Source organism: Pinus tabuliformis, chromosome X, assembly GCF_031772625.1.
Source record: "Pinus tabuliformis cultivar Carrire ecotype Pingquan chromosome X, CPIR1, whole genome shotgun sequence".
In the NCBI taxonomy this organism is placed as follows: Eukaryota; Viridiplantae; Streptophyta; class Pinopsida; order Pinales; family Pinaceae; genus Pinus; species Pinus tabuliformis.
The window spans coordinates 913,358,916-913,431,004 of record NC_142308.1 but is presented as its reverse complement, the minus strand read 5'-3'; the positions used below and the strand labels follow the sequence as shown (position 1 = coordinate 913,431,004).

The window sequence follows — 72,089 nt, the reverse complement described above, 5'->3', positions numbered from 1 at the left end:
AGGCCACATTATCTCCAAAGATGGTATCAGGATTGACCCAACAAGAATTGAAGCTATTTTGCAAATACCACATCCCAGGAATATCAAAGAACTTCAAGCATTTCTAGGTAAAATAAACTTTTTGAGGAGATTTATCTCTAATTTAGCTGAGTTAATTAGATTACTGAACAACATGTTAAAGAAAGATTTGACTATTAAGTGGACTCTAGAGGCTAAAAAGTCATTTGAAGATATAAAGCTAGCCTTAACACAGACTCCAGTCCTCATCATTCCAATGTTTGATAGGGAATTTATCATATTTTCTTTTGCTTCAGAACACACCATTGCTACAGTCCTTTTGCAAAAAAATAATCAGGGTTTTGAACAGCCAATAGCCTTCTTTAGTAAAGCCCTGAGAGATTGACCTTTAAAGTATAACATAATGGAGAAACATGCTTTTGCTTTAGTTAAAGCAATTAAAGATTTCAGAGTTTATATTTTGTACTCCCATATAGTAGCTTATGTCCCCAATGTTGTAGTCAAGGACATTCTAACACAGGATGGACCTGATGAAAAGAGAAGAAAATGGATAGCTACAATATTAGAGTATGATTTAGAAATTAAACCTACCAAATTGATCAAAGGCCAAGGTTTGGCTAAGCTAATGGCTGAATCAAACTATCAGGCCCTAGACATAAACTTCATTGCAGAACTAAATAACGAAGAGGAGATGGCGACTCCATAGATCAGCCAAGCCTTTATAGACTTGCCATGGTGTGCTGACATAATATACATTCTACAAAACCTTCAAGCTCCTCCAGAGCTATCCAGGACTAAAAGTAGGTTCTTAAAGATGAAATCTTTGAAGTTTTGCATAATTGATAATGCTTTATTTTGGAAAAATCATGAAGGCATCTTTCTAAATTGTTTGTTAAAGGAGGAATCTGATAAAATTTTGCAAGAGTTTCATGCAGGTGACTGTGGGGGACATCTCTATTGGAAGACAACAGCTGATAAGATCTTGAGGGTTGGTTTTTACTGGCCCACTCTGTTTTCTGATGTGAAAAAATTTGTAACCTCATGCCACAAATATCAAATTTTCGAAGAGAAAAGAAAACTACTGCCATTACCTTTGAAACCTATATCTATTGAAACACCTTTTCAACAATGGGGTCTTGACTTCATTGGTGAAATTCATCCTCCCTCCTCTGCGCAACATAGATGGAACTTAACTGCCACAAATTATTTTACAAAGTGGATAGAAGCAATACCCTCAAGACAAGCCACTGATACTGTCATAGTAGGTTTTCTTGAGACCAACATTCTATCCAGATTTGGTTGTCCCACTAAAATCATCACAGAGAATGTTGCAGCCTTTAAATCAAAAAGGATGATTGATTTTTGCAACAAACATCACATAACCCTTGGTCATTCCACAGCCTACTATCCCCAAGAAAATGGACTTGCAAAGTCTTCCAATAAAAGCTTAGTAAACATCATCAAAAAACTATTGGAAGACAATAAGAAGACCTGGAATAAAAAACTAGTGAATGCTTTGTGGGCAGACAGATTGACCACAAAGAAATCTATTGGCACAAGTCCCTATCAGCTAGTCTATGGAATGGAGGTTGTCTTCCCATCTTCTTTGGGAACTCCAGTGATGAAATTACTCCAAGAATCACAGGTCGAGCCCAATGGCATTCAAAGAAAGATCAACCAGACTATTCATTTGCAGCAAACCAGAGGACAAGTCTACATCAGATCCCAAGTGGTGCGAGAGAAAGTTAAGAAAGCATTTGACAAAAGAACCAAGGCAGGAGATTTCTATCTAGGAGACAAAGCACTGAAATGGGACTCAAAAAGGGAAGATAAAGGGAAACATGGGAAGTTTGACTTCCTATGGAAAGGTCCTTACATTATTTATGCTTTCAAAGGTAATAATGCTTATTTTCTCAAAGAATTGGATGGTGCAGAAGTAGAAGGAGGACCAGTTAATGGTCGAATGCTAAAGCACTATATAGATCCTAGTCACTGATTTCACTAATCACTTGTACATATTATATCCTTTACAAAAGTTTAGTGTGGTTTGGATGGTGAATTTTGGAGTTGAAGCCCGAAGAGAAGGCCCTAAGCTTCAAAAGTATACTATCATAAGTATCAATAAAGCAGCAAAGTAAAAGGGAAAATTGCAGAGTAGAATCACAGCAATTTAGAAGACCACTGATCTCCTAGTTCTTGACATTTCACCAAGAAATGCCATCCCCAAGTGGAGCCACTGTTAGGTTCATATACCAATAGGAGTCATAACTTATGAATAGATAAGATTTAAACCTGTAATCTATACATATCTTTGCTTTTTGCAAATGTTTTCTATATTTAAAAAATCAAAAAATTAAAAAATATAAAGAGAGTATGTCCTAAAAGAAAAATCAAAGGACAAAAAGAATGAAAAATGTCAAAAAAGATGAAAAAATGAACCCCAAAGAAAAGGAAAGACCATGAAAGTGTGCAAGTCCAAATGCCACCACTATTTTAATTTTTGTACAATAATGATTGTGTGCAACTTGTTATTTATGCCACAATCCATGGTAACCAAACAGTTTAATCTTGGTTATTCTATGTTTTCAATTTCATGCTTAGAAATAGATAATAAAATCTGACCAAACTGTTTAATCTTGGCAAATAAGTACATAGGTAAAGTAAATAAAAAATGAGTTCAACAGAGTAATCTAAGCCCTTGGATGTAATAAGGATAGATTTAGATAGATTTCTATTGTAAAATAAAAGAAAAATTTGATAAGGGTTTGCCAGTTCAAGTGCATCCTAATAAAGAGTAGAAAAAATGATAGGATGTGTAGATGGGTAAGTAGGTGAATGGTTGCAGAATTATGGTGATTTATTGGATAAAATCATGTCATTTACTTACGTCATCAAATTGCTTAAAGCATGGATAACAATGGGACAGTTACAAAGTCAATTGATTAATTTTCCCATTCATTTTACCTTTTCACTAATTTCCCACAAGCAAAAATCAAAGTACCTAAAACCTTAAGTTAAAAGGGCTCAGAGCATTTCTCTGACTTCTGAAGGGACCGGACCCTCGGCCAAATAACTTATAAGGTTTAAATACTACAAACCCTTTACAAACATTCACTTCCTCCATAAACATTCATCTCACCTAAAAATCCCTTTTCTTAAGGTGAAATTACCATTTACCTAGGGAAAGTAATCAACCTTACCTAAAACTCCCTTTTGTTTACATAAAAACCCCCAAAAATCATTAAGCCTAAGTTATAATGTGTAAATTTAAATGCATGAACAAATGTGTCAAGACATTATACTTAGCGCAATTTGTTCCCATTTCCATTTCATATTAACTTTAACTTTTATTATATTTAACTCCCGAAAAATAAACCCCTTTCCCGTATATTTAATTAAAATCCCTAATGTTAAATATCCCGCCCCAATGGTTTGGAATATAAACCATATTAAGTAAATAAATTAGATGGATTAATTAGTCGATTTGTGACTAATTAAGAGCCATAACCCTCCGCCATTACAAAAAGGGATTAATTGATCAAACCGTGATTAATTAATAACCTTCCTCCAATCAATTCACCCCTGACGTCATTAAGCCGCCCTAACCCGCAATTAAAATCCCGTCGGGCCCCTCCATTAAACTCCCCGACCAAATCACATCCCGATCACCGTACGATCTGACCCCTTCAGATCTAACGGCTGTCGCTCATATCGGGCGACCTCCAATGCCGACCTTTACCTGCCTGATGTGAGCGGTTTTACTATTCACCCCTTTGCTACGTGTCGCCCGATGAATGGCATTGGGCAGACCTCTCCCAATACCGCCAAGTCCCCAAAAGCGGTGCGATAAATTCCGCTTACCGCCTTCACTACACGACAAAACGTCACCTCCGTCAGTTGGCGCCAACTGTCGCTTTTCCATTATACCCGCCAAAATCATTGACTTTGCAGATAAACCAAAAATACTCATTATTTTTGTTTTTTACCAAGAAAGAAAACTTTTGTTCTCCATGCAAACACAGAGTACGTTCAAACTGTCAACCCGCTACCAACCATCAACCTCCCGAACCCACTGAACTCCAGATTACCATTGCAGACCCATGCGCTCCCTGCTAACAGTGCACTAGTACCATTATTCATTTCAGACAACTGAAACCGGGGATTTACCCTACTTTCCACTGAGAAACCTTATTTTCATGCCAAACCTGAGCTAAATTGCTTTAAAAATTAAGTAATTTGGTAAGTTAAGCTGTCTGATACTCCTAAGATACTCTGTGATAATCCAATTTTTCCATATTTCCCTGAAATTCTTTGCCCTCGTCCTTGAAATCCACAAGAACCAAGGATGGACGCCCCAATTGCTTTGAATGTCATGCCAGTTACTACTCCCCACAGAGATTTAGATCTTCCCCTGACTGACAAAGATTTTCAGATTAAAGACCTCATCTTTGAATAATCCCCTTTGAAATTCCATTACAGACACCGAGATAACTACTTAAACCATGCAGATAAGATAGGCCTCTGGGAATCAAACCTACCCAAATATCAATTCCCCAGTGTTCATGTCTTCCAGGAGATTATCCACTACTGTCATGCAAACTATGACCCTATCATGAGAGTTGTAATGTCCCGAGATCATAAAGTCATATTCATTATCATTGCATAATCCATAAATGAGATGTTACAGTTACAACTTCAAGAAAACCTAACCCCCCTTACCATCGTTGATTTGCTTGACAGATTCTCCAAGCTATCTAGTTCCAGAAGTACTCAAATCCTCCAGACTTTCATTGCTGAAGAAAAATACATGCCAAAAGACCCCCCTCCTTACATGTCATCCTTCTTTTCTGGTCTGGGCAAAGATATCACATCAATGATATCATGCATTTTAGGTTTTACCACTAGTGAATATGTAGATGATATCATTTTTGCCTACATATCTATTTTTACCCCTGGCCAGCCTCCTGTAGTCAAATTTGATTATGCAAAATTCATCTTAGATAAGATGCATGATCAGTTTCTGAGATTGGAAAATGAAAGAGTGTTCAAATATTCATCAGTCCTGTACCATTTATTTCTTTACTATCAAACTGATAAGTTTCCCTTCTCTGTCCAAAAACTAGATACTAAAGGAAACCCCAGATCAGTAATCTTTTGGACTTCTTTGATTCATCAGTTTGATGCTCAGTACTCTTATAATGACTTCATAGACCTCTTTTTACATCCAGTAGCAACCATGTTGCTAGGAAGCCCTCCTCCCAGAATCAATGCAGACATCAGGAGGATCCTGCAATTGTCAAAGAAATACAAAGTAGGGGATTGGTACTTGTACCAAAACCATACAGAAATCAGAATCTATGGATGTGAGTTACCACCTTACAAAATGCCAAAGTACCTCCCCATGAGATTATTTGCTCTAGAGTACTACAGACAAATAATCAATTCAGATGAGGTGCATTTTGTTAGAACCAAGAAAAAGGCCCAATTAAGAATAAAAGATCATCTTGGCCCTTTCATTTGTAACAGTAGAGAAGCAGGAAAGGAGGCAGATGAAATCCTCCAAAGGTTGAAATTAAAACAGAGTTTCATGTGGATCTATGATCCCCACAGCTTTATTTGTAATAGGAGACAGAAAAATAAGCTATCTCCTTACATCCACCATAGGATCCCAGAAATTGAACAGTATGCCAATCAAACTGAATGGGTGGAAAACACATTAGTAGATCAAGATAGTACAAAGGTTGTCGTTGACAATGTATTGATGGATTTAGATAGGAGGCTTGATGAAGATTTATTTGTACAGGTGCCTGGAGAAACTCCATCTCAAAGGCAGTCACAGGAACACAGTGGACAAACTTCGGAGCAAGCAGGGCCATCAAGCCAACCAGGATCATCAGAGCAGGCAGAAGATTCAAAGCTACCTGAGATTTCAAAGGAGCTCAATCAAATAGAACAAAATATGAGCAATCCCCCCATTTTGCAGACTCCTCTAAATGAGGAGAAAAATCCAAAAAGAGACAGGGAGGAGGCCACTCCTTCCACCATACATGTTAATCAAACTTATGCTAAGAGACAAAGGTTAAACCCATTTTCTGAACAAGAATACACCAAGGAAACAGCAGGCAACACAGTGACAGAAAGAACTAATAGTGTGCATACTATCCCTTCAGGAGGTACACCATCTACCTCACAGTTCCAGGTATTAGAAAGGCAACAGAGCACAGAGGTATCTTCCTTCAGGGCTCCTTCTAGTTAGAGCCAGGATATCAAAGAAAAGTATAAAGAAATCAAGGCAAGGAACGAAAAACTAAAGGCTCAAACCTATGCTCATTATCTCAGACTGGCTCCAACAAACCAAACAAGGCTGATGTCAGCCTTTGACATAAAGGAAGGCAAGATGCAGATGAGCTTTCTTAAGCCAACTGTGCAACAACCAAAATCAATGGTTGACTATTTGAAAACTGATTTTGAAGTTTTGGCAAAGGATATTCATCCTATTGACCAAATAGAGCTGCATAAACAAACAGGTGAAATGGTCTACTCTACATTGACCAACAAAGCAATCACAGCTCATCAACTGCAGAACTCACTGAATAACACATCTGCACAGCTTCAATTGGAAAAGGCCTCTTCTCAGGCCAAAGACACCAGAATAAAGACTTTGGAAGACTTGGTCAGAGAGCTGGGACATGATCCCAAGGATATCAAAGCAGAAGAGCAATTAATAAAAGAAGAAAAATGATGACATAGTTTCACTTAAGAAGCAGCTCAAGATTCCTCCTCTTCACCATCCTCAAACCGCTGAAGTTTTAGAAAAACAGAAGGAGGAAGAACTTATGGACCTAGTCCTTAAGTTGAATGATCAATTAAATGAAACTGAGAAAGAATTGGAGAATTTGATACAGTCCAAGCAAGGTGAGCTGGCCACTGCTCCTCAGACTATAATACCTACAGTTTCCACAGCAGTACCCTCCACCCTCGCAATTTCCTTGGCACCAACGATTCCAACAGTAATAGCATTGCCAGTAGCAGCTACTACTTCAGCCATAGGTACATCGACCAGTACAGGGATAACAACAAAAAAGGCGGATGAATTGGTTAAAGCTATGGAACAAATGAGCATCCAGGCCACAGAACTCAAGAAACTCAGAGAACAAGTCACAAGCCTGGAAACCAGTTGTTCACTTGCAGAAATACAGCACAAAGAAGAGACTCGAAAAAACCAAACGATGGTAGAAAGAATAAGGATCCTTGAAAATGATTTGACTCTAGAAAAGCCATTGGGAGACATCAATGATATATTATGGACCAATATCATTGATTCCACAATGATATTTGGTCTTCCATTCAGATTATTTTTGAGTAAATTGAATTCGTCAAAATAGCCATGGAAACCATACAAAATACAAAGGAAGAACTGGGAGACAAGCCTGAGGAAGCAAATCAGTTGATAGATTTTTTGAACAGTAGAAACAGGTACCAGCTGGATGAATTAGAGATTCAGGACATAACAACAACTATTATTGAGATAAAGAAGATTCTTACTAAAAGGAACCTGATGCTTAATTTGGAAAAAAGATGTCAAAGCATTCAAGCAAACATTGACAGCTTCGTGTTAAAATATGACATTGTGAAAGAAAAAGGACTTCCTAGTCCTCTGGTCATACATGACAAATTAATGACACAGGAATATTACATTGAAAAATTGAGTAAACAGTCCAAAAGCCAAGCTAGTTATTCAAGAGTAAAAGCATTGTCTACAGGAAAGGTACTTTATGACGACCTGGAGAATCTATTCTATATAGAACATGAAGTGAAACACTTGTTCACCAGCAAACCAAATTTTGCCAAAAATACAGACGCTGATGAAGTCTACAGGAAAATGATCAGAATAAAATTATCAGATAGTGAATGGTGGACCAATTTGACAGATTTACTATAAAGTTACTATAGTAAATTTGTGGGGTAAAATATGTTTGTCAGGTAAAAATAGGTAATACAGGATTAATCAGCACAGGTAAAGAGTATCAGTAGGTCAAAGATAAGAGTGAAATCCAGCACATAACTACCAAAGCAACTGCAAGAGCCAAATCCGAACTCCAGCAGCCAGCACATTCACAAATAAAGGGACAGCAAGCAATCAATTTTCCATCTGTCTCTATCTTCGTGTTGAAGATATTTTTTGTTTCCTAGAATAATTCTCATATGGTTATGAGATATTTTGTATTAAATTTTGTATAAATACTTCACAAGTTGAAGTAATTAGGGTGGATTAAAAAGCATTTCTGGAGACATTTTGTTTTAAGCTAAGGAGCTATTGTACTCAAGACTGGATTGGTTTACTAGATTATGAAATAAAGCTGAGGACATTTCACTCGATTCTTGTGCACAATTGGAACAAATAAGTATCACTTTCTCATGTTTAAATCTCGTTTTCCCTTTATGTCATGAATTATTCATGTGTTTTTTATAAAATTTTAAAAGCAAACAAGGAATGATATCATCAGAATTAGCTTAAGTGCTCTCTGTTTTAACTGTTTGTTTTATTTATGTTTTCTACTAAACTGCCTTGGTCTGGGGATTCTTAATTGCCCCCTTAATTCCATAGTTTACCCCCCTTTGGCCCATAGTTGAGGATTCTTCATTGCCCTTCGCTACTGGCCATCCTTCCTTTCTTCATCCCTATCCCAGTTAAGGATTCTTCATTGCCCTTGGCCCTGGTTAGGACTTTCACCCATTTTGAACCTGCAAATTTTCTCTCATTGTGCTAGCCTACCCTGTGGACTCTTACCTCAATAATAGATCAAATCCAGTTAAGCTTTTCTTGATTGACTCCATAGCCCAATGGTCTGAATACTTGTTCTGCCCATCTGTTTTCTTAATTCCACCACCCAATAAAAACAAAACATCATGAGCACTAATAACTAGCCTAAAATCCTATCCAAAACAAAGTTAAATTATAAAGAGAGAGCCCTCTCTGGACTTAGGTTGGCTAGAACCTGAGTCTAAAAGATTAAGTTTGTAGTTATCTCAGACTATTCCTTCTTTGATAACTTCTAGGGAAAACATCTGAGTGATAACAGACTTCATTGTGAGACCTTTGAAATCTTCGAAAGGAAAGGGTCGATGGCATATAGGTTTTCCTTACCTCCATCTTTAGCGCGTATGCATGATGTGTTTCATGTTTCTGTTTTGCGTCATTATATTTCAAGATCCTTCGCATGTTATTGACTTTGGTCATTTCAAGGTTCAGACTAGGGAACAATGATGGTCGAACCAGTGCACATACTGGATCAATGAACTTTGCAGCTTAGACGACTGTTAGTGGACTAGGTTAAGGTCTAGTGGGACATCTATAGTCCCAATTGAGCTACTTTGGAGGACACAGAAGAGATGCATCACCATTTTCCTTACCTATTCCAAGGACTTCGAGACGAAGTCCATTATTAAGTGGGGGTGTATGTAGTGCCCCGCTCTAGTTCACTGGTAATGATATGTCATTAACATTTATTTAGCCCTAAGGTCCACACTTTATTCTTTGAGGACCTCAAGTTGAGGATCCGGGCATATGACTCTATTATTAGTGGTTGTGATGTTTATGTATGTTCTCCATTGATATTATGATGAAGATAGCATTAATGGTTATGTATGTATCTATTGGTATTATAATGATTGTAGCATTTATGGTTATGAATGTTCTCTATTGATATTATGATGATTGTAGCGTAAATGGTTATGTTTGGTCTCTATTGAATTTATGATGATAGCAGTAAAGCATATGTATGCTCTCTACTTATATCATGATGATGATAGCTTTGATGGATAGGTATGTTTCCATTGATGTTATGATGATGATAGCCATGATGGATGTGCCCCCATGTTACCTACTTGCATTAGTTCTAGTTCACAATGAGCAATGATGCGAATGACTAGGTGATGTTAATAATGTTATTATGACAATTACTAACACTGAGAAACCTTGTTACTGATGATTATTAAGTATGGCAGGAAACCATCAGAGGCACTCGCATATGACGAGTTGATGACACTTGGTTTGATGAAAATTTATATTATTTATCTTTGAAATTTTAAATCGATTTTGAAACCTGCTATATATGTTTATCTATATTCTGATGATATGTTAATGGTTGCAGGCACAGATTAGTTGCTTGACTGAATGACTCACATATGGGTGATGGGGTTGTACAAGTAGATAGAACTACATGGGAGGGGTGGGACAGTGTCCCTGATCTCACCCACTAGCACTCCCGCCTGACTTGGGCTAGAAGGGTTGAAACACCTTCGCCTTGAAAATCACAATGTCATGAGGGCAGGTCCCAAAGTTGGGTCGCTCATGAAAATTTTACTGGGGGGCGCACATCAAGGCAGATTCCTTGATCCCCGACACCATTAGTCTCGCTATAGCATGCAGCATAAGAGATGATAGTGGCCTATGTCGTTGCACCTATAATTTCCCCTCGTAGTCACTGAATGCTTGAAGGGCAAGTGGTGTGGCACCCTTGGAACTTCAAGGGAATTTCTTGAAGGGCACAACCAACTTGGTACCCTTGGCATCACAAATAAACTATTAGGCGTGGCACCCTTAGAACTTCAAGGGAATTTCTTGAAGGGCATGACCAACTTGGCATCACAAATAAACTATTAGGCGTGGCACCCTTGGAACTTCAAGGGAAGTTCTTGAAGGGCACGACCAAACTTGCCACCCTTGGAATCATTAAAAATAAATTAATTGATAAATATAATCAAGAAATAAAAACTAGATAAATTTACATAGAGGGTAAATGATGTTAGAAACCGAGGTAATTAAATAAAAAATAAAACTTGGGTTAAGAGAATCATAGGAAGAAATAAAATAGGTTACCTTAAAAACTCTACCCTTCCCATGTTGGAAAAATATTAGGTAGATTATGTAGTTTAATTAGGTAAAAGGGGAAAGAGGGACATAATTGTAAGGATAAAGATTAATCCTAAAATATTTAAACCTAATTAAGAGAAGAGAATAGTGAATTAAAATAAGACTAATAAATCAAATTTTAAAGAAATGTAGAGAACCTCCATGTAGCAACAACCAACGTAATAATATCCATCTAAGAGATAACTTGAGTTAAATTAGGGAGTAGATATGGGATCAAATCTTGACTCATCAATTGACTTTAGTAATGAACCCAAATTGAGTAAAAGGGGAGATCAAAAGGCAACTAGGAAAAGAATAAGAACCTTGTTGAGGTGAAGAAAATATTAGTTTTAAATTAAAATTTAAGTAAATAATTTTGGAGACCCTTGATGAGAGAGTGACACATGGGTGGGTGAATAATCAAACTATTGAATTATTAAAAAATAATTAATTATGCATGACATGCCAAGTGTCACCTATGAGGACTCCTATAAAAGAAGGGGCAAGCCATGGGAGAAAGGACTTTTGGAGGACCCTATTGTTGGATGGATGAGACTATGTCAGTGCAGTGATTACGAAACTATAGGAGTTTGGTGAGATAGAGGATTTTAGAGAGGGGACTCTTGAGCCAAGAAGTGCTCTCCTCTACCATCTATTGCATTCCTCCATTGTACAACCCCATTGCAGCTTAGGGGTCCGCGGGTTAGAAGAATACTCAAGGAGTAGGCTGGGAGGTTAACCGATGGGTCATCACATTCAGATCAAGTACATCGTCATTCACTCTCGGATGTGACCGACAACAAGGGAAGACAAGTAACGGCAAATCAAGTGGAGTCTCGTCTTCTGGTGAACGGTATATATGTGTTGCAATATTATTTTGTATAATTTCTTTATGGCCTTAGTTAAATATATGTAAATTTTATGATATGTTCAGTGAAATGAAATTCATGAATGTGTTAGACAGTGCTGAATAAATTTGAATTCACAATGTTTTTCTCTTCTGGTTGTATTTTATTGTGATTTATTTAAAATATATATATATATAGAGTATAGAACTGGTCCTTACACAAACTGGTCCTTACAGCAACGAATATATCCTTCCAAACATTTGATTCACTATCTCAATTTGCCCATCAGATTGAGGATGATAAAATGAGTTATGGGCTAATTGAGTACCAAGACAAGAAAATAATTTCGTCCAAAAACTTCCAATGAAAATGGGATCTCTGTCACTTACAATAATTTTTGGGTTTCTAGGTGGCTTTTGGATTGTTTCCATAAATGCAAAAGTAATTGTACTGCCTTTAAAAGGATAAGATAATGCAAAAAAGTGTGCATACTTGGTAAGTCTATCAACTACCACCATTATAACACTCTTTCCTTCGGACTTGGGTAAACCTGTGATAAAAATCCATTGAGACCTCCTCCCAACACTGAATTGGAATGGATAAAGGTTGTAATAGACCCGAGGTCTTAATTCTATCACCTTTATTTTGTTGGTAAACCAAACATTTTGCCAAAAACTTTTGAATATCAGATTTAGGGTCATCCCAAAAAAAAATCCTTCTTGACCCTGTGGTAAGTTTTTAAAAATACTAAGTGTCCTCTTAAGCGGGAGGTGTACAATCCCAAAAAAATCTTTTGTTTGAGTTGGGAATTATTTCATAGATATAAGTGATCTTTGTACCATAATGAATCATTTTTCCATATAAATGTATTATATGTACTCGGATCTTGCTGCAAATTTTGAATGTATCCACACTTTTTTATCATTCTTCCATTCATCATTTGCTTCAGTTATCCAATCAAGTTGGATAATAGAAATGGCACATAGCAATGTTTTCACATCCTCATCCTTTCTTGGTAGTGCATCTGCAACAACATTTTGCTTCCATTTTTTGTAGATGAATCCAAAGTCATAATCCAACATCTTTGTGAGCCATTTTTGTTGTTCTTCTAAGTATAATCTTTGTTCCAAAAAGTTTTTAAGACTATCATGATCTGTTTTTACCTTGAAGTGTCTCCCCATCAGGTAAGGTCGTCATTGCTTTAGTGCATGTAGTATTGCCAACATTTTTTTTCATAAATAAGTTTGTGTAAATAGTTTCCCTTGATTGGAGGACTTTCAAAAGTAATGGGTCTTCCTTCTTGGATTAAAAGAGCACCAATTCCATTTCCTGAGGCATCACATTCCACAATAAAGGTTTTTGTGAAGTCGGGTGTAGTTAAGACCAGTGTTTGGCACATTGCCTCTTTAAGGTATTCAAAGGCCTTCGTTGTTTCTGGAGTCCAAGAAAATGCATCTTTATTCAGCAATGTTGTTAGAGGCGTTGTTATTCTCCCATAATTCTTAACAAACTTATGATAATACCCTGTCAACCCGACAAATCCTTGAAGATGTTTTAAGGTTGTGGAGATTTTTCATTCCTTAATATCTTTAATTTTGTTAGGGTCTACCTTAACAGCCTCATGAGATACAGTATGACCCAAGTATTCCACCTCCTGTACTTCAAAGAAACATTTGAAGTTTTTTTCATATAATTGTTTTTCTTCCAATAGTTTGAGCACCCTGTCAACATGTTGAACATGATCCTTCCAAGACTTCTTGTAGATTAATATATCATAAAAAATACTAGCACAATTTTTCTAAGGAAGGGTTTGAAAATGGGATTCATCAAACCTTGAAATGTGGAAGGTGCATTAATAAAGCCAAAAGGCATGACCAAAAAATCATAATGACCTTCATGAGTTCTGAATGTTGTTTTCGGAATGTCTTCAGTCTTCATTTTAATTTGATGATATCATGAACAAAGATCCAACTTGGTGAAGTAAACTGATCCATGTAATTCATCCAACAATTCATCAATGACAGGAATGGGACATTTATCTTTAATAGTGAACTTTTTGAGCTCCCTATAATCCGAACACATACGCCATGATCCATCCTTCTTGTGCACCAATACTACTGGAGCAGAGAAAGAACTTTGGCTAGGTTGAATTATACGACTCACTATCATTTCTGCAACCATGTGTTCAATTTCACTCTTTTGGGCATAGGGATATTTGTAAGGGCTGATGTTTGGCCGAAAACTTCCTAGAATCAAGTGAATAGCATGATCATAATCACGAATAGGTGGGAGGATTGTGGGAGTCACAAATTCTTTGGAATTATTGTCCAAGCCTTTTGCAGATCAGGAGAAATGGATGATTTCGATGTTTGAACCTCTAGTGAGCATAATTATGCATTTACACCCCATTGTTCTTTCTTCAAAAGCTTTGTCATGCCATTAGAATTTATTATCTTCCCTAGTTTCCCTGTGATACCCCTTAATTGAAATTCTTTTCCTTTCCAGAAAAATTTCAAGAAATTTTTTTGAAAATTAAGAGTTATTGTCCCCAAAGATTGAAACCATTGGACTCCTAATACAACACTAGCACCACCCATTGGAATGGAAAGCATTGGACTATTCAATACATATTCGCCCATGGTTAGCTTGATATTATGGCACTTTCCAGATAAATTTATAGTTCATCCACTTGCAACTATCACTTGACACTCTGGTGTTGGATATAGAAGGCAATTCAATACCTTGGCTATCTTACAATGAATAAAATTGTGGATACTACATGAATCAGTCAGCGCTATTATTTTTTTCTTCTTGATATATCCTTCTATTTTGAGAGTTTGAGGAGTCGTAATGCCCGCAATGCATTACAAGCTATGGTCATATTCATTTCTTATTTTTCCAGGGTTGGTTCATGGTGTATATCCTCTTCTTTCAATGTTTCGTGTTCATTTTCTTCCTCCTCTTTACAACCTATGTAAAGTAATTAATAAAAACAAAATATCAGAAACATGAGACAAAATTGGGAGAAAATGTTTTAAGCCTTAATTCATTAATTTACAAAAATGATACATTATTCACACACACTCACAATACATGAGGCCTCGTATTATAGAAATGTGGTTCCCATAACAAATTTCCAATTTGGTTAATTGGTTGAACCTCTTCCACAACTTTCTCCACAATATCTCCACAAATATCTTAGTTGATTTTGTGGGATTTCCATCCCTAACTTCTCTCATTATTCTCATCTTTGGTCATATGTAGACTTCTAGAGTAAGTCTACTTTCATTATGAATAGTTTCACATTTTCTTATGAATTATTCCTTCACGATCTCTTTAATAAATACTTAATAAATATTTAATTTGGACTCAATGATTGTTAATATATGTATGAGGCTAACATTCCCCCCTCAGTCATAAGTCCGGAGTAAGAACCTGGTACCATCTCCAAGTCTTCATGTTGAAACCCCTATGTGTTGAGTTGTTGAAGAACTACTTGTTGCGCTGTTTAAGTACTCCTACGTTGAGTTGCTGAAGAATTGCCTAAAAAAACACTAAAACTGGATGTTGAAAACTCAAAGTTCACTTGCCCATTTGGCAAATTTGATTATGCCCACTGGCATATTTGTTGAGACCCACTGGCAGATTTGATGATACCCACAAGCATATTTGTTGATATTCATTGGAAAATTTGTTGAGTTTGTCAAAATTTTAGTTTAACAACCATCTTCAATTCCATCATCATTTCCCCCCTTTGTCAACTGAAAGGAGAGACAACTGGTGGGTTTTGTTTAACCACCTATCATTTGCATTTGATTTTTGAACTCCCCCCTTAAGGTGTATGAGATTTTCTCTTTTTAATTTTGTTCAATTCTTCAGGCAAAATTATCTTTACCTCTATCCTAAGTAGATTGTAAGACTTGTGCAGCTTCTTTACTTGTAGATTCCATCTCCAAGGGTTTATCCATCCATAATTAACTATCATTTTAGTCTTCTTTTGCATTTGACATTTCTCTGATAGATGATTTGTCTTCCCACAATGAAGACAAGGATGGAGGTCAGAACATTTACTCTCCATATGACCATTTCTTTTACAATAGTTACACTTAATAATATTCTGGATATTTTCTAGAAAACCTGCACTTACAAACTGAACTGACCTTGAGAAATATGGTACATAAAAATTGTTTTCTTTGGTGTATCCCAAGCCATGTCGATTTTTATTGAATGAAAGTTCTTCCCAAGGTCTAATCACCATCTTGGAAAGACCATTTTCTTGTTTTTCTTCACACTTGCTACTGATGTTGATATCCTATGTTTGATTTATTAAGTCATGTGTATCACACTGAGCATCAATCATTTCTATTAACAATTCATTTGTATCGCATGTTGCATCAAACTTTTCAATTAGATCTTCAGTACAACTAGTTGCATCATTTTCATTTAGTAGCACAACTTGTTGGATGAGATCATATGTGTCACAACTTTCATCAACCTAGTGGATTAGATCATCTGTGTCACAACTTTCATCAACACGTTGAATGAAGTCACATGTTTTACAAATTGCATTTGTTGTTTGGATGAGGCATTCTATGTCACATACTACATCTATCTTTTTTGTACATCTTGCATCAAGTAGATCTTGTTTTTGCCTCAATTTTATCTGGAGTGCATTAATGATTTGTTCTTTCATATCTAGTTCATTTTGAAGATCTTTTGTTGCTTCTAATGTGCTAGTCATTTGATTAATTATGTTTTGATTTTGCTTTATCTTCCACTCAAGTACTTCGATTTTGTTGTGCAATTCATGATTGTACTCTTATAATTTCCTGAGATGCATTTTGCAGGTGCTTTCCTCCTTTACCCATTTTGTCTTTAACACACTCACTAGATTTTTATATTACCTTAGGATGTCGAGTACCACCAAAAATACACCCCAAAGTTTGATTACAATCTTGAATTTAATGATTCAACTCACCCTCTCTCATAGTAAAACATTACTTTAGATTACAACAATGACCTTCTCTTAAAGAAAAATTCACTTATCACTCTATATTATAGATCACTTATCACTTTAAATATCAGAAAAGTAACAACAACCAAAAAAACAAAAATCCTATAGATCACTTATTACTTTAAATATCAGAAAAGTAACAACAAAAAAAAAACAAAAATCCTGTTACTCTAGAAAAACAGACTTATAACTCCAAAAATATTACAAAAATATACCCCTTGTCACTTCATTACAAAAACTCTAATTTATGGTCACTTTTTAAAATGTTCTTACATATATCCGATATAAAGGAAAGCTCTTAAATATATGTTTTATGTGTAAATATTTATACATCACTCAAAAATGACTATAAAGTGACTATATTTAAAAAGTTCATAATTTTGTCTTATTTGGAAAGCACTTTTCGTGGGTATGTGAAACATGCACTATTTATTGAGCAAACCAATAAATCGTTGAGAGTGAAATTAAGGCTACATGAACTTGAACCATTCTGGACTGAAAAATCATGGAGAACGTGTCCATTATCAAGGTAATCTCCAAATCTGCGGTCCAAAAATTCTGGTCTCCATAATGTTTTTCCCATTTTGAGATTCTTAAGGCCAGAGGTTTTCCACGCAGGTCAACGCATATGAATTCCACGCTGCTGGTTTTCTCTCACACTTGCACGGTTATGGGTTTTGAAGCATCACAAAAAGTATAACATCCTGTCGTTGGATTTCTGCTATAGCATGCATATGGAGGCACTACCGCTATCGCTCCTACAATCATCATAACCATGTTCGCCAACCATCCATAAAGGCAGCCTTTCTTTTTCAATGCATGATGCTCAGATACACTCGTTTAAATAGTTGGGTATCCACCACCTGAAATGAAATATATTTTTTAAAAATAAGGGGGATAAAGTGAATTTACCAAAGGCAAGCACCCTTATGATGTAGTGTACATCAAAGCCACCGACAGGAGTGAATTAGGCGCACTGAAAGTGATTAGACACCTTTCAAATTTATTGATCTCTGTTTTTCTGATCTGGTAATGCCAACGTTATGGGTACAGAATTACAGAACATACATGCTTCACGCTATTCCAAGCACTGACAATACAACAATCAGCGTGCTTCCTTTCTCCAGCGATCACGTCACCACGGATTCGTCAGCAGCTTCTCACAGATTCTTCCACGCAAGTTGCTCCCTCAACACTAGTCTGTGTACATAGGTGGCTTCTCTGAGTCTCGACTCTGGTTATACACTAGAATTGGAGTGTTTATACGCAGGAATGGTCATACAAGCGACGGACGGAGGATTACCGTCAGTAGATCACCTCATGCTTCAACACAACGATTTAGCAGTTATATCTCTTCAATGCACATACCCAAAACGTTTCAAAGCATAGATCTTCACGTTGGTCCAGTACACATAGATCGATCTCCACATGCACAGACAGAATACAGCTTTTGTGATTCACAGTTGATTCATATGATAGCTTCCAGAGAATGGTCGATTTAAATTGCCACTATGCTACAAGGTTGGAACACTTAATCATACAAACACATACTTAAAACAATGACTCAATCGGTGCTTCCATTTGAAAACTATTGTAGAGATCCTCTAGCACAGGTCGTAGTACCATGGCTTTGATACCAATTGAAGTGATTAATAAAAACAAAATATCATAAACATAGACAGAAAATTGGGAGAACAGTATTTTAAGCCTTAATTCATTAATTTACAAAAATGATACATTATTCACACTCACAATACATGAGGCATTGTATTATAGAAATGAAGTTCCCATAACAAATTTCCAATTTGCCTAGTTGGTTGAAACTCTTCCACAACTTTCTCCACAATATCCCATGAATATCTCCACAAATATCCTAGCTAATTTTGTGTGATTTTCATCCTTAACTTTTCTCATTATTCTCATCTTTGATCATACATAGACTTCTAGAATAAGTCTACTTTCATTATGAATAATTTCACATTTTCATATGAATTTTTTTTCACATTGTATTTAATAAATATTTAATTTGGACTTAATGATTGTAAATATATATACGAGGCTAACACTATGTAAAATATTTTTTTCTTAGCACACTTATGACCTTTAGTGTATTTGGTATCACAACTGTGACAAAGTCTTTTTTCTCTTTTTCCTCCAGTGGTTGTGGTGTCAACCTTGTAGGTTGTGGGGGGCTAGGCGCAGCGACACTTTCATCTTTTATAATTGTGAGTGGTAGACTTCCCTGTTGCCATAATCTTGCTTTCAACCTTTTTTTCCACCCTGAATGTCGTCTCCAATGAATTAGGTTCCCTAAAGCGAACCTCATGTTAGATGTTATCCTTTAAAGTCCCTATGAAGACACCAATCATATGCTCCTCTGGAATATCAGTTACCCTAATATTCAATTTTTGAAAGTCCTCAATGTGCTCTACCATCGAACCCTTTTGTTTTAGATTTATCAATTGCGTAAAGAAGGTGTTGCTCTTCATATGATCATAATGTGCGATCGTTTCCTCTGTAAAAATTGACCAAGTGGCAAGTGGTTTACGAGAACAAAGTCATTGATACCATACAAACTGATTGGTTTCTAAATATAAAGATGCAATGCATAGCTATGGTGAGTGTTGCACATCATGTAGATCAAAATATTGTTCCATCTGTAGTATCCATGTCACTGGATCCTTGCGATCAAACTTCCTAATATCAATCTTTGGAATGTAGTTGGTCTTCAACCCAAAGTTAGTTTCTAAATCATGATTAACATTCATTTTGTTCTCATCATGAGTTTCATGGAATACCTTTATCGCCATTTGAAAGCATTTCTTGTAACAACTTTTTCAAGCCTTCCTTGGATGCTATTAAACCATTCATGCCTCATTTTATTTCTGTTTTTAAACCATCCATGTCCCCTTTTAAGCCATTCATGTCTCATTTTAATTTATCTTTGGTTGTTTTTTGTGAGAGCGAAATTTGTTGCACTTGGTCCCGTAATTTTGATATATCATGTTGCAATTTTTCTTCTTCATGCATCATAGTAGAGCTTTTGGAGGGCTTAATGAGTGTAGAATTCTTTTGTTTGGAAGGCATTTTAGAACCAAATATTGATATTTATGCTTCAATGTACCCTTAGAATCACTTCAAACTGATTTTTCAAACAAAAGTTGTGCAATTTATTAAAAAAAAAACCACACATTTTTCTTGTTTTTAGGAGCTTAATTTTGAAACAGTGGTATCTCTATAATTTTGACTCTTCAAGCTCTGAAATTTTGTCTTGTGGTAGCCCTCTGAGTCTTATTTCCAATGCCATAAGTCAAAGTGAGATTGGATTCCTCAAGGTAAAGTTATGTCCAATCTCGAACGATGACCTGGTTATGGACTGATTCAGTAGATTGAACTTGTACGGAATGACACGTATCACTGTTTCAACCTTCGACCCTGAAAATGATACACGAAAAACTATAGTCCGCGCAATTTTAGCCATTTTTTACAAAATTCAAATCTGATACTCTTAGAGAAAGTTGTAACGATTTTTCCTAGGTCACATTTTTTAGACTGAATCCCGGAGCATGCAAAAACCTAACTTCTTCAGACCATATCTCAGAAAATATAGCAAAACCAAGATATGAAATTTTTACACGAAGTTCACCAAGATTTTGGTTCCACGTGGTCGAAATTTCAGCATTTGAAGCCTCTTAGAAAAAAAATTATAGTGAAAATGTCAATATGACTTGTTTGAAGCAGTGAAACCCTAAAATCCAAAGCTCTAATACCAAATGTTATGCAACCAGATCACAAAACAGAAGAAAAGATAGATCAAAAACTTGAAAATTGTTGAAAATAATACCAAGGAGAGGTGTTACTAGGCATTTATCTCTTGTACCCTAGTAGACACATTAATGACTTTTATCTTGGTGACATTTATGAGTTATATTAATAACATGGATGGACGAAATATTTAAAAGTGGTGTACCATGTACTTCTCTGTTAAAATTGGCAACTAGGGCCAAACTCCATGTGGGTCAACTTATTTATGGCCGCTAATATTTTTCTTGGATCACTCTCATCGAGAGGTGTAGGATTGATTTAAAGATCATCCAATTCTGATAAGTATTCATGGAGTTGAATTTATTTGTGTTATAAAACAATTTATCAAGGTCGGCCAACAACCAAATAAACCCCACATGTGCTCAACGTTTTAGTATAAAAGGAGATGACTTGAGAGTCATTTCTCACACACTTCTATCCTGATTTCTCTCTACTTGTCTTGGGTTTTAGTGGAAGAGAAATCTAGGAGTGGAAGTCTTAGACATTAGCGGAAAGAAGACTAAGGGAGTTGCCCTAGAGGAGATGCCCTAGCCCTAGACGCTGTCAAAGAAGAAGTCAGAAATGTTGTCAAAGAAGCATGCCCTAGCCGCAGTCTTGGAGGAATATTATCACAGCAAAGAGAGGCCCTAACGTTGTCCAAAAGGCAGCCCTAGACGCAGTCTAAGAAAGGCCCTAACGTTGTCCAAAAGGCAGCCCTAAACGCAGTCTAAGAGCAGCCCTAAACGTTGTCAAAAGGAAGCCCTAGACGTAGTCTAAAGGGTAGCCCTAAACGCTGTCAAAAGGCAGCCCTAAACATTGTCTAAAGGGAAGCCCTAAACGTTGTCTAAAGGCAACCCTAACGAGTCTAAAAGGAGCCCTAACGCTAACCTATGGTGCCCTAGATGCAGGCCTAATACCGCTGAAAAGGTGCGCTGTAGGTGACCCTCGAAACAGGGACAGCATGAGATTTTGAGGAATCAAACATGCCCAGGACAGCAATGCTAATAAATGGGACAGTTGGGCTACATGGCGCTACTAAGACACATGCGACACCAGCAGGTATGGCAAGGCTAAGGGGACAGCAGCAAGGTATAGCATGACTGTTAGGGACAGCAGCTACACCGATATATCTAGGCAGCAGTGGCAAGGGACAGTTGTATAGTAAATGGGATAGCAAAGGAATGCTAAGGCAAGCATGGACAGCATGGCAAGCATGGCGCTGCAAGCACATGAGACATGTTGTGTGTCAACATGGTTCAGCATACCACTTGGGACAGTTGTGTGGCAACATGATCAGCTTCAGAACAATGATGGGACAGCAACATGTTGGGATAGAACTATGATGGGACAGCAATGACATTGTGCAGCAGTGGCACAATGGGATAGCAGCAACAGCAAGGTGCAACAAGTACATGGTGCAGCTAGGTGCAGCAATAGTACTTGGGACAGCAATGATGCTTGGTGCAGCAAGTACATGGTACAGTCATGATTGGTGAAGCATGATGAGATGCAACATAGTGATGATGGGTGCAGCACGGTGAGGTGCAGCATGATGACGAGATTCAGCACAATGATAGGTGAAGGAGTCACCTTGGAGAATCAGTTGAAGCAGCATGTCTTCAACTGATCTCACGTATCATCTTCTTAGAGATGATCTATGCTCTTATCTAGATAAGTCAAAGTGTTGACTTCTATTGTAAATGTACTATCTCTCTCTCTCTCTGCTGAACTATTGAAGAACATATAAGAAGAATTGATCAAGGGTTTCCCCACATTGGGGTTTGTCCCTGGCTAGCGCCACATATTGTGTCCTCTTGTCTTGGCTTGTCTTCTGCGATTTATGTTTATGTTATATCTGCAGTTTACTTTAATTCTGATGTGATTGCTAATCTGGAAAAGATATTGAGCTAACTGTGAAAATTGAAATAAATTGCTCTAAACATAGAACATACCTAAACTTAACATGGTATCAGAGGTGAGGTGAAGACAAAGCCCAAGCAAGAGTGAAAGAGCAATCACCAAAAACAGTTGGGAAAGGACATGGGAGTCAATGGATTCTTCATCCCTCTTCAAATTCACCAAGGGTGAAATCAAAGCAAAGAATATTATCAGAATGGAGCAGCAGAAGCTTCTGATGAACTACCGAAAGATCACTTAAGTGGGAAGATCGGATCTCAAGGAAGAAAGAAAGGCAAATGCCTTGCTTGCAATAAGTTCAACCATTATGCGAAGGAGTGTCCGAGGTAGGGACACATCACTTGATGATGATAACGATCATTCCAAGGACATCTTCAATGATCGGAGGAATGATAGGTAATACAGGTCATCAAGGAAATAGCCGACTTTTCAAGAAAGCAAGGAACCCCAGGTATGAGTTTATGATAAGATATAGAAGCGTTATCTTGTATTGGCCCTCTCCTTTAGACTCTTTGGAATCTGGCTTATTGCTTGTAGTGCTTCAAGGCACTTCATCGGATAGAAGGGTGCTCTCTCTAACTTGGTAGAGATGGAAACAATCGTGAGATTATACTTAGAGTCAATGCCACCTATCCCGAAAAAGGTGTAGGGAATGTTACCCCTCAATTGAATGAGGGTAACTCAATTCATTTATGAGAATCTCTTTATGTACCTGTTCGCAAGAAGAACCTGGTGTCCATTTCGCCAATGGAAGTCAAAGGTTTCAGGGTGGCAATTCAACGATGGAAAGGTACGTGTTTGAAAATAAAATTTTCAAAGATGGTTTTTCTCATGGGTTCAGGGTGGCATTCATCGATGGAAAGGTACGTGTTTGAAAATAGAATTTTCAAAGATGTTTTTTCTCATGGGTTCAGGGTTGGCAATTTGTATCAAGTTGCAGGATGGTCCACTGGGGATCATGTCAATTGACATATCTCATCTATAACACCGGAGGTCTACTTTATGGGGCCCTACCGGATGTGAGTCAGATGGTGACAGGGATGCCTGAACTCAAAAGGAGCATGAAGGTACATGTCTGAGATGTACCGAAGGAAAATCTTACAAGGGGACCATTCCCCTCATGTAGCAAGTCCACAGATTTGGAACAACCCAAGGGGTTTGAGGTTCATGATCGGGAATCTCATGTATGCAGGTAGAAGAAAGCCCTCTATGGCTTGAAGCAAACACCCCGAGCTTAACATGAGAGGATTGATAGTTGTCTGATAAAGCTGAGATTCACTAGGAGTGAAGTCGATCCAAACCATTGCTTGAAGGTTGTGGATGATAGACCTCTCATATTGGCACCTTATGAGGACGACCTCTTTCTGACAGGTGCAGACCCTCTCATTTGCAGAAGTAAGAGGGAGTTGGATTCTGGATGTGGAATGGTAAACTGCAAGCCCATGACTACCTCGAGGATCTTAACTTTCAAAAGTTATATGGTAGTGATGTCAGACCAGATTTGGGAAATGCCTCTGAGTTTCATATACTCATTCGTGTTGATGTTCTTGGTGAACTTCCGTCCAGACATATGATTTGCAGTTAGCATGTTGGGCTCATATTTTGGTTGAGCCTCACTAGATTAGTGCCAAGAATCTTCTCAGATATCTTTGAGGCACACTCTCTCATGGATTGAGATACACCACTGGAAATATGAAGCTGCATGATTATTCGAATGCTCACTGGGCAGGCAATGTAGAGGATCACCAGAGCACTTCCCAGTGCTGGTTTTCTTTGGGTTCTGCTTCGATATCTTGGATGAGCAAGAAGCAAAAGTCGGTTGCTATAAGCATTGCTGAGACCGAATACATAACTATGAGTATGATCTCATGTGAAGCTGCCTGGTTGTGGAAACTCTTCAGCGAGTTGTTTGTACACATGATGAATACCACCGTGATCCTTTATGAAAACCAGGGGGGATTCGATCGTTGAGGAATCTCATATTCGATGATTGCTTCAGCAAATAGACATCAGATACTACCTTATCTGGGATATGGTACGTCGATGAGCGAGGAGGCTCCATCGCATTGAGACTAATGTACTGGTCGCAGAGATTTTTTCAAAGCCTCGGGGAAAGGTCAAATCTGTGACTTTCTCGAACGACTTGGAGTCGTTGAGAGACCTTCTTATAAGGGTCCTGCATGTTGCATGCATTGAGCTCTGGGCGCTCCGGGGAGCTTGGGGTACTTACTGGAGCAACACACGACCATAGGGCGACTCACCCTCCCCTAATGGTGCGCTGTGTACAGGGTGAATGGCTCAGCCTTCCCCTGTGATACCCCAAGGCGACTTAGGGACGGGATGAATGGTTCTCCTGTCAAGGCATCCTACCCATGCACTCTGGGACTCATGAAAAGTACCTCTCATCTGGCCAATGAGTAGGGAAATGGGGTTAGGGACCATAATAGTACTATCAATGGATGCATCTTTGTATGTACCATACTCCCTATGCTAGGATGACCTCCATTGATCTAGGATCAATAAAACTGACTTTGGGTCAGTAGAGAATGGTATGAGACATTCCCGATCAATTCTTCTTCTTCATGGTTCAGTAGAGCAATGCAGGGCACTGATGCCAGAGATACTACAGTCAGACATATGGATCAGCGGATGGAGTTCTCCCTAGTTGAGAGGGAGTGTTAAAATTGGCAACTAGGGCCAAACTCCATGTGGTTCATCTTATTTATGGCAACTGATATTTTTCTTGGATCCCTCTCATCGAGAGGTGTAGGATTGATGTAAAGATCATCTAATTCCGATAAGTATTCATGGAGTTATGAATTTATTTGTGTTATAAGACAATTCGTCAAGGTCGACCAGCAACCAAATAAACCCCACGTGTGCTCAACGTTTTAGTATAAAATGAGATGATTTGAGAGTCATTTTTCTCACACACTTCTATCTTGATTTCTCTCCACTTGTCTTGGGTTTTAGTGAAAGAGAAATCTAGAAGCGGCGGGTGAAGGGCTTCGCGCCTCTGCTCTTCAAAGGCCAGCTAGCCATTTGAGTGAGCACGCTTCCACCTCCTCACTTGAAGCTTATTGGGGAGTACCCATCCATCTAAGGCTCGAAAACTGACTAAAAGGTCATATTTGCACACTTTTGCGCCTGTTCACTAATTGATTCTTCTGGGCTCCATATTGAAAATCAGCGTTTTTGGCTGGTCGACAAGGTTTGGTACCAATCTGGGGCGAAAGTGGCGATAAAACACACGAAAATGGCCTCCCCTCCTACTTGCACTAAGCCCAGCTCTTGGACTGTGGTCAATGAGTTTGTCCAGCAAGTGAAGAAACCTTCTCAGATTCGCTATAACTATAACCCTTTATCAGAAGCCGAATTAACCAGACCGACAAAAGGGCATAGCCATTATGCGAAGGAGTGTCTGAGGTAGGGACACATCACTTGATGATGATAACGATCATTCCAAGGACATCTTCAATGATCGGAGGAATGATAGGTAATACAGGTCATCAAGGAAATAGCCGACTTTTCAAGAAAGCAAGGAACCCCAGGTATGAGTTTATAATAAGATATAGAAGCGTTATCTTGTATTGGCCCTCTCCTTTAGACTCTTTGGAATCTGGCTTATTGCTTGTAGTGCTTCAAGGCACTTCATCGGATAGAAGGGTGCTCTCTCTAACTTGGTAGAGATGGAAACAATCGTGAGATTATACTTAAAGTCAATGCCACCTATCCCGAAAAAGGTGTAGGGAATGTTACCCCTCAATTGAATGAGGGTAACTCAATTCATTTACGAGAATCTCTTTATGTACCTGTTCGCAAGAAGAACCTGGTGTCCATTTCGCCAATGGAAGTCAAAGGTTTCAGGGTGGCATTCATCGATGGAAAGGTACGTGTTTGAAAATAGAATTTTCAAAGATGGTTTTTCTCATGGGTTCAGGGTGGCATTCATCGATGGAAAGGTACGTGTTTGAAAATAGAATTTTCAAAGATGTTTTTTCTCATGGGTTCAGGGTTGGCAATTTGTATCAAGTTGCAGGATGGTCCACTGGGGATCATGTCAATTGACATATCTCATCTATAACACCGGAGGTCTACTTTATGGGGCCCTACCGGATGTGAGTCAGATGGTGACAGGGATGCCTGAACTCAAAAGGAGCATGAAGGTACATGTATGAGATGTACCGAATGAAAATCTTACAAGGGGACCATTCCCCTCATGTAGCAGGTCCACAGATTTGGAACAACCCAAGGGGTTTGTGGTTCATGATCGAGAATCTCATGTATGCAGGTAGAAGAAAGCCCTCTATGGCTTGAAGCAAACACCCCGGGCTTAATATGAGAGGATTGATAGTTGTCTGATAAAGCTGAGATTCACTAGGAGTGAAGTCGATCCAAACCATTGCTTGAAGGTTGTGGATGATAGACCTCTCATATTGGCACCTTATGAGGACGACCTCTTTCTGACAGGTGCAGACCCTCTCATTTGCAGAAGTAAGAGGGAGTTGGATTCTGGATGTGGAATGGTAAACTGCAAGCCCATGACTACCTCGAGGATCTTAACTTTCAGAAGTTATATGGTAGTGATGTCAGACCAGATTTGGGAAATGCCTCTGAGTTTCATAAACTCATTCGTGTTGATGTTCTTGGTGAACTTCCGTCCAGACATATGATTTGCAGTTAGCATGTTGGGCTCATATTTTGGTTGAGCCTCACTAGATTAGTGCCAAGAATCTTCTCAGATATCTTTGAGGCACAATCTCTCATGGATTGAGATACACCGCTGGAAATATGAAGCTGCATGATTATTCGAATGCTCACTGGGCAGGCAGTGTAGAGGATCACCAGAGCACTTCCCAGTGCTGGTTTTCTTTGGGTTCTGCTTCGATATCTTGGATGAGCAAGAAGCAAAAGTCGGTTGCTATAAGCATTGCTGAGACCGAATACATAACTATGAGTATGATCTCATGTGAAGCTGCCTGGTTGTGGAAACTCTTCAGCGAGTTGTTTGTACACATGATGAATACCACCGTGATCCTTTATGACAACCAGGGGGGATTCGATCGTTGAGGAATCTCATATTCGATGATTGCTTCAGCAAATAGACATCAGATACTACCTTATCTGGGATATGGTACATCGATGAGCGAGGAGGCTCCATCGCATTGAGACTAATGTACTAGTCGCAGAGATTTTTTCAAAGCCTCAGGGAAAGGTCAAATCTGTGACTTTCTCGAACGACTTGGAGTCGTTGAGAGACCTTCTTATAAGGGTCCTGCATGTTGCATGCATTGAGCTCTGGGCGCTCCGGGGAGCTTGGGGTACTTACTAGAGCAACACACGACCATAGGGCGACTCACCCTCCCCTAATGGTGCGCTGTGTACAAGGTGAATGGCTCAGCCTTCCCCTGTGATACCCCAAGGCGACTTAGGGACGGGATGAATGGTTCTCCTGTCAAGGCATCCTACCCATGCAGTCTGGGACTCATGAAAAGTACCTCTCATCTGGCCAATGAGTAGGGAAATGGGGTTAGGGACCATAATAGTACTATCGATGGACGCATCTTTGTATGTACCATACTCCCTATGCTAGGATGACCTCCATTGATCTAGGATCAATAAAACTGACTTTGGGTCAGTAGAGAATGGTATGAGACATTCCCGATCAATTCTTCTTCTTCATGGTTCAGCAGAGCAGTGCAGGGCACTGATGCCAGAGATAGTACAGTCAGACATATGGATCAGCGGATGGAGTTCTCCCTAGTTGAGAGGGAGTGTTAAAATTGGCAACTAGGGCCAAACTCCATGTGGTTCATCTTATTTATGGCAACTGATATTTTTCTTGGATCCCTCTCATCGAGAGGTGTAGGATTGATGTAAAGATCATCTGATTCCGATAAGTATTCATGGAGTTATGAATTTATTTGTGTTATAAGACAATTCGTCAAGGTCGACCAGCAACCAAATAAACCCCACGTGTGCTCAACGTTTTAGTATAAAAGGAGATGATTTGAGAGTCATTTTTCTCACACACTTCTATCTTGATTTCTCTCCACTTGTCTTGGGTTTTAGTGAAAGAGAAATCTAGAAGCGGCAGGTGAAGGGCTTCGCGCCTCTGCTCTTCAAAGGCCAGCTAGCCATTTGAGTGAGCACGCTTCCACCTCCTCACTTGAAGCTTATTGGGGAGTACCCATCCATCTAAGGCTCGAAAACTGACTAAAAGGTCATATTTGCACGCTTTTGCGCCTGTTCACTAATTGATTCTTCTGGGCTCCATATTGAAAATCAGTGTTTTTGGCTGGTCGACAAGGTTTGGTACCAATCTGGGGCGAAAGTGGCGATAAAACACACGAAAATGGCCTCCCCTCCTACTTGCACTAAGCCCAGCTCTTGGACTGTGGTCAGTGAGTCTGTCTAGCAAGTGAAGAAACCTTCTCAGATTCGCTATAACTATAACCCTTTATCAGAAGCCGAATTAACCAGACCGACAAAAGGGCATAGCCATTACTTTTATTTCGAGAAAGGTTGGTTCCTAAACTCAATCTGCAGCATTAGACCAAGCGGAAGAGAGCTACACTCGCTTCAAAAGGAATATAGAAACCTCTTGCTTCATCCGTGATCACTCAACTAAAGAAACAAGCACTCGATTTGGAAGGCCTTCTTCTCCACCAAGCACGGGAGTTTGGGTGGGGGATAAAAAGAACTAGGGATGGGAACACTCAAGTTGTCACACCTAACCACCAAGGAGTGGAAGCCCTAGACGTTGGAGGAAAGAAGACTAAGGCAGTTGCCCTAGAGGAGATGCCCTAACCCTAGACGTTGTCAAAGAAGAAGTCAAAAACGTTGTCAAGGAAGCATGCCCTAGCCGTAGTCTTGGAGGAATCTTATCACAGCAAAGAGAGGCCCTAACGTTGTCCAAAAGGCAGCCCTAGACACAGTCTAAGAAAGGCCCTAACGTTGTCCAAAAGGCAGCCCTAAACGCAGTCTAAGATCAGCCCTAAACACTGCCAAAAGGAAGCCCTAGACGCAGTGTAAGAGCGCTAAACACTATCAAAAGGCAGCCCTAGACACAGTCTGAGAGCAGCCCTAAACGTTGTCTAAAGGGAAGCCCTAAACGTTGTCTAAAGGCAGCCCTAACGCAGTCTAAAAGGAGCCCTATCGCTAACCTACGGTGCCCTAGATGCAAGCCTAATACGGCTGAAAAGGTGGGCTGTAGGTGACCCTCAAAACAGGGACAGCATGAGAGTTTGAGGAATCAAACATGATTAGGTGCAAGTGCAAGTGCAAGTGCACCATGGAGCTTTCAAGATGTTGAGGGAGATGGTTACCGAGTTGCCAGACTTCAGCATTGATCATCATGATGTGTGAAGGGGGTGTGTTTTGGCAAAGCACACCAAGACACCTTTCCAAAGCAGTCACAGTAGAGTTGCAGGTGTCATTGATTTGATTCTGATGTATGTGGTCTCATGTCCCATGTCTCATTGAGCGGATATGAGTACTATGTGGCGTTCATTGATGACCACTCTAGGAGAACCTGGATTTACTTTCTGAAGACCAAGGATGAGGTCTTCCGACGATTCCAAGAGTTTAAGGCTCTTGTGGAGAACAAACAGGGAGGAAGATCAGGGTGTTGAGACCAAACAATGGGGGAGAGTACAGTTCAATAGAGATGAGAGACTTTTGTGGGAGTTCGGCATAAAGAGTGAGTTCATTGTGCCTTATAACCCTTAGCAAAATGGGGTGGCAGAGAGGAAGAACGGGACCATTAAGGGTGTAGCTAGAGCGACGCTACATGATCAAAGTTTACCTTTCTTCTTATGGGTCGAAGCAGTTAACACTGTTGTTTATTTGCAAAACCGGAGCCCACACAGAATCTTCGGGAACAAGACTCCTGAGGAGATATATACCGGCAAGAAGTCGGAAGTTAGGCACATCAAGATTTTTGGGTGCCTTACATATTCACGTCCCTGAGAAGAAGAGGACAAAGTTGGAACCCACAACAGAGAGAGGTAAAATGATGGGTTACAGTGAGACCAGCAAAGCTTACCACATATACCTTCATGCACAGAGGAAGATTGTCTTGAAATGGGATGTGAGATTTGAGGAGGAGAGGGCTTTAAGGAAGTCTCGAGAGATTGATCAGGTAGAGCAGCAGGATCCTCAGCAGGGGCCCACACCAGGATCAGGAGGTTCACCTTCTTCAGGGGTGACAGGTTCACAAAGCATAGCTTTGCTTGGTACCGGATCACCTGGTGCAGGTTCATCGAGCATAGTATCTCAGATTTCAGGATCTCCTTTGGTTAGTACAGAGCCTTCCTCGCCAGGAGGAGAGGCACCAGATGAGGATTTTCCCATACCTCCACATGAGACTATTGTAGGGAAGAGGAAGCCAAGATGGCTTCGGGAGACCCTGAAGGAGGCTCAGGAGGCAGTGGGGAGACCCAAGTGGTTAGTGAGGGAGAGCAGACCGCTAGAGAGGTTGGGTGGCTTCGTGGCAGACGTTGTAGAGACAGAGCCAGCTTGTTTTGAGGAGGTCGCTAGACAACAGATCTGGAGAGATGCCATGATGGAGGAATATTCTTCTATCATGAAGAATGATGTCTGGGAGGTAGTGCCACGTCCTAATGGGAAGTCAATTGTGACTTCCAGGTGGTTCTACAAGATCAAGCATGTTGCAAATGGCAGCATTGAGAAGTTCAAAGCTCGATTGCGGCGTGGGGGTTCTCACAGGTAGAGGGAGTTGGCTATAAGGAGACCTTTGCACCTGTTGCTTGTTATACTTCCATTAGAGTAGTTATATCTATAGCAACTCGGATGGAATGGTAGATTCACCAGATGGATGCGAAGATCGTCTTTCTTAATGGTGTTATACAAGAGGAGGTATACATTGAGCAGCCTGAGGGCTTTGAGTTGCATGGGGGTGATTTTCATGTATGTAGGGTGAAGAAAGCCTTGTATGGACTGAATCAGGCACCGAGGACATGGTACAAGAGGAGAGATGCATACTTGCAGCAGCTAGGTTTCCAGAAGAGTGATGTAGATCTGAACCTATACTTTATTTTGGTAGATGACGAACCACTCATTCTGGTATTGTATGTGGATGACTTGTTCATTACAGCGAAGGACAGTCTCATCCAACATTGCAAGAGAGATATTGCTTCAGAGTTTGATATGATTGATATGGGGTTGATGCATTACTACTTGGGGATGGAGGTTTGGCAGGAGGATGGGCACATCTTTATGGTCTAGGGCAGGTATGCAGGAGATATCTTGAGGAGGTTCCATATGGATGGTTGCAGGCCTATGGCTACTCCTATGATCACCAACTGGAAGAAGTTGCATGATGTTGATTCCGAGTTGGTGGATCCCACCTTGTATCGTCAGCTGATCGGTTCATTGATGTATCTAGTCAACACTAGACCGAATATTTGTTTTGCAGTCAATACATTGAGTCAGTATATGATGGAGCCCAGGAGAGTACATTGGGTGGCTGCAAAACATGTGTTGAGATATTTGCAGGGTACAATGGATTATGGATTGGACTATGTCAGATGTGATGGGGTCAAATTGATTGGTTGCACAGACTCAAATTGGGTTGGCAGTGTCAGTGACTGGAAGAGCACTTCCGGATGTTGTTTCTCATTGGGCTCGGCAGTTGTGTCATGGTTCAATAGGAAACAGAAGTCAGTGGCATTGAGCAGAACAAAGGCAGAGTACATGGCAACTAGTCAAGCAGGATGCGAGGCATTATGGCTTCGCAAGATGCTTCATGGACCATTTGGTCATACGCTGAGGCCAATTATGATTTACTGTGACAATCAGAGTTGTATTAAACTCTCTGAGAATCCAGTGTTTCGCGATCAATGAAAGTATATAGAGATCAGAGACCACTTCATCAAAGACTAAGTTCAGCGAGGGGTTGTGAAGCTTTAGCATATATCTACTTATGAGCAGGTAGCAGACATTCTCACCAAGTCTTTGCCAAGAGGCAAGCATGTCTTTTTCAAAGACAGGATGGGAGTGGTGAGCAACACCTTCCTCAATAAGAGGGAGTGGTGAGAAACACCTTCCTCGATAAGAGGGAGTGTTGAAAATAATACCAATGAGAGGTGTTACTAAGCATTTGTCCCTTTTATCCTAGTAGACACATTAATGACTTTTATCTTGGTGATATTTATGAGTTATATTAATGTCTTGGATGGAAGAGATACTTAAAAGTGGTGTACCATGTATTTTTCTAATATTAAAGTCACTTGCACTTTATAAAGTGACTTTATGTGTAAAGTATTAAGTTCACTTTTTCTAATATTAAAGTGAATTGAGAAAACTAAAAAAGGTATACAATTTGAAAAAGCTACTACGAGGTTTTCAAGTGATGGGGCCAATGTGTGAGGGGGGTCAATTGGAAAAGTTAATCTCAACCACACATTTTGAAATTTGGAGATCAAATCTCATCCATTGAAACCTAGGTTTAGGGATTCAATCTTTTCTAAGAGATAAAAGGAAAAGGGAGAGCTCATTCTTCATTATTAACTTATGAGATTATTGAGAGAGCAAGAAGAGAGAAGAAAATGAGATCTTCAAAGAGAGTTTGCTGCAAGAGAAAGGAGGCACGAATTTCTAGGAGGCAGCAGCCATTGAGAAGCATGATTTTCAAGGAGGCAAGCACAAAAATTGAGGGGACAATCAGCACGCAGTTCGAGGAAGCAGCAGCAAAAAAAATCAAGGGCGGAGGCACAAATTTCAAGGTTGTTGTGCACAAAATTCGAGGATTATTCTTCCATTGTTTGGGCCCAAATTTCAAGGCAGAAATCTCAGGTTTGATGCTACAGGCAGTACTGATTTTGAGGCAGTTTCCTGGCATGAAAAATCGAGGGACAACAGTCACCTCCAACACAGAGATCGAGGCACCTTCATGAACAAATTTCAAGGCATCTACAGCACAGATTTCAAGGCTGAGTTTGCACTGTTTTCAAGGCAAATTTGGCATTGATATCAAGGCAACATTTTTGGGCATGAAATTTGTAAATCTGGAAATTATTTTCAGTGGGCACAAATTTTCAGAAATTGAATTAAATGCTTCAACTAAAAGAAATAAGTATTGTGGTTAGTTTTATGTACTTAGACTAATTTTCTCAAGCAATAAAATCATCCTTTGAAGACTGGTTTTCTCCAAAAGGTTGTGGGGTTCTTCCGGGGTCATCTTGACCAAAAATAAGTGTCTCTCATGCTTGAAATGTTTGCCTAAATTTAGCTTTAGTTTCAGCTGATAGGAAATGTGTTAAATAGTAAAAGCACTCATTAAATGTTTACAATGAATGCATACTGAAAATTATATCAACATGACAAAACATGTGGGTTGGGTCAAATAAACACTTGCAAAATTGTAAACTAGGGTTGGGGTGCAAATCATTAATTTTTTACAAAAATTAGCCTCTTCGAAAGGCAACCTCCTTTACATCACATGAATGAACAATTCTTGGATGATACAAATGGCAAGACCTCATTGGTATATATAGGAGTCTAAGGGGCCGCAATATAATCAAAGCTTACATAAAAATAATAATGTAAAGGCACAACAATAACAATAGTGGGCTTCTATGGGGCACAATATAAGGGCTACATGGGCACAACAATAACAATAACAAGAAGGAGGCTACACTAGTATTATAGGGACCTAATAAAACTCCAGCCCTAAAAAAAAAAGCCAAAAATGTGAGCATATGAGGCATTGTCTCTAGATATTGAAGCCAAAAATTGATGCTCTATCATGTCTCTGCCTCAAGTTTGGGGTAACAGTAATTGAGAAAGTATGTCTATGGGAAGTGGGAGTGCGATGGATGCTAGGGTTACACAAGTTCTTGTCTCTCTTCATGTCGTCGTTGAGGTTATGGGCTCTTATTCAATCCAAGTGCTTGTGCCATGGCGTGGATAAAGGATACAAGGTTATCTTGCATGCAAAGTCTGGTTTCAACCATTGTCACTAAATTTAGGGGATGTTTCTCTCATGGGCTTCATTGTTCGATTAACCTCTAAGGGAGCTTGTGAGCAGATTATCTGTTGGTATCTCCTTCCTATGTCGATAGCATCTCCTTTCCATTTTCCTGCACTGTTTATTTCCACGGTTTTCAATAAAAGTGTGTGCAGTTGTCTCCAAAAGAATGAACGCCTATATCAGTGAGTTTTCTTTCGGCCCCTGCTCCAATTTCCTTCTTGCCTTTATGCTTGGTCTTGAACACAAAAGAGATGGGGGTGGCTCCACATCTTGTGCCCCCTTTGGAGGTCTCCCATCTTGGGGCTCCTCTCTTTTCGCCTCAATCTAAGATCTCATTTCCACAGATAAAGAACAATTTGAAGTTTACTTTTCATATTTTTTATTAAAAGTACTAGTGGGAAGACCTCGGCTTTTTGGGTAAGAGAATCATTTTTTGTCTCTTCTCTCAAACTGCTTATTCATGGAAAATTGGATCTGCCTGCATACTTCCAAAGTCTCTAATTTGAAGGGAAGGTTTTGCAAGACCCTCTTAAGCTTAAAGATTATAGTATTATAACTCAACTATCATATTGAACTCAAAGTTGTGTGGAGGAGATAAAGGAGACAGGGCTACAAATGGCTCTTTTGTCTCTTTCAAAGTTGTGCAAGGGAAGACCTCAGCCCCAACAAATCAGAATCAATATATTCCAAACCCCTACTTGTAGAAAAAATAGAAAGAGCTCCATCTATGGAAATCTCCCTGACGTATCTTCTCTTTTCTTTGTTCTTCAATCTAAAGTTGTTATTTGAAAATTTAATGGCTTCTAGCCTAAACCTGAAGCTTTAATCAGTGGATTTCTCCTTATGGGCTCCAAACTATGACATTTACCTTTTCTCAAAGAGCTTTTTCATAGTCCAATTTGAAACACATAAGGATTTGGATTTGTTCTAAATGAATGGCCTTGGTTCTGGGGTAGAGCGGGGCTATTCATCACTCCATGGTTCCCTGAGTTTGATGCCAACACTATGGTGGTTTCTTCCATGCCGATTTCAGTGAGACTTTCAAACCTCCCCCTTCCATTCTGGCATCATAAAATCCTTGAAAATATAAGAAACACTATGGCAAATTCAAAAAAATGGATCTGGAAAGAACAGAAAATGATCTCTTCACATTTGTCGGAATATGTGTGTAGATTGATCTTGGCAAAGGGCTCCCAGATCATATAGATTTGAAACATAATCACTTCCAAAGGTCACAAGTTCTAGATTATGAGAACACGGCATCTTCCAGAACAGAAAATGATCTCTTCACATTTGTCAGAATATGTGTGTAGATTGATCTTAGCAAAGGGCTCCCAGATCATATAGATTTGAAACATAATAACTTCCAAAGGTCACAAGTTCTAGATTATGAGAACACGGCATTCTGATGCCGTGTATGTTTCCAAACGGGACACTTATAGAGTTCATCTCCACAAGCAAAGAAGAATCCTAAGAAGAAGAAGAGGCAGTCTAATAGACCAAAAGGATGACAATTCTCAAAGCATCATCCTTCTGAGGATGAAGAAGAAGATAAATCATAACAATGAAAGTCAACCTAAAAAGGAAGAAATGAATGATATGGCTCAATAGGGAGACAAACCGAATGAGGACGCTATGGTTCAGCGAGGAACAGTCACCATTCAACAAAAAGGAATCGATCCTGAGGACTCTTTGACATTGGATGGAATTGGGAGCACAAAAATAGCTCATGTCTCTAAAAGCACGAATTATGACAAAGAAGTCCCACATGCAGGACGAGAATTGACTTTGATTCTTGTTTGACCAAATCTCAATGGTTGGCAAAAAGTGCAAAAAAGGAAAACAAAAAGAAAAGATTAGCACTAGTTGTCACTCTTAAATTTCTTTGCTCTTTTGATGTTGCTTCTTGGCTTATGCTTTGTGGTCTTAGTCATTAAAAGAACCTTTATGTTGCCTTTTTGTTCTTTTTAGCTTCGTCATGTACTTTCTGACTCTATATATATATATATATACATACACAGAATGTAATTTTTATACCATTAACAAAAAATTACGAAAAATTGTAGCTAAGAAATGTCACCTGATTCAATCACTGGTAAATTCCCTTTAAGATGCTAGGCCCACCAATTTCCAACATTTCTGGCCTTGTACCTCTGCAACCATACCTTCAAAGTTCACAGCTGGAAATCCTCATTGGTCCCACCAAAATATGCAACTGGTAGATGGTTGGGTTCAACCTATGAACCAATACATGATCACTTAGTCAGATATGGAAAGAATGTTAGCTGTTGTCCTGCTTGTAGTCCCTAAATTATTAATGCATTGCAGATGCTTCATAGACAGATTCATCAGAAGGTGTACTCTGAAAAGAATGCAAACAAAAAAAATGATAAAGAAGAGACTCCACGGAGTACAGTATAAATTTATGAATACATACCTGAGCAATTGTACATGTATAACAACTATTAAAAGGAGCTGTTTGTGCCTCAGATGTAAAGGCTTGTTTAAAATATGTTGATTCATGGCATGTGAAGTTTCCTTCACTCTGGTCACAAATTTGTCAATTCTGTATGAGTAATTTTTGTCCATACTCCTCTATATCAACTTTGGAGGTTAGATTTAAAAAGAAAAAAAAAAACTGTGAAAGTTTAAACAGATTTCTTGCACTCCATTTCTAATACGATAAAATTATACTCACTGTTTCAAGGATTTTCCACTCAAAAGAAGGTTCCTCCTAGCAAAATCTATGGTCTTCTTACTGCAAGCACTCCGTGGAAACCAAATACTATGAAAACAACCAGACACATTGTGACAAAAGAGGAGGATTACAAATGCTCCCCACTTGTCAACCTGTAATTCCAAATGGCTCCTAATCCTGCTAAAGGCCTGTCAAGAAGTGTGTTGTGATACTGAATACACAGCTAAAGTAAAATAAGAGAGATATCTCACAAGAGAACAAAAGAATTCAGCCTCAGAACTGTGTGGCCTATTTGTGCCTCTTCATCATGTTGATATCAAGAACTCCATGAAAACATCTTCTAGAGTGGCCAAGTATGTCTTATGCAGAAACACCAACTGCATTAACTCGGAGAATTATGAGCTAATGCTCACTTACCTGAGCTCTGAATGAGGTCAGTTGCTGGATTTATCTGATCTATTTCTGCTCATATAAGGTCTTGGTCAAGCTTTTCACGCCTCACAAAGGTCAGTCATTAAAGTCTTCCCTAACCCTACAATCTTTTTTTGTACCCACTCAAGTATTTTCTCCAAGATTTTCATTTAAGCACTTACTCACTTGTTGAAATCTCTGCCATCTGTAGTCAATAAATACATACATACATATACATACGTATATGAGTGTGTGTGTGCGTGTGCTTGATATTGTTTTGCTCTCTAGCCAGATGAAACAACAGACAAGGAATCATGATAAATAGAAAAAAAAATTAAGCAAAGTGGTGTAGAATAAAGTGATTGTTGCCTCTAGTGAGCAAGGTAGGATCCCATATAAACAGTTTGAGAATATTGTGTTCAGATCAACTTTATTGCTGTGAATGTATAAAAATTTGAATATACCAACTGCCCACAAGCTACAAGACAGCCTCAATATGCTGACAGACAATATGATTTCTTAATTAGTCGTTTGTTACCATATAAATACTTTCTTGAATGGTCCCATTCAACGTAGAATTCCATCAAAATCCTGAAAGTTTTGGAAGATGTATCCATGTGGATAACTACTTTTTGAAATGGTTTGGATTATGATGTACCCATCTGTGTAAAATCTGAATGGGACTGAGAATAATACTAATACTTATTGCTTGTATTAAATTAGAGTAAATCTATGTCAACCTCAAATTTATTATTGCTCGACGCATTTCCCTACCCAATTTGATAGTTGCAGAAATTGTTCCAAGATGCATAGCATATACATATCTGACATAATACTATACCATATACATTCACTACATAATTAGCTTTCCCTGAAATCTTGAACCCTACATGCAGTACCAAGCAAAACTTTGAAAGAATTTGATGTATCTAGCTACTATTGCCGATTTCCTCAAGCATAAACTGCACATGCTCAGGTATTATTTGGCGATGGGAAATTGGATTTAGTTGATTTCGATTCTCTTACCATATTGGCTTTACTCACAAATGAATTTACGTGATTAAAAACTTTCTATATGGATATATATTAAAATTTAATGGTGAATTTTATCGAATGCTTTTGTCCAAATGGATGTTTTTCCAAATTGTATTGTTGTCGAATTTGAACACAAATGCAAATCGGGTGACTTGGATTAAAATAAAGCATCCAAATGTGTTTGTGTTCAAATTCAACAACAATACAATTTGAATAGACTTACATTAAAATAAAGCATCAAATTGTGTGTGTTTGAATTCAACAAGAATACAATATGAAAAAACATCCACTGGGATAAAAGCATTTGATAAAATTTGCCATTAAATTTGAATATATATCCATATATAATGTTTATATATATATATATATATATATATATATCCGCAGAAAAAAAATCAGAATTTTCATTAAGAAAATGAATAATTACATTCTGTTGATGCACTGGGTGCATTCTGATAGTACTGGCATATGCCCATGTGATCAAAAACTGGCAATAACTTTTGCCCAAAAGTATAAACCTGTCCACTGCGAACAACATGCATAATTTAAGACATCATAAAACAGTTCAGCTTGTGTGAGCTGATCTAACTATATCTATCTGCAGCAGTACATAAAGCATTACTGGATACAGCATAAAAAGTTAAATCCCCAAAAAAACAGAGCAGATTCTGATAGTACTGGCATATGCCCATCTGATCAAAAACTGGCAATAACTTTTGCCCAAAAGTATAAACCTGTCCACTGTGAACAACATGCATAATTTAAGACATCATAAAACAGTTCAGCTTGTGTGAGCTGATCTAACTATATCTATCTCCAGCAGTACATAAAGCATTATTGGATACAGCATAAAAAGTTAAAACCCCACAAAAACAGATCCATCAGTGATATATACCCGAAAAAAGTGTATTACTGTTGCTGTAGGATGCCTTCATTATAAGGCTTGTGATAATAAATATGTGATATGCCCTCTAACTGTTCAGAAATCCTCCAAGATCTCAGAGGCTGTGAAGCACCTTCCTTAGAGAGTTTTTCTGCCTCCGTGTTCCGCTCCTTGTAAATGTGGCAACATGAAATATTGTCAAAAGTATGTTTGATACGAATCACCTCCTCAAAGATGGGCTGAAGTGTGTGTCTGTGGCATCTCTGAACCTCATTGAACTAGTTCACAACTATCATGGAGTACCCAAAGATCTGTATAGCCTTGCACCCTTTTTCTGAAGCAAAAAGGAGATATTTCAATGCCATGAGCTCAGCATAGTTATTAGTTCCTCTTCCCAGCCCGATCTGATGTTTGAATGAATGGGAAGCATTCAAGAATAGTATAGCTCCACCTCCACTTTTCACAATAAACAGTGTTTCTTGAAGAAGTCTAAGTTCTGTGGTTCGACAACAAACCCTATGAAAAAGCTTTAACAATGGTAGATTCTGCTGAAATTGACTCTAACAATGCAGATGCGACAAAGACAAACTGACGTGGGTTTTCTCCATTTTCAAATTTTATCATATATAGTTTTTCACATACACTTTTTTTTTGTTGGTTCGGCTAGTGAGACATGTCCGGGGGATTGAACTTCCGATCACATGGATACCAAGGGCTTGCCAACATGTGTTTTGCCAATTGTGCTACCACCCGCGGACCACATACACTTTTTTATAGAGACAAAGCCCTTCGAATTTTTCAATGTCTGATGTATTTTACAAAGACAGGGATAAAAGTACAAAAACAGGTACACATGTTTACATCTTTCTGTTAGCCTGCCAATGTGTTTCTCCTCGCAGCTTCTATTTTGCAACACTGCCAGAACTTTCTCAAAGTTGTTGCCCACAATCGAAATAATCAAAGCTTAGAGAGAACAATACAGGTAAACCACCTTCGAAGCAATGAAAACCAGCAGAGAACAAAAACTAACCAAGAACGACGAGAGACACTTTCTTGCAGGTAGCTTTTTTATGTGAAGTTCCTCCTCTAACAATCATGTACAACACATGGGATAGACCAACCTACCCAAATGCAAATACAACTCTATCTTCACTGACAGAGGCAAACACTGTTGGAATCTGAAATGTATCAGATGTTGAATTTCCACGAACTTGGGTCTAGGATAGAATCTTAGAATCTCTAATGCTACCAAACCAAGAATCTCAACATAACTACTTTGCACAACGGAAAATATAAAGCAGTAAATCACATATGCACAAAATATGGACAACTTTTTACATTTTTCAACCCAAATTCGTTATATTAATCAACATATAATACAATAGTCTAGGGCTCCCGTACCAGGGTTAATGGCCCTTATACATCCACTGATACAAGACACAAAACTGGGGCTTGGTGTGATCTGAAAATCACCCTATGAGTAATCTCAGTTAAGAATTATTAATTGAAGGTATTACAGACTCAGGTGCTGGTGTGTGTCTATGTTATTTAGGCAACGGATCAATCAGATTGCAAATACACAGACACTTGAAATGGAAAACAGCAGAGAAACACAGTAAGCAAATACAAGGACACGAGAAATTAATAAGGAGTTCACCCTATCCTCCAGGGCTACATCTCCGGTCCAGCTCTCAGTGGTGGCCTTCTTTTATTGTGTCTTGAAGCAGATAATTACAATGAAGGAGCTCAATGTGAGGCTCCTGAAACAGAATTTGCTTGGCAGGGTGGTTCTTGGATTCCCCAAGCCACTAGAGCGCACAGACTCTTTTCCTTACCAGCTCTTCGACCTCTCTGGTCTTTAATGGAAGGAGCCCAGTGTGGTGCTCAGTCCTGACAGATCCTCTCAAGGATGGCTTGAATCTCTCAAGCTCTCTGGTGCTCGACGTTGCCTTTGGTCAGCTCGGCCCTCTGTCTACTTTTTGCTTTATTTTGCTTCATTGTCTTTTCTTCGGTTTCTCTATCTTCTTCCTTTTCTTCTCCATCTTCCTCTCGGTGTTCGGTGTCTTCTTTTTCGTCTGTTCGTGGCTTTAAAGCCATTCGAGCTCATGGCTGTTCGATTCCTCTTCCACTTCCCGTCGGATCGCCTGCTACAACTTCACTTGGAGTTCCCTATCTCGGCGTCATCATTAGGCTCACAGGGAGTGGCCACTTGTCCTCCTACAATTGCGTCAGCTTACTTCGTCGGTTCAGTTTTTCCATTACGTCATGGAATGAGTCATCTGCCACCTTGGCGGTCAAATCAGACGTCAAATTCTTATAGATCGCGGCTTAATCCCCTGTCGATTCCGGCTTTCCCCATCGGGCGCAATCTCAGCCATTAGATCTGGGGCCTCCAGATCCGACGCCATTCGCACATTTCGCACAGTTGACTTGCTCAACCGTTAGCGCGCGATGAGCGGCGGTTTTCTCTCTCCTCCGCTTGCCACGCGTCAGCCGCTGAGTGGAATCGCTATGTTTTCGCAAAAACTGCTTACCGCCCAAGGGTGCCCCCCATAAATACCGTCGGTTTCTGGACCACAAGTCCCGCCTTTGCCTTTAGCCTTTTTTCCCCACGGTTTTCCCGGCTCTCATGCGACCGAGCGCTCGGGGCCTCTCCTTCTCGAGGGATTTTGCCCAGCGATGCGCGATTAGCGCTAATCGCGCATCAAAAACTGCCTCCTTTTCCCGATCCGGGCTTCCCAGGGGCTAGTTTCGCCTCCTGCACAATCTCCATGGGCCTCGGTCAGCGTGCTTTGACCGAGGTCCTCGTCGTTCCATGCTGGCTACTAACTGCCACTGTTTAAAGGTGTTTCTGATCGCTGCTCTTAATTCTTTGAAGTCTGTCCCGACCTCATACAGTGATGGTTCTCTGATAACTCTTCTTGGATCCAATTCGGATCATGGTGTCAATTCATCGACAACCAATCTACCCTCAACAAGATACTCTGAACATCGGCTGATATAGTCGACTCTCTCAGCGCCTCTCGGTCGTACCCTGTACCTACCCGATCCTTTGGCTCCCGATATGCAACACTGCCTCTATCAACAATCCAAGTCCATCTGACCACTAAACCTCAGCTATCCAATCTGCTCACTAGTTGTGCCTTAGTCCATCAAAGGCACAACACATCAAAACTCATTTCGAGTTGTTCACAACTCCATTTGTGAACAACTCTCAATTTGCCCACTGCTGCTCCTCAACTACTGAGGGACTTCAGCCCACTATCATCTTACTGCACTACTACAATAAATACCAACATTGAGCACGAAGGGTTGCCACCTATCACTGCAAGATGTCCATCTCCCACAATGAACACAGGCTAGGAGGATTGCCCATTATCTGTTGTAGCAGTCCTTCTCCACACACAAGTCTAGGGCTCCACAAACTGCTCCTGGATGATCAAACCCTTGAGCTCCAACAATTGCCACTCTAGCAACTACTTTTGTCCATCAAAGTGTTACACACCGGGCTCCAACTTGGACACTATCATGTTGTCCTCCAACAAACCATAAATGCCCAATCACGTCCACACTTGGTCCACTCTCACGTTGCAATATAACTTATCCAAAATTGATCCAAATCATGGATCCAACGCCTACAAGAATATTTTACCAAACATACCTTAGCTCACTGTTTTGACGTCTGATTTATTTGCTGCAAACTAGCCCTGGTTAGGGCACACCACAGTCCCTTTACCAGCCTTCTTCTCCGCCCAGATTTGCTCCAAGGTGATGTGGTTGCCCTTCTTTGAGGGGATATGACCCTTAATTGTGATGTTAGGTTGTTCCAACCTTCACAAACCCCTCGGCCTCCCTTCAATTAGTTGTGGCATGCTACAACAAGGTTGTTTAAGCCTGCGGCAACCTAGATAAGGGTCTACCCACCCTTCTTTGCCCTCAAAACAATCCCTCCTTGCCTCGGCCCTCTAGCAAGGCTCCTCGACCCTCCTTCCAACAACTCGGTCACCTGAAATGGCCTCAAAACAGCCCTTCAAACCCTCATTGGTATGCCTTCCTTGCTGCAGCCTAGAACATAAGTATTTCTCCTTCTCCAACGAGCTTCTATCTTGTGGCGTGTTGCACAAATGGATGCTCTAAATGTTCTCCATCGCCTTCTATATATACACATTAGAAGGGCTCCTCAAAATGTCCAACAAGGGCTTGTCCATCAAATCACATGTGTGGGCTTGACAACTTGTCACAAGGTCTCTAAACGCCTAGTCGACCTTGACCAAACCCACATATTGACATCAAAAATTGATATCTTCATTTCTACAACTCGGATTTCGACGATTTTCGTTACGTCTGGTTTGTCTCGGCATCCTCTCTCATCTCCATTCATCACATGTAAAAATCTCCTCATGGTTTTGGCCCCAACATTGATTGGTACAAAACCCCAGGCTTGGGTTTCAAGCCCACAAGGCCATTTGTGAAGCTCCTTCCTCCAAACCCTTGATCCTCAAGGCTTGGAGTACCTCCCAAACTACAAAAATAAACACTCTCTTATCAAGGGAGGTACTTCCAAGACTAGGAAGTAACTATCATCATCTCCAGTGACACTAGCCCATCTGGCATCCATCAATGCAGCATACCCTGTAGAATGAATCCGGCAATATCGGTAGTGCCTCTGCCTCATCACATCCGAACCTGAAGATCCCAAACCTCCATAGGGTTGCTCCCTCTAAGCCTACACGATCTCCACTGGCTTAGTCCTGCAAGTACTCATCCTCCTGGATCAAATACCACTCGTGCAAATCCCTCCAATCTCGGATATGCAACATCACGATCTGATGAAGACTCTAGCCTGCCAATGTGAAGTCCATCACATGAAGCCATCTCGATCAACCTGATCGCATCCAAGCCAAAGAAGTCCCCGAGTTGTCTTAACCATCCATGGCAAATCAACAAAAGTCCATGTTCAAGAATCTACCCTACAACAAATTGTTGTTCACCAGGCTCTCCACCAATCCACCATAACTCCCAGCCAATCTTGTTGTCAAGCCAGCCAAGACCACATCTCCATGTCTTCAGCTGAACAATCTGCTCCATGATCGAGACACCCACAACTCCCTTTGAGTTGCTTCATTGTGCACACTTTGATTCACTGTCCCTCAAAGTAGCTCAGATACGCTCTAATACCATGTTGAATTTCCACCATCTTGGGTCTAGGATAGAATCTTAGAATCTTTGACGCTACCAAACCAAGAATCTCAACATAACTACTTTGCACAACGAAAAATATAAAATAGTAAATCACATATGCACAAAATATGGACAACTTTTTACATTTTTCAACCCAATTTCGTTATATTAATCAACAAATAATACAACAGTCTAGGGCTCCTGTACCAGGGATAATGGCCCTCGTACATCCATTGATACAAGACACAAAACTGGGGCTTGGTTTCAGTCCATCGACAACCAATCTACCATCTAGCTGATGTAGTCGACTCTCTCAACTCCTCTCGGTCGTACCCTATACCTACCCAATCCTTTGGCTCCCGATCCGCGGCACTGCCTCTATCAAAGATCTAAGTCCATCTGACCACTGAACCTTGGTTATCCAATCTGCTCACTAGTTGTGCCTTAGTCCATCAAAGGCACAACACATCGAGATTCATGTTGAGTTGTTCACAAACTCCATTTGTGAACAACTCTCAATCTGCCCACTATTGCTCATCAGCTACTCAGGGACTTCAACACACTATGGTCTTCCTGCGTTGCCCCAATGAAGCCCGACATAGGGCACGGAAGGTTGCCACCTATCACTGCAAGATGTCCATCTCCTACACACAGGGTAGGAGAGCTGCCCATCATCTACTGTAGAAGTCCTTCTCCACACACAAGTCTAAGGCTCCACAAACTACTCCTAGATGATTAGACCCTTGAGCTCCAACAACTACCACTCTAGCAACTACTTTTGTCCATCAAAATGTTGCACACTAGGATCTAACTTGGACACTATTGTGTTGTCCTCCAGCAGACCATAAATGCCCAATCACGTCCACACTTGGTCCACTCTTACCTTGCCCTCCAACAATCCACGAGTGACCAACCCTCATTATAGCATCTGCTCCTAGTTAGGGCATCCAACACCTAGGAAACCCCTCCACACGGCTGCTAATAGACTTCTCCAATAGTCCTCTCCTAGTACACCTATTACTCCACTGCGAGATCTGCTCCTAGTTGGTGTTTCTTAACACCCAAGACAACCCCCACACATGGCTCCCATAGGCTGCAATATAACCAATCCAAAACTGATCCAAATCATGGTTCCAACACCTACAAAAATGTTTTACCAAACATACCTTAGCTCACTGTTTTGAGGTCTGATTTATTTGCTGCAAACTAGGCGTGGTTAAGGCACACCACAGTCCCTTTACCAGCCTTCTTCTCCACCTAGATTTGTTTAAGGTGATGCAGCTGCCCTTCTTTGAGGGGATATGACCCTTAGCTATGATGCTGGGCTATAACAGCCTTCACAAACCCCTTGGCGTCCCTTCAATTAGCTGCGGCATGCTACAGCAAGGTTGTTTAAGCCTGCGACAGCCTAGATAAGGGCCTGCCCACCCTTCTTTGCCCTCAAAACAGTCCCTCCTTGCCTCCGCCCTCCTTCCAGCAACTCGGTCACCTGAAATGGCCTCAAAACAGCCCTTCAAACCCTCGCTGGTATGCCTTCCTTGCTGCGGCCTAGAACAGAAGTATTTCTCCTTCTCCAACGAGCTTCTATCTTGTGATGTGTTGCACAAATGTATGCTCTAAATGTTCTCCATCACCTTCTATATATACACAATAGAAGGGCTCCTCAAAATGTCCAACAAGGGCTTGTCCATCAAATCACATGTGTGGGCTTGACAACTTGTCACAAGGTCTCTAAACGCCTAGCCGACCTTGACCAAACCCACATATTGAAATCAAAAATTGATATCTTCATTTATACAACTCGGATTTCAACGATTTTTGTTACGTCCGGTTCGTCTCGGCATCCTCTCTCATCTCCATTCATCACATGTAGAAATCTCCTCATGGTTTTGGGCCCAACATTGATGGGTACAAAACCCCAGGCTTGGGTTTCAAGCCCACAAAGCCATTTGTGAAGCTCCTTCCTCCAAACACTCGATCCTCAAGGCTTGGAGTACCTCCCAAGCTACAAAAATCAACATCAGAAGGGGCCAGCCAACCAGACAAAAACAACAGGCAGGAGATGGATATTGTCCATGAATTAAGCTACTCCTTTGTTTTTCATTCTTTTCATCAATGAATCTGGAATTTACTAAAACAGATCTAACTAGAGTAACTATGACGTCAAGTGGAACTCAATCTCATCAAAATTAACGAAGTTAAGAAAGACAGTACAAATGATGACAAGAAACATTCCTGAGGAGGTATGAGAGCCAACTCAGGCCAGATAACCTTTGAGAGAATTATGGGTGTTGCACTTGGTCAAGAACTATTAAGAACATGTGTTATTCTAAAGCTTCAATATCTTTTATAATGAAAACTCCCGTTTTTCATGTTAATTATACTGATGGAAACAATTAGACTGACAGACTGAATTTTTTCTGTTAACTCCCAATTTTTTCATTAATTAGACTCACTGAGTGCTCATGCTGCGCATCCTCAAGTATGGTAACAATTTATGCATTCCAGTGCCAACAGTGGCTAGCTGGGTTCAGGGTTCAAGTCCTACCAAGTGACATATTAGTGTGTGTGCTCATGCTTATGGATGCTAGAACCCATCAGGGTTCAAGTCCTGCCAAGAGATATCTGAGTGCCTGTGCTCATGCTTATGGATGCGTACCAGTGCACAGCAAATCACGATTAAAATCAACACAAAATATAAGTAATATGAATACAATAAGATAACAGTGCCTTTTATGAGTTCAGACGCACATAGTTTATTGTTACGTCACTACATGACGCACACGGCACAACACCTTAAGACTGATGCATGAATCCGTCCAATAACTGGATGGGTGCACAAGGCTACAAACATTTAGTCATGCCTTCATTTGCCAACAGCTTTCATCCTAGAGTAGGATTGTGGAAGAGTTTCATCCTAGAGTTGGATTCTGGAAGGCTCCTTTAAAGTGATAGCTGCATGTAACTATTCTTTGTGATGTTTGTATCAGAAGACACTGAAGTAAATCAGTTACTTCAGTTTCTCTAACAAACAGAACGTGCTTCTCCCGAATATGTCTTCTGATCTACTCTTACTGACAACACAGAGTATTTGAGTGTTAATTTATTGAATTGCCCGTTTTAATTGCCTCATATCAGCATTTGGACAGATCGGCTTACTGTAAAAAAAAAATTAAAAGACAGTTTTTCTTTGTTGGTTCTGCCATACTCTTAATTTTGAATCCCTCTTTTTATTGAGCACAACAATACAAACACACCAGACACCTCTCACAGAATCATAGACTAAAACGAAACAAGATTCTCAAAGCTACTGAGATTACAGAGGAAAGGAAAAATATAATAATTTTGATACAGAAGACCATGAGAACATTTTGAAGCAAAGTTCAGACATATTCGTGCTTTGAAGGACAACAGAAAACTCTTTTACAGAATGTATAGATTTCAGCAGAATGCAGATCATTCATTATTAAACAGAAACTTTGCGTCTGTAGAAAACTTCATCCTCGCTCTCCTCATCTTCCTCTTCTGAATCAACGGCATCTCTTGGTGATTCCAATGGTCCACCCATAGAGAATGATGGACCCACGTCCTCATTCTCAATATAGTTACCTTCCAGTCTTTCTTCAAACCTTTGGTCACTGCAATTAAGCATCCACGCTAGACTACATCTAATGCCCTTTCTTGACATTCTCTGAAACCGAGATTTGATTCTGAATTCCAGGCTGTATGTAAAGTAAGATGGAAAATCTACAAGTTCCTCTAACGGCTTTTTGATCTCAGTCTTAAAATAATAAAAACTCCGTTTCATGAGTTCCACATTTACAAGAAGCAGCTGGGGACAAGAAACTACCATCTTTGCTATGTCCTCATCTGAGAAACCACGTCCTCTGAAAAACTCCACTCGTTTTTTAATTGGAACATGAGGAAGGCTTACAACCTGTGGCATCTTCTCTAAAATTCTACCAAAGTCTTCTGGACCTATTTTAATGTTAAAATTGAAAAAGTACTGCTGCGAAGTCAATTTTGGTTTCAAATTAAGCCCCAGGATCTGTGGATACTGTGCTATAACAGAAGCAAGAGCTTCACGCCGTACACCAAAACTAAGCAGGCTTTCCACATTGCGCTTCATTAACTCGTCCAAATCATAGCCAAGAATATACGGTCTCTTCTCGATCATTCTAGCTAGAACTTGTTTGGGAAGTCTTAGATTCTCAAGGTAAGCAACAATAGGTTTAATCACTTTACCAACCCGCATACCCAAAATCTGGGGATACTGTGTCACCATTGGTCCAATGTCTCTTGGGTTCACTCCAATACTGACCAAATAAGCAACAGATGTACTCATTGTCCCTTCGAGTTTAAATTCCAGAAGCTCAGGATACTTCTGTAATACCACTGGAATGTCAATTCTCTCAATGTCAAGACCTCCTAGAAATTTGGTAACCGGCACAAGGTCTACAATAACACTGGCATGCAACACTTGGGGATGTTTTCTAAGAAAACTGGGGAGCTCCTGCTTTTGAAAACCCAATTTATTCAAATAATCAAGGACAGGAACCATGTTTTTCCTCACACTGCAACCCAGCATGAGTGGATACTGATTTATGTCATCGATGGTGAGACCTAATCTCTGCAGAAAGTCCACCCTCTCTTTCATAACATCGACTGCCGAAGGAAGTTCTAAATGTTCTAGCTCGTCAGGGACTATCCCAATACTTCTCAAGTAATCACAAATTATCACTCGAGAAACAAGCTTCTCCTTTCGCCCCTGCACAACACCCCAAGTCACAGTTGGCATCTGATACTCGGGAATCTTGTTCGGTTCGCCGGAAGCTGCCCTACTTGGTACTCTGAAAGAAACATGCCCCCCATCCAGCATTCGAGTTTTCAATGTCAAAAACAAAGGTTTCCTTGCCAGAATACAATTTCTTTCAAATGGATGCCTTGCTATATTGCAGGTTATTTCACATGAGCTTCCATTGCTTGATTCGATGGAAACTTGGGGAGCGGATGTTTCTCCCACACTCGTTTGATCCGACACATATGGTTTGCCTAGCGTGACCCCGGAGATCAAAATGTTATTTTCTCTATTAGGGTTTAAGTGTGCAATCCCTGCGTGTAGAATTGAAAGAAAGCAAGAACTGGAATGATATGTTGGAAATTCCCACCTTGCATCATTGTGAAAACTGGAATTATATGAAGACGTCTGCAGCAAAAGCCCCCGCGCCATTTCATCCATGCCATGAAGGACCGAACCACGGGGCCGATACTGGCGAAATGGTAACATTGCTGTTCTGAACCTCAAATTGACCTAATTCCTCGTATCCTATCATTCAGAAGCTATTACAACAAAAATACATAACTCGTCCAGACATTAAGGATGATTATGCTGTGGTGGGTGTGTTTCTGCGAGCTCTTCCTTCACACAGCAGATGTTGGAGAATTTTTCAGTTGAAACCACATTTATCCCATGTAATTAGCCCCCAAAGAAATATTAGAAATGAGGATAGAATTGATAATTACCAGTTTTAAAAGGGGCGAAAGCTAACTGCCATGATGGTGTCCGTTCTGCACTTTCTGGTCGCCAAAACCCTTTCAAAACCCTTGAACATTTAAAACTAACGTAGAAAGCATATGGAGTGAACCACGGAGTTTTGTATAAAGAGGATGGACAATTTATTCCTAAATATTATACAAACATGGATAATTAAATAAAAATTAATGTAGGGATACATTAAATAGAAATGTTTAAAAAATAATACACGGATACACTGAATAAGTATTAAAAATTAACCTATCCATATGCATTCAATTAAGTTGATTTTATATTTGAAATTTTTTGAAAAGGTTTTTTGGTTTATTTTCCAATTTAATTTGTCTAGAATCCGGTATGGATTCATTGAAATCACAATTTTGACGGGTGAATTCTACAAATTGAAGTGCCCCAAGGGTTTTTCAGCGTGTTGAATCCATATATGCAATCAAAAACTCAGTTTAAACAACACAAATCAAGATTTAACCACAAATCTTTTTACCGAATTTTGACCAGAAATCCACCTGAAACTCCAAAAAGTCTCACTTAAAGACAACTCTATAAAGATGTGATACGAGTTTTAATCTTGATATCTCATGGATGATAAAATTATATTTTTTTATCGAACATATCATTGTTATTATTAGCCCTAAGGGTTAGTTCAATTGGTTGAGTTCTCGTCGCTAAAGCACATCGCTAACGGGAGGTCACGGGGTCAATTCTCCTTGACGCCCTCGAGGTTAGGCTCTATTAATAAGTCGGCAGGATGTGGTCTCTTTGGGTGGATATGCCGAATATAACTAGGAAAACTAGATAGTCAAGACTCATTGAGTAGATTATCAATACTCGTTCTATCATTACTACAACTTTATTTGTCTTTATTTGTCTTTGATGATGGGTGGAGTGTCCACTCTAAATGTTGGACATTTTAAAAACTTCACACAGTTCACTTCCAGAAATTTTGTGTAAGAAGTAGATTAGGACTCAATCTTGTTAATAAACCTATCGTTATTCAAGTTTGGTTTTTATCTATTTTTAATAGTTAATCTTGTGCCAAGAAGTGGATGAAAACTAGTTTATTGATATGTTTTCTTTGGTTCATAGCGAGCTCAATTAATATACAAAATTGATAATAAATCCAAAAGCACATAAATGAAAACTTTCTCTTTCCCTTAAATTCAAATGAAAAAATCAATTGATAAGCATTATGGCTTAATTAACTCTTTACTTTAGTGATTCAACAAAAGAGAAGTTAATAAATTGGGTTGATTTACTCATAATTGGGTGAGAACCCTTAACTAGGTTAGATCTATATTAACAATGCTCTTGGAATGTAAGGGAAGAACTAATCATAGGAATGAAAATAACAAAGAGAGTTTGGCCTCCTTATCATCCTTAAAATTGTTAAATCCACCTACAAAAATCTAACTAGTTTGTCAATCTTCGTGTGTATATGTAGAAAGAAACGAACAAGCAAACCATGCAAGGAAAAGCACAATCCTAGATGCAAATATTAAAGTAGATGTGCATGTGTGCCCTCCAGAGAAGGAAGCCTTATGCCTCACAAATTGATCTTGAAATGTTCCCTTGAGATTGAAAGATGATAATACCTTTGACCAAAGTATAAATAAAGGGATGCTCAATGCTACCACAAATTGCAATCTTGAACCCTAAAAGCAAATAGGGGCGACCCAAAATAGCATGTGAAGGTTAAATTTTTTAACCCTAATGAGAATTTTATATTGATTAAAATTATGTGCCTAGATCGCAGCCTATATAGTAGGTGATTACATTGAAATTTCCTCGAGGTCAACTATACTTGTGGTCTCATCAACACTATTATTTTCCTTGTCTACTTGTTTGCTTACTCGCCTAAGAAACACATGGCCTTTGGAGGTGTACATCTCCAAAAGGCCTGTAAGGTCTTACAAAACTTGCAATACATTACAAAATTGAAATAGTTTGCACTAGACTAGATACTATAATTGTTCTCCTCCAAAGGAGATATAATCAAATCCAATTTAAACATTTTACTAGAGCTTCCCTAAGATAGATTGGCAGAGAAATGTAGAGATTGGGAATTGATGGCCACTTGTAAATACTTCAATTGTTTCCTAAGACCATCCAACTCGTCCTTAGTTTTCTTTTGTTATGTCCAGTCCTCCATTATTGTTTCTAACACTATCAAAGTTGCCTCTAAGACTTAGTTCAATTTTTCACGTATCAACTCTTGATTGGCCTCCATCCTATCAAGACGTTGTTCCAAAGTTTCAATGGCCAAATACACACTCAGAAGTCTAAATTTTGAAGTTTCAGTGGCTAATGCAAGGCTATTGGGAAACCTATGTGAGAGTGAATAGGAGATACACAGGACAATCACACTCGTCTTGCCACAAAGGATATGTAACATAATCCAGTACTCAAAACGTTGGCAGAGCAAACCAAAAAAACACAAAGGGGTAGAAATTTCTAAAATTAAAGCTCCATGCCATGACATAGCCTAACGTTCGTCCTTTACTAATCATTACTCAACTATGGAAGACATAAGATAATCACAACACACTACCAAGGGAATTTGTATACCTATTGTGCATTGATAACCTCTGAGACCAACTTTGCAACTCTTTTGAACTCAATTATGTAATATCCCTCATGGGGAGATTACCCTTAGGGCACAATCATGAGCTAGGGTTTCTAATAAACCATGAAAGAATTGTATTTCATAAAAGTGGTGCAATACTCATCAATCTATGAAACAATGATACTCTTTATTGAATACACAAGTAGCATAGTAAAGAACCCAAGCAATAGTAGATTCCACATGCAACCATTATAAAATAGAACTAGTTCAACAAGAAATTAACAAATTTATAATGGTCAACAATCTTCTAACAAGGCTATCAAAGCAAACATGATTTCTAGGCTATAGATTGTAGTTGTCCCCTTCATTGCCACAAAATTATATCAGCACCCTTATTAACCCTTGCATCCTCCTAATCATGGCACCTTTGGTCAGTCACATCCTCAGAAAATAAGCTCTTAACCCTCTGCTACCTCAAGAAGTTAATCCTTGGCTTTCCACTACCATAGGAAGGTATATATCAGCTTTTCCCTACCTCAGCAAGATAGATTTAGTCCTTTGTTGCCTCATAAGGTAGTCTCCATCCATCATTTCCTTAGAAAGTTAGTTCTTCAGCCCCTCATTACCTCAGAAAAGCAAATGCTAGCCCTTTGTTATCTTAGGAAGTAATATCTAGCCCTTTGTTGCCTCAAATGGATGGTTTGCTACCTTAGAAAGACAATTGTTGCCCAGAAAGTCAGATCGTTGCCTCAGGAGTACATTTATTTCCCTAGAGAGGTAATTCACTACCACAGATAGATAAGTCCCAACCTTTTGTTGCCTCATAAAATTACAACTCAACCAGAATTCAGTCATGTAGCAAGGAAGATAGAAGGATTGGCTAGGGTGGAATATTTCACCACCGAAACTAATCAGAGAAAAGGGGACTTAAATCCCTTCAAGAACCACAACCCAAAATAAAAAAGTAAAACAAACCATGATGATCATAATGACTCTCCTCCCTTCCTTTTATAGATTATATTTGGAGCTTTTCCCTCCTAAATTCAATTTTGAGTGACTTGCATGTTTCCCTCCATTTGCCCAAAATTTAAATTTTATTATCTAATGTTACCTAACATTAAATAATATTTTCCCCCCTTTTTAAATGACTATAGCTTACAAGGTTAAATAAGCTACTACATGCTCCCTTGGGCAATTAATTTGAAGAGGACATTACAAATTCACTCAACAATGCAGAATCGTGTGCCAACGAACTTCCACGCAATAACAGGAGACCTAGGGGCCGAGGGAGGAAGTTGCTCGAAGGGATTTATCCCAGTCCTTACACCAATGCCACCACAATGGTCGCTCCCGCTCAAACAACCCAATGCTAAAATAATTCATCTTACAATAGCCACGGAGCATCGTCAATTCCTCCATGAATGCTTTGTATGTTGCTGCAATTGAATTACCCTCAACTTGCAATAATTCCAAATAACTACTCCCATTAATAATACCACCTGATCATGAGGTGAGGGTATAGAGAAACAACGAAGGCCACCAGGCAGGCTAATGTTGTCCCTTCTCCATGTAGCCAGCCTTAGATTCAATTAAATTGAGTTGGATTCCACTTCTTATGCAATAAACATTGGGAGGGGGGGCCATGAAGGGCCTAATGATCCACCCCAACCATAAATTTCCTTAGATTTTCTTAGGCATTTGATTGAGGAATAATGGATATTGTGAGGATATTGTTCCGGATGAGAACCCCTTCCTCTAGATTGACAACCTATTTAGCAAGTCGGTCTGCTGTAGTGTTCTTTGATATCAAAACATCGAAGAAACTAATCTTAGAGAAGGTTGGTTTCAAGGCTTGAATTTGATCAATTTTACTTTGTAACTTACAATATTTGGGGAATGTTCCATACACCAAATGCTATATTACTAACATATATTATCTCTTCACCACCATATTTTCTATCTTTTCTTCTCTTGCCAAAGATAGGCCTTGTAGCAAACCATATGCTTCATCCGGGTTGTTTGCAAGTTTTCCTAGACCCAAGCTGTACTCCAATTATGTTTTTCCTTTGAGGTTAATGATATCCCCTCTTGCTCCTGCCACCCCTATGAAGGTTATGAACAACAAATACAACACCTATTTGAGTAGGAAAGATGATAGTGACATGAAATAATTGAGATCAAAGAGCACATGAGACTTATGGTACAAAACTAACCTATAAGATTTTTAAACCATAGAATGTGTTGATTGGAGGAAAATTTCCTAACTGCAATGAGTGAGTATTGGCCCGATCATGGTCCCAATCAGACCCCTATTCGTTTGATTTGGTTGTATATTCTTCGAAACAAAGGCCTAGTTGTTTGCTCTACTCTAAAACTAAACTAAATTAATGCTAAAATTAAAACTAAAATAGGGAAATATATGCCATAAATTAATATTTACAATTTACTAAAAACAAATATAAAAATTGTTTGGTGTGTGTGGGAATAGCTTAAGCAATTTGACAACAAGAGGGGTGGGGAGATGGAGAATCATTCAAACACAATACTAAGAAAAATATTGTGGATGTTTGACCGTGACTGAAATGTGGGCCCAGTTAGCCACACAAAATTATTTTATTTGGGCTTTGTTTTCAAGAACTTATGAACAAATGGATTTATTTTTTTCTTATAATTTTATATTTTTATTGCATGCAATTAACATAAATAAATCTATCTCGTAAACGAGAGAAAAATATACAACTATAGTTCAAATATCATAAATTAATTCGATGAATGAAAAACATATAATAAATCTGAAATAATAAGTAATTTTGACAATAATATATGCTAAATTGTTTCAAAGGAAATAATCACTAGCACATTCTAATATTCTACATAAATTGATATGTAAATGAGAAAAGAAGACAAATATGAGTAGTGTCTATTAAATAATTAAATAGATCACAAGATATCAAGCTCATAACTCCAAAAATGCATGAAAATCTGAAATGGTCTTCAAAAACTTAAATATCAAAATATGGATTACAAAATCAAAGTCTTAAGTTTCAACAATTTCCAACCCTTACACCAACGTAAAGGGTTGTATAAATAAGAAAAAATAAATAGGATAAGATCAGTTTTCAGCTAAAGATATAAAATATTTAAATATTTTCTTCAATAAAGATAATACTAAAAATATAAGTCTTATCCAATCATAATATCTTCTTTCACAACTGAGTGGGTCATTTTAATCTTCTTTCTAGATTTGAGATGTTGAAGTTGATTTGACTGACATCTTTTTAGGAGCATTCATTTGGATGTATGCAGCCTATTCCAAATACTTTTCAGAAATATGTTGAAGATGAAGTCGTATGAAATTGTCAATATTGAACTAACACCTCGATAACATATTTTCAATATACCTCTTTTTACGGTTATATTTTGTTGAAAACTTGGATATCAACTTCGTTTTTTCAAGAGGAATTTGTAAGAAAACCTGAAAAACTTGTTCATCCCATGTACCAATATATTTAATTATGCTTTTACCTGATGATCTTTTATCTTCAACTTCTTGATGACTAAGTCTTAATGGCATTGCTTCCCTAAGGGCTTTTGGTTGAGGCATATCAAATTCTTATGTAATATCCAATTATGTATCCCAAACAGAGTCGCAAATATTAACTGCATCTTCAATTCATTCTTTAATTTCCTTCTTGTTGGAATAACTCTGGTTTAATGTTGCAATCATAAGATTTTTGTACCTTTCATAGAATTTCACAATATTCTTAGGGCTTAATTGCTTTTCCCAATTAGAAATATAACCAAATCTATTATTTATCATTTTGTCCTCTTATATTATTAATTCATTTTTGTTAGTAAGGGACAATAGCTCTAGGGAAACCCTGTAGGTTTTATCCATTTGCTTGTAAAATTTAAGTTGAACCTTCTTTTAAGTTTTAATTTACCTGTAAGGCTTGTTCTTTCAGGAAATTGATACTTGCAGCAATTTCTTGACTTTGCTTTAATTGTTATTGCAAGGATTCAAATTCTTTCTTGAAAACTGAAATTTGATTCTCTTTCACTGCCTTCAAATATTGTTTTTTCTTTGCATGTTGATTAGTCAAATCGACCAATTTTGTTTGGTACAACTATTCTAGATTTGAATGATCAAGATTATGCTTTTGCTCTATCTGTTGAATAGTTAAAGCAAAGCCTTCTCTAAGCACTGTGGAATATTTTTGCCATTCTTCTTCATTGAAAATTTTGTTCCTTTCTGCTTTTGCTTCCAAAGTTCTTTGATTTTATTCAAAAAAAAAATCATATACATCATAGAGATTATCAACTTTGTGTTGGATGTCATTCATGAAAGCTATGAGGACTCAAGTTGACTCCTTAGCTTTATCTTTGTGATCCACTGAAGCTTGTCAACTTAGTTGTGTAATAGTTTCAGTAGAATAAACGTGCTTCCTCTTTTTGGTCCTCTTAACCACTGGTTTGGTTTGTGAATTGAAATAATACTCAATCAAGGAAGGAATTGTTTCAGTGACTGGTTCAACTTTAGATAATGATCTAAAAATAGAAGAAACAACTGGAATGTTTGTTGAAATAGGAGTTAGTGAAATGCTTGGAGAACAATCTTTTGAAATTTGCATTAATGATCTAGGAGTCTGTGAAACATCTTGAACCGACTCCTTGTGAATTCTTTGAGTTTCTAAAGTGATCTCCATTGCACTTTGTTGAGCTTATTTATTGATATCTTGGACAATTCATTGAATGGTTTATTGGGCTTCAACTGATTTTTGAACAATTTCTGCTTCTGAAAAATCCATGCCTATATAAATCTCTAGTTGATCTGGTTGGTCAGTGACCCAACATCAATTATCATCTTTCCTGCCATAGAAATATATTACGCATGAGTTAATTCTTTCTTTGTGCTTTGAGACTTGTCTTCTTGCTTCTATACATTATTTTCCTTGTCTTTTTTAGTTACACCAGATGAAACATAAGATGCTAATAAAGAGGAATGGTCTAATGAAACTGGAGATATACTTCAATATTTTTCTCTAACATATATGGAGAAGAAGGTTCTATAGGAATATCAGTAAATTGGAAAGTCAAATTTCCAAATAATTTTATTTTTTCAAGGGGGGTTGAAGTATAGAGACTCCTTTGTTAAAGATAAAAATCATAAGTATCATCCATGAACTATTGTACTTTGGCCTTCTCCTCAACATCCATGAATTTATCTCTTTGAGTTACTTGATCAAAATTATCAACATTAATTAGAATGTAATCATACAAAGGTTGTTGATGTTGAAAATATTTTGATAATCTTATCAATTTGTAATGATTTATGATAACATTTTTGGGGTCATATATAAAATAAGGGAAGGAGTGCAGCCAAGTTTTCAGTAATTGCTCTGCTTCAACTACAACATCCCCAACCTTCCGACTAGTCTAGTCACTTTTTGGTTTTTACTTAACAATCCCCCTAACAACACAATGTCATCCAAAAAGAGTTTGAAGAGATTGTTATGTAAACTTGACTCGGTCATAGAGTTAAATTTGTTTAGTCTATAATACATGGTTTTTTGGTATGTGGTGTTGGTGATCCATGGTGTTGTCCCATGGTATGGCATGTAATGAAGTCTATAAAGAGTTTTGGTATCCTATATGAAAAGATGCATTTTGTCTGTGTAATAGATGTATTACAATATGTTTTTTCCAAGGTAAATTATGTGTGATGATTTGTGTGTTGTTGTTATGTGTTTATTATTGTTCATTGAGTATTTCTCTTTCATTTTTAATCCTAACAACTAGTAATAGAGTGGGGTAGTTTTCCATTCTTAAGGACTTAAAGTTTGTGAATAACTAGATATAAAGAACTAAGTGAAGATTTATTGGAAAGTTGAATTCCCCAAGTTTGTTGTAAGCCTTATTATTCAGGCATACATGTAGCATATTAGCACATGAAGTTATCCCTCTCAAGAATAGAGAGGATGTAGGATCAAGTTGTGAAATGAAACACTTAGATAGCCACAAGAGTGGTGGGTGTACTTGTATGCTAGGTTGATGTTGTCAGAGAGAGAGAGAGAGAGTGTTTGGCCATACGACTGTATGAACTGGTCAGGCACACATGCCCCTAGTAAAATCTAGAGTGATGGGGGGGCATACATGTTTTCTAGATTAGATCTGAAGAATTTTCTAAAGTCAACTATAAGACGTAGCTAGGCACGCGTGCCCCTGGTAAAATCTAGAGTGATGGGGGCCCATGCGCATTTTCTATAGTAGATTCGAAGAATTTTCTCAAGTCAAATTTAAAGGGGGATTGTTAAGTAAACTTGACTCGATCATAGAGTTAAATGTATTTAGTCTACAATATGTGGTTTTCAGGCATGTGGTATTGGTGGTATTAGCCCATTGTATGGCATGTAATGAAGCCTATAAATACGTTTGTTATTCTCTATGGTAAGGTGCCTTTAGGCCATGTAATAGATATGTTACAAATTTAGTTTTTCCCCGTTGGTGTTTTCCAAGATCAATTGTGTATAGTGAGTTATGTGTTTTATTATGTTAATTTATTATTTATGTCTCATTTTTAATCCTAAAAATAAAGACCAAATGAAGAGAGAGTGTGTCATATTTATCACAAGTAGTTGTTATAGAGAGAGATGTGACCCATTAATATAGGGCACATAATCTTCCTTACAATTGTCTAATTATAAGCTTTGACATCCTAGCCACATGGGGAATGATCAAACCATGTTCTTTTACGTAAAAGTAAGTCCTTTGTACCATAGGGAAATGGACAGTGAACATAAATAACACACACAAGTATGGTAAGTATACAATTTCTTACGTCAATTGGGTCTATCCTAGGTGGTTGCGGGTTATGATTGTAACCTCCCTACCCAAGTTCAATCCCAATGAGTGACATGTTTATGATCTTAATTGAGTATTGTGGCATTGACATGGTACCAATAACCTCACTTTTTCCTTCAAGATGAGAGGGAGGTCAATTTCTTTCCCCAGGTTGTCCCCAGTGCCCAAATTTTTTCTTTGGAAAAACAGAATTTCTTGTAGTAAGCAACATACCAACAGAAAAAAGATAAAAGCGTTGAAGTTAACCAATTATTACCAATAAGTAAGAGCACGTCTACCCAAGATGGGGGTGCCTTGAGGTTTGAAAGTGTGTTCTTGATCTTTTTGGGTATTATTTTGGGTGCAAGATTGTCCAATAATGACCAAGGTGGCTAGAGGATGACCCATACAAGGGCTCGTGTGGCCAAAAGTACTAGTGGATTATTGCATGAGACAAAAAGAGACCTCATTCTGGGCTAGGAGTAGTCAAATGAAGCCATGAGACTATGTTAGGGATTCAAAATCATCTTTTGAACCATAAGGGTAACACTAGAAGGAATGGACTTTAGCACTTATGCATTCATGAGGTAGTCCTTATGGGCATCTTAAGGTGTGATTTATGTATAGTTATTGCAACGTGCATAAATCTATAAGGTGGGTTTGTGTTCAACCAATGCAAAGTAGTAAAGTATCCCAAACACTACAAATCTGAGATAAGATTTTAATTTTGAAAACAAATACATGTCTTTACCACTACTCGATTCCTCAAATTGATGGTAAATACCCACCTACTCTCATGATTTTATAATATTCATAACATTCATGGACTTACAAGCAAACTCAAGATGAGTAGAGAGCTTTAAGGTTACAATTTTGCAAGCGCACAAATATTGAGCAACACAATTTTTCCATAGATTCAATATAGTAGTATTTTTCCTAATATTATGCAAAAATACTTTGTGTTGCCTCCTTCTTCATTAGTTGTCATCCTCCACATAGTATCATCAAAATCATGTTAATAGTAGACTTTTAATATTCATAAACAATGATGGATGAGGTGCAAGTTTTATAAATATATCTTACAGACATCTATTTAAATGTATTATAATTTTAGTGGAGGGATTTCACTATATCAACTGGCATATAAATTTATGTAGGATGAAATTATTAGTATTGCAAGAATATTACATTTTTATGAAGAGTATTTATTATAATAAAAAAACTCTTAAGAGCTTCTTGACAACAAACATTTTTTTTGTTAATATTTTGAAGAAGAAAACATGTTATTTTTTATAGCCTTGTAGTTTGTCTCTTCGAATAGCCTTGGTGGTGGATTTTTTATTCTCTCTATAAAATTGCTACCCATGTTTCCAACATGGAGAAAATATTAAGGGCTCCATTGCCCATTTTTTGAGTTTCTCTCATCTAAGAGAGGCATTCTCCATATTGGAGAATCTCTCATATGAGAGTTGTTAGCTAGATTTAAGAGGGTGGATTCCATTGAGAGGGATGATCCTCTCCATGACAAATGTTTTCCTTCCACAAAGAGGGCTTGTGACTACTTACCCTACCCATTACCACTTAACCCCTTCAGTAGAAAATTAAAAGAGGAAAATGCTATAGTTGATTTAATGAATCCCCCTCCTCATCATCATTTGCATAATAAGAAATTCAACTTGGCCACAGAGGAGAAAGAGCTTGACCACACCCTCAAACACAACCACCTCATACCCAAATGTATATATTTATATTTTATCATAAAATGTTTGTTAAACAAAAATGAATTAATTATTTTTACTTGTAGATGTTATGATTATGCCTTTTTAACTTAAGAAATTTTTTAAGGAAGGTTTAATCGTCAAAAGTTAAAGGAGGGTGTGATATTTATATGTCACACATATATTCAATCACATTATAATGTATATCCAACATAGATGTTGTGGACAATTTTATGTCATGGAAGTAAAAAAATGGAATAGGACAACATAGTTCCCTATGTTGGCAATGTTAAAACTTAAAAAACATGTACTAAGATAGGTACTAATAGTGATTATCATTTCTACAAGGGTGGTAGGTGCAAGACGGATCATTCATGATCTTGACGAAAAACAACAAACCAAAAGCAACTACAGTTTATCAAGGCTCTACTAGAGAGAATAGGATTAACATTGCTACAATGGTTGGTAATGCGTCAATTGTCATCTAATTCTTATCCCTTCATTCTTCCCCTTAAAATCTCAATGTCACTTGTCTCATATAGCATTCTATGGATTTGTTTCAAGACTTTTAAAAACTTGAAATTTTCCAAGTTTTGAGAAATTACAACAAAGGAATCAACCACCAAGATGAAACTCATGCACACTTAAGTGAGAGGTTCACGTTGACAAATGTGAGAAGCACATTTTACAAGCCCATTCGATGAAATTGATTAGAATTAACTCAAGGAACTTCTTTGAGAACATGTGTATTTCCATGCAAATAGGAAAGGACAGGGTGTTATGGCTCCCCTAGTGAACAATGCTTTGTTTCCATTCTTCATCAACATTTGCAATAATGAATAAGTATGATGAAGATGTTATCTTTGACATGTGGATTTATTACCATGTATCTCCTTGTTGGGTGTGATGACATCATTTACATTTAATTTCCCAAGTTGAGTTGTGTTATGGAAGCAAGCCAAGTGGTTTATATTTTGGGGTCTTGTCCACTTCAACAATAAATGGTGGTTAATCTTGAGTAGCTCTAATTTAGCATTCCTCAGTAGAAGTTATGACTCACTGACATTGCAAAAATAATTATTGTGTTTTATGTGAATTAGTGGATGTTGAGTGAGGTGTTAAGAATTGAAGAATGAGGTGGTTAAGGCATAATGATTTGTTATGAATGCCACAATTAAATGTGCACATTGGTAGAAATCTTGGGACCAAAAGGTTCGAACTGAGAATAATGTGTCAAACCAATGTGCAGTGAAAACCACCACTCAACTGCTTCCACTTAGGGAGCTAGATTGGGAGGTTACTACCTCCATACAAATGTAGAGGAGGAACTAACTTGAGATGAATTGAAATTGAGATCTCTACAGTATTTGGTTCCCTAGTTAATCAGATATTTCTCATTTACACCTTCTTAAAGAGGTTTTACTGGGCCAAGGAGGACATTATAGACATTTGTGTTCTCCACATCTTAAATTAGTAGCTATTGTAGGTGATGCTCACCATATAGCATAAATAGACTTCAAAATGTGACTTGTGGAAGATGCTTTGGAAACTCATGTGGGCCTAGTAGAAACTACCCTTAAAGGAGTAATACCTTAGTTATTTTCTCTTTATGTCATTGTTGATGTAACACACCCAACCCCTTGATGCCTGATTAGGGTTGTGGGGCATCTAGGCCCAAGATCCAAAACTATTTTTTGGGGATGGGGCTATAAAAGTTCCTCTTTCTCCAACCTCCACAAAACTATTTTTTGACATCATCGTCCTCTTCTAGTCATCAAGATATTTCCAACGATATAGATTTTGTCCAAAAATGAACTTTGAGCACAATTTTATGCCCAATTAATGACTAACCACTTTATGCCACATGGCCTTTATACCACTTCCACATGGAAGGCATGTGACATCCCTTGTCGATGCGTCACCATGGTGTAATGCCATGTCACTAGTACATTGAAACCTTTTCCACATGATCTTCAATACCACCTTGTGCTCCTTATCGAGCTTTGATAGTTTCGGGAGCAACCTTGATAGTCTCATTTTATCCCCCCCAACACCCAAAACTTCAAAAGAACCAACCTTCGCGATGCAACTATAAAGTAACAACAAAACACCTCTTTGGAAACTGACATAGTTTTGTGTTTCGTTAGTATTAAGGGGTCAACCCGATCATAGGTCCCAACCACCTGATAGCTCGATACCCAACGATCGAATAATGACCCCTCAAATGACATTGTTACTTCACTTTATGTGATCTAACACTTTGTCTCCCGGTTCACTAGTCTACTAACCCATTAGAAATACATGAGACATTTTTCTCATTGTAACCTCCCCAACCTGATCGATGGACTTCTATTGATGGAGATATTCCCATTGATCAACAAACTTCTTGGGATCCATTAGTATTCATAACTCATAAGAGTCCAAAAATACCTGATACCTGATCTCTCAATGACTGATATTTGTTACTTGCAACTCAATTGTCATCTAGTTGTCACCCTGGCATCATTATGCCCTTTAATCCATGTGAACTTGCCATGTCAGCTCCACGTTAGCATGCCACATCATCAAGGGCCTTGCTGCATGCCACGCCATTGTTGTGTGTCACCTACCACGTGGACATTCCATGTCACTCCACATCAACATGCCACATCAATCCACATCATCACTCCATGTCCAACACTTTATCATGCATATACGGTGTTGGGAGAAAATCACCCAACACTTTACCTTTGAAAGCTCGATACCTAACACTCAATTTCATCAATTAATGGCTCTTGAAATTTTGTTAAGTGATGAGTAGTGTGGGTTTTGTTTGCATCGAGGACTTTCTACTTGATAATCTCTAATGTGTTCTCCTAATCATTGTAAACCTAAAGAATAACATTCGATAGCCAATGGCTTGATAATATCTTTTGGTTGGGCTCTCAATCATAGCTCCTGATGACCATGTGACTAGGAGCTAAAGGTAAGGACTCTAACCTCTAAAATTTCCTATTTTCTCCATTACATCAATTTTACAGGGGTTGAATGGTTAATTCCCAAATTCAATACTCAAGCACCAATGACCGATAAGCCGATGTCCAATTGTCAATGCATGGTTAATGAAAAAATGAGTTTTTATTAATTGTTAGCAGATCGGGCTTGCTAGTGTCAAGAACTCCCATTTTCCATATGTTTGTAATGCCTAATGCTTGGGGGCTCGATACTCTAATAATTCAATAAGCTACTTTTTCAGGGCCTGGGTCCCCCTTCCGATAGAACACTTAGTCGTGGCTCTTATCAAGTCGGGTGACCAAGCTAAGGCTAAGGCTTCCAACCCCAAAATTTTAGATCTTATGAATACCTTTTTAGGGGCAACTCCAAGGTTTGAAATTTATTCCCAATAGGGAAATAATTCACCCAATTGACTTTTAATGACTTAAAAGTCTTCAACAATCTTAGAAAATTGCTTCATACCAGGCAACTCCCAAGAAGAAAACATAATAAGGGATAATAGCCAAATATCTCCATATTATTAAGAAAGACAAGAAGATGACCATGGGCCAAATCCATAGCTTCTTCTAGCTGAAGGAGCTTTCTCCTCATTTTGTCACTTACAAAAAAAAGAGGTTAGTATATTGGGTTATCTTCTAAGGGATAGGGTTCCCTTATGCAGAGAAGGACTATAAGTCTTCTTAACCAGTATACAAGACAACAAAGTTTCCTTAAATTACCTCTTGCCTAAAACGACAAACCTTACAAATAGAACATCAGAAGAGCCTTAGGCTCAAATTAACTTATGCATCATGCCTCTCACACCCTACATCCCATAACCATCAAGACAATTTTCTTCAAGAATACCTCTGCATACAGAATTTGTTCATTGGAAATTACATGCTATTATCTAAGCACAATTATATAATACATTTAGCTACTCATTCACACATCCTTAATAGATATTATCAACATCTTTGAGTTCAACTTTGCAAGTAAGCATAATAACTAGCGTAACAATATTCATAAATCCTTGAACAATAAACTCATTTGATTAATAAAAGGTAGATACACTTATCTTGTGTGCTTAAGCTTACTTGAAACTAAATAAGGGAGATCCACTTTTCACCCAACAAAACAATAGGCTCAACTACATTGTAGTCTTTCTTATAGTTGGCAACCCTCGAGCCACATCTAATTCCTCAAGGGAAAGCTTCTCTTAGGGATCTACAATATTCAAAATCAGGGGGAGTACTCAAAGACCACTCTCCTTCACATACAAAAATTAGGATTTCATTATTCAATCATCGAATCCGAGTCTATTAACACAACAAGGTCTGGTCACAATGGGGTGAGACAACACAAGAAGGGATCCCTTTATTGTCTTAGTAGTAGTTCAATTATTTTCCTTTGTTTTTTAGTCTCTTATGTGCTTAAATTGCACAAAAGGGGAGCCCTTCATTTTTTAGTGGTACTTCGATGCTTCTCCTTTGTTTATCAACATCCTACATCTCTACACGACACAAAAAGGGAGCCCTTCACTTTATTGGAAATACTTCAATGCTTCTCCTTTATTTATCAATGTCTTACATGAATGATAAACCACTCAGCACAAAAATCCAACCTTCGTTATTATAATAGTATTTCAATGCTTCTTGTTTGTTTACTAGTGCCTCAAAAGTTTGTTGTGGCTCAACAGTTTTGGGTCGCCCCCTTTTCAAAATCACACTCATAGCCTCAATGATGGTTCAATATCATTACCATGGATTCCTTTGGTTCACATGCACATTCTCTGGTTTGCTTCAAACACGTTTTTATCTTTGTTACTCGCTCTATGTCTTTCCCTACTCAACCAAACACACCACCTCTCTCTGTCTTTGTGTTCTCTCCCCTGTGTGCTACCTCAAACATGTGAGTTCAGTCCCCTCCTCAGGATGCATTTTAAATATAAGCCTCTAGATGGTACATCGCCCAAGCTCTGAGGCAGTTTGGTACACCCCCCCCCCCATTTTCTCATAATTGATAGAAATTAGGGTAGTTCAATAGCCACATCAGGGGGTCTAGTCAATTAATTTAGGTAAATAAGAAACTTCCCCATCCCCCTTACAACTATCCCCTTAAGAAATCTTCCCTCTCAGCATTGAAATTTGAGTTGGCTAGGTCTTCTCCTTGAGTTTTAGCTATATGTGTGTGTGTGTGTGTGTTAAAGAAAAGAACATTTACATCAATAGAGTCTAATAAACTTATCCATGTTCACCATTTAACACTTTCAGTCTTAATTACATGTACAATATTTGGGTAGTTAAAATGGATATTATAGTCCCCTCCCCCATAAAGGAAGACCATCCTTGGTGTTCTGCCATTTTTTGAACTAATCCTATGTGAAAATTTCTGAATCTAACAAACCAGAAATCCTACTGCAGTAAACTGATTTTCATTACCTATTTGTGTTCTTCATTTTAATAAGTTATTTTCATAAATATTCAGAAAATATTAATGCAAATACACTGCAACCTACACCAATATACAAATCAAGTATTGGAAAATAAGTGAAACAACCACACAAAGGACACACTTATTTTTGGGCTAAATGTCACTGGAAAAACCCAGTGTGGGAAAATCAGTCCAGCAGATATGAGGGTTTTATTATTAAGCAGTTTTATAAATACAACTAGGGTGCCAAATTCAGCTCACCCAATAGAGAATAAACCCCAGCAGAAGTACCTCTATCCGGAGACAGATATTTTGGTGAATGCAGCAATTGGATGAGCAAACCCCACAAGTGACTATGTTGTCCCCAATGCTGTGCAACGATGGTTGCTCCCAACTCTGCGTTGGAACTACTTCACCTCCTCTAGGAGCTACATCACCCTCCCAGTGAGCCTTCCCAGCTCAGAAATCGATCTGCTGAATAGATGCCCAATCTGCCTTACAGAAACCCCAACGCTGCCTCTAAGTGACTGCGCCAGCCCTCCCACCTCTGTGTCACCCTTTCTGGAGCTACGTTGTCTCTTACTGGTGTTGCTCTGCCTCTTTTCTATGTATTCTCGGCCTTGGATGGAAGTACCTCTGCCGAACTGCCCCTCTGTGCACTAGGAGCTCACTCTGAAATTCTTAGCAAACCACACACCCGAATTTCAATTTAGCTCAAGTGTTGCTCTCACTATGTGTGTTATCCAACTAACCCTAATCCTCCCTTTATACTTTCCTGTTGAAAAATCAACAGTCGTGATCTAATCTCTAATCAACGACTAAGATTAAATTAGAATTGATCCCCGTCTCTTAGAAGCTTCTCACCCATATTTTCATTAATACCCATTAATATTTTAATTTTCCTAAGTTTAGACTTAGGAACCCCATTAAAAATATTAATTATTTTAATAAAATACAATCCAGGTGGAATTTCACCAAACGATTTCTGGGTCTTGGAGATCTCATGTGTTCTAGCCCCTCCACAAAATTTCGGAGCTAGAGCACATTTGATGCTACCCAAAAATCAACATTCTATATATAAAAAAAGGTGGATATGCCATTTTCATGGCAACCTCCGGCTCCCTGTTGGTTTCCATCACACCTTGACCTGCATGATGGATTGATTCCAAAGCATAGCCTCCTTCCTATCAGGTATGCATTATGGTTCTCGCTAAAACTCTCCTTTTGTGTAACAAACCTCCTATCAATACAATATTTTTTTTTTTAATAAGAGGACTTTAAGGAGATAATAAGACAATTGACATTAAAGTTATTTCACATACTTCTCAATAATAGTTAAAGATAAATTATATTGCTCTTATTAATTTCTATCATGAAATATCTATACCACTTTGTTTTTTTATAAGGATCGATGGTTTATTACAATTGATTCCTTATCTAGGCATAAGCTATGGTGTTACATTCATTTTTTTCCAACATAATATGTCAAAAGGCCTCCAAAAGTATTACCTCTTGATTCCTTTGGACATCAGTACTTCCAACGTAGACTTGTCTTAATTTCTAATAATATTGAAAGTGTCTCTCCATCGAGGCTTTATGTATACCTTTGCAATATATGGAATATGAACATCTTCTTCAAAGTTTGTAGATTCACTACCCACGTTACTTGAATCTTATTTTGTTAATGCGAAGGCTTATAATATAAACTTTTAAAACCTTTGTTTTCTGATCAATGTGGTATATAAAATTATGTTGGTTCTAGAGTGTTCTAGTTATGTGGAATTTTTTTCCATATCCACCCGTCCTTTCACGGTTTCCGACATTACAATTTTTGCAATCCTACCATTGAAGGTTGAGATTGATTCTTTGAAGATCTACAATTTATCACACCTGGGGTTATTTTATTGATTGCAAAGACTACCTTATCCACCATCCCATCAGTTCATTCAAATCCTTGGCTCTTTGACATATCTTCTTCCACTCTAAAACTAATTTTTACCCTAGATCTTCGCCATTTATTTTTTGTTTTTCCATTAATGAAGTCTGGCTTCTTGTTAATCTTAATCAGCCTTGCAATGGTCGAGTAGAATTTGGTGAAATTACTTCCTCACTTTGACGGCTCGACTGGAGGTAATTTTTTTATTATTATACAGAGATTCCATTTAGTTCTAACGTTATCTCTTATTTCTTATTGTACACCTTGTTTTTCTCTTCAAACTAACATTTGTTGTTTTCCTTATGCCTCCAGGTTTTCATGAAATATTTTTGACTTAGTTATGGTTCATTTTCCAACTCTGGCTTGTGGCCATTAGTGAAATAATATTAGCTTTACATTTACACTCATCTAGGTAAATACAAATTTAATTGTTTGTAGTGTCTATTGCTAATTCCTTTTTGGCTTAATGATGTCAAGAGTCTAACCCTAACAGTTCTCAACATAGGATTGTTGAAGTTCCTTCTGGGCATTTCAATTTTTAGCTTTTATTTTAATTTCTGGTAGGACTTTTATTCGAGCTCTCTCAGAGAATAGTTCCTCCTCTATGCAAGTGAATTCCTTAAATTTATAATTGCTTCTCTTAGATTTTTTATTTTTATTTTCTTCTCATAATATCATGGTTGGGTTTTTATAATTGAAAACCTTGGCATTTATTTTTACTCTGTTAGTGCCACAATTAGGTTTTCATAATTGAAAACCATAACCCTTCATGGGTTATTAGTAGAACTGATAATTTTGATAGGCTTGACATCGAGCAAGAGCATAACTGCTCTGCCTGCAACTCATTCTACAACCTCATATCACCTCTACTGATCTGACCCGATGACCCCTCCAGAGGCTTATCTAGGAGGGGATCGTCCTCCCCCTCCCTCTCAACCTCCCGATCTAGCAACTCTCATCTTCATGAGCCTCATCAGCTCACTTGGTCCCCCATGAGAGCGACCTTCAATTTCAAAATTCGTCAAGAAGCTCAACTCAATCCTATAAATTGAACTGCCTCCCTCAGTCCCGTGCAAAACATATTTTTCACTTACTGAACAAGGGTTAGTCCGTTAGTTCACGGGTCTTTGGCCTTCCCCAAAAATAGTGCAGAAGTGGATCGAGTGTTATTGGGCTTCAAAAACTTAAGGACAAATATCAGTTCGCTTCTACAACATAGGGTATTTCACTTTATACTTTGAATCCAAGGAAGACCAATATCTGATCTCCATTAATAGACCATACTTCATGGACATCAGAGGCCTCTACCTAAATCGATGGATGCCTGATTTTGTCCTAGAACTAGACATACCAAGTGTAGTACCAGTTTGGGTTCATCTTCCCCACCTCCCTCTTCACTGTTGGGAAGATGATTCGGTAAGAGCTATTAGCAATGCAATCGACAAAAGCATAGACAAAAGTGAGCCTAGGGAAAACCTACATGCATACACACAGATTTTTGTAGAAGTCAATCTGGGAAAAGGGGTAATATAGGTAGTAAAGATCAAGGTAGACAATTGGATGCACATCCAACAACTTGACTATGAGAAACTCCCCTTCACATGTAAGGTATACCATGTGTTGGTTCTCAAACTGTTCCTTAATTAGAACAACTCAAGAATGCATTCACTGATGAATTCTAAATCCTCCCGCTCTAGGCGTCTTAGGCTGACCACCTATACACCACAAGGGGGTATCCCTGACTATATTTGTATAATATTCAAAATGAAAATAGAATAAGGTCAGATAATGATCGAACAAGGTGTTGTAGTAATACTACGGTATTAACAAAAGACATTTTAATCACTAATAGCCAATGAATAATATAACTCATGCATTCATGATAAACTTAAAACACTTCACAAATAAAGGAAAAATAAGATAAGATAAAATAAAATGAGACAATAAGTGTACTCAATGATAATTTGTAAGAACACTACAACATGTGCAATTATTCTTTCTTCTCAAATTGACTCCTCAATTACTAATGATACTAATAGTGAATATCAGAACCATTAAACCATGAATATCAACATGAGAATAAAATGATTACAAAGTTTTACTAGTATCTCAAATACGATAATGTTACATACACTACAGATAAAGAAAACATAGCAATTTGAAAATATGCAAGGTAAAGACTATTGTTAGCCTTAGAGGCAGACTCTAAGAACTATCCTTCAATCAAATAATTGATATTGTAACCACTCAATTCGATAGTATAAATATCAGAATATAAAGAGACTGGATTTAAAGGAAACTACTAAACATGGAACAAGTTTTGCATTCATCGTTCTAAACTATTATGAACAAACACATATACAAAAAATGAATTTGTAAAAAATGTAGAGTTATCTCATTCAATAGACGAAGATCAGTTTATCATGTATAATCAGAGCCATAAAACAAAACTAGTTCTTCTATCAACAACCCCCCCATTACGAGAAACAAGGTTTTAAATAATAATAACATAAGTAACTATCTTAGACCGAATCAAATCTCAGAATTAAAAATTAAAACAACTTAAACTTTACATAAACTAATTAAAACATCACGATTTCCTCCATGACTGTAACATCCCTAATCAAAATTCCATATAATAAAGTTAATAAAGGAAAAATAATAACCATGGTCATGGGGCACGTATTCCAAGTTGAATGTTGGGCAAGACATCCTAGTGGGTGTTCATTTCAATTATTATGGCTAAAGGAAACTGGCAAATTCAATGGAAAAGGCTTTGGAAAATCAAAGTGGCATTAATTGTCATTTTATTTATGAAAATAAAGGAAATTAGGAGAAAAGGAAGGTGAAAGGTCAAAGGTTGCATGTGAGGAAGAAATTGAAGGAAAATAATGGAAAATTGAAGAAAATAGAGGCCTCATTAATAAAAAGGCTTCTGAGGATTACTTAATACCTTTTGTTGATTCAGTTTTATAGCTCTCTCTCTCTACTCTCTCTCTTTCATACTCTTGGACACTTAGAGCATTCTTGGAACACTCTAGCATTGAATCAAGGAATGAAAAGGAAGGACCAAGAAGGCAAAGGAAAACAAAGATCAAGCAAGGAAGAGCAAGATCAAGCAGCTACAACAAGATTATTTTCATATATTGGTTTTCATGTGTGATTTCCTTTCTAGATTTGGCATGCATGTGTCTGATTGGTTCTCTTGCTGTCATTTGCACGGGTCTTGCCAGGTATGACAGTTTTCTTCATCCTTTCCTTGCCATTTCTGGATAGCCATGGTGTGATGGGTTCTCTTGTATTTGGTTGAGTTGTATTGCCGGATGGTTTTGAAACTGAGTGAGTTGGTGTTTGAA

General features: G+C 38.4%; 1 pseudogene across 2 annotated transcripts; it reads right to left on the bottom strand.

Moving 5' to 3' along the window:
* Positions 1-47,929: 47,929 nt before the first annotated feature.
* On the bottom strand, positions 47,930-50,364 carry LOC149142659 (transcription termination factor MTERF4, chloroplastic pseudogene; annotated as a pseudogene). Of its 2 annotated transcripts, none has more exons than XR_016265318.1 (2): positions 50,243-50,364; positions 47,930-50,138 (listed from the first exon to the last, which is right to left on the bottom strand). The product of XR_016265318.1 is annotated as a transcription termination factor MTERF4, chloroplastic pseudogene, transcript variant X1 (transcript). The 2 variants fall into 2 exon arrangements; XR_016265319.1 differs by having other exon boundaries at positions 47,930-50,134.
* Positions 50,365-72,089: the final 21,725 nt, after the last annotated feature.